At 44.0% G+C, this 51,634-nt stretch overlaps 1 protein-coding gene across 4 annotated transcripts; it reads left to right on the forward strand.

Moving 5' to 3' along the window:
• Nucleotides 1-30,243: 30,243 nt before the first annotated feature.
• AP3M2 (adaptor related protein complex 3 subunit mu 2) lies at nt 30,244-49,862 on the forward strand. 4 transcript variants are annotated; one of them, XR_012502379.1, is made up of 10 exons: nt 30,244-30,357; nt 31,852-32,196; nt 36,677-36,848; nt 40,050-40,187; nt 43,971-44,056; nt 44,288-44,421; nt 45,878-46,085; nt 46,311-46,455; nt 47,723-48,271; nt 48,408-49,862. XR_012502379.1 is itself a non-coding variant. In XM_074353377.1 (9 exons), exons 2-9 carry the CDS (start codon nt 31,924-31,926, stop codon nt 47,821-47,823), a joined length of 1,257 nt encoding a protein of 418 aa, XP_074209478.1. In that variant the 5' UTR covers nt 30,244-30,357; nt 31,852-31,923; the 3' UTR covers nt 47,824-49,862. The 4 variants fall into 4 exon arrangements, 3 of the variants coding, with proteins under 3 accessions (XP_074209478.1, XP_010956211.1, XP_074209479.1); XM_074353377.1 differs by having other exon boundaries at nt 47,723-49,862; XM_010957909.3 differs by lacking the exon at nt 30,244-30,357 and adding an exon at nt 30,367-30,490 and having other exon boundaries at nt 47,723-49,862.
• Nucleotides 49,863-51,634: the final 1,772 nt, after the last annotated feature.

A 51,634-nucleotide genomic window follows, 5' to 3' on the forward strand; every position in this document is an offset into this window, starting at 1 on the left:
AGCTGTCTGATCTCTAGTCACTGAGCTCATCCAGGTGAACGAGCCTTCAAGATGCCACAGGATTTACAAGCTTATGGTCGGATGAGCCCCTTCCTCAGCTTCTCCTACCACTTTGAGCTGGTTCTTACTGAAGAAGAACAAATTGTTCCTGGACCAGGAGAGGAGGTTGCATCCAAGAAAAAGATATCCCAGAAGAAACGGAAGAAACACTCGTGGCTCAGAAGTTATCCCAGCACAAAATTAAAGTAAAAGCAAAACAAAAACGAACAAACAAAAAAAAACGACCCTGTGACAAAATGACTACTTGGCCACGGTGGACGATTTGAGGAATCTGTAGCTACCATCCTAAATCCAGGCTCTGGGACAGACACGGCTGGCGTTTGGGACAGGATGATTCCCTGTCATCCGGTGCACTGCAGGTCTCACAGCCGCCCCAGCTTCTGCCCACTGAATGCTGGTAGCACATCCTCAGTCACAACAATCAAATATGTATGTATCTGCATGACTGGGACATTGTGCTGCACACCAGAAATTGACACATTGTAACCGACTGTTCTTCAAGTGAAAAAAAAAATGTCTTCAGACTTTGCTAAATGTCCCCTGGGTGCAGAACAGCCCCTGGTCAACGAACACTGCACTAGCATACCATTATCTTAGCTCAGTCAGGAATTCAGGAGGCTGCTGTCCTATGGTTATTTCCAGGCACAAGCTGCGTTAGCCGTGATCTGTGGGTCAGCAGCACCAATGGACCAGTGGATCCCCAGGCCACGCCCACTCGCTGCAATCCAGACCAGTAATAGGTTGCCTGGGCCCCTCCTCCTGGCCAGTTTCACATTCAGTTCTTGCACGAAGGCGTCTGATTGGTGGAACCTAAATCCTACCAGACTCGAAGCTGCACGGGAGTCTGGGCAAGGCCATTTTTCAGCCTTCCTGTTCTGGCAGCGCAAGAAGCCATCCTAGGAGGAGGCTGATATTAAGGATGGAGGGCCTCCGTCTATGGTATTGGCCACAGCAGGTAAACTTCTTGTTCCTGCCGGATGAATCAGGCAAGACGAGAATCTTCATCTATTTGAGTGGAAGTGTTTTATCGTTGTGTCCGTTATCAGGAAGATACATTCCGGCACGAGGTACGTTGTCACTCATTGCCATAACCAGTCATCCAAACGTGAGCGATACTAGCCTGCAGTTTCGCTGTGCTTGTATAAGTTTACGTCTGGTCTCCCCGAGAAGCTGCAAGCCCTGTAAGAGTAGGACTGTGTGTTCCCAGAATGCTTGAGCATGGTTATAGGCATATTGTGACTATTCAGGAAGAATTATTAAACATTGTTTAAAAGGAAATTTAACTAATCATCAGAAGTAGAGCAGGAATTTTTTTTTAAATTGACATATAGTTGCTTTACAATATTATGTTAATTTCTGGTGTACAGCATAGTGATTCAGTTATACATACATATTCCTTTTCCTATTTTTCATTTTTAAAATTTTTATTTATTTAGCTAATTTTGTTGTTGTTGTTCTTTTGAGGGGGAGCTTGTTCTTTTTTTGGTTTATTTATTTATGTTAATTTGTTTTTTTTTAATGGAGGGACTGGGGGCTGAACCCAGGACCTCGTGCTTACTAAACATGTGCTCTACCACTGAGCTCCACCCTACCTCCTTCTTTTTCATTCTAGGCTATTACAAGGTATTGAATATTGTTCCCTGTGCTCTACAGTAGGACCTTGCTGTCCATCTATTTTTTTAAACATACTTTTATTGAAGTCTAGTCAGTTTACAATGTTGTGTCAATTTCTGGTGTACAGCACAATGCTTCAGTCATATAGGAACATACATATATTCGTTTTCATATTCTTTTTAACCATAAGTTACTGCAAGATATTGAATATAGTTCCCTGTGCTGCCCAGTATAAACTTGTCGTTTATCCATCTGTTCATCTATTTTGTATAGAGTAGTTAGTATTTGCAAATCCCAGACTCCCAATTTATCACTCCCCCGATCTAGAAGTATGTTTAACACTACTCTTAGCCAGGATCCAAGAGGCCCTTTCCTATCTCTTAGAATCATCTCAGAATCTCATAACTTTGAAACCTGAAGGAACCTTTAGCATACCGAGTGTTGGCATTGGATCTGAATTGAGAAATACATGGAGATGTAAGAGTATAAAAATTAAAAACATTTTTTTCAAAAAGTTACGTGCTGTTATTACTCCATTTCCACCCACCATGAAGTAACAGGGACTGGCTTTACCCTTCTGTCTAAAACAACAACAACCACAAAAACCAGGCAAAACAGATGAAACACTGGTTTTCAAGGCACTGGACATCAGGTGGCAGATGGTGCTCCCGGTGAGAGAGGAAACACTGAGCTGAACGCTGCAGTTGCCTTGGGTCTCTGCTTGGAGGGAGTCCCCAGCATGGCACCCGGAGGAGGGGCTGGGAGAGAGCCCAGGAGACCCCCTGGGCCAAGGCGTCAGGGAAGACCCAGGCGAGTAGGGGGCTCAGGACTGAGTACCCCAGGGGGAACGGGCTCCAACAGAGAGAAGTCTACCATCCACACGGGGTGCTCCTTGAGTCTCCAGCTGAGTGCGGAGCCACTGAGACAAGTGAGGAAACCGTGGGAGGCTGGGAAAGCCTCATCCAGGCCAACAAGAGGTAACAGGGCCCAGTGCTCACCCGGGACCAGGACCAGGTCGGTTTGTGCCAGCCAGGGTGGAAGCCGCAGAGTCACAGGCTCTGGCTAGAGTCACCAGAAGGCTTTGGCCTCAGGAGTGATGAGTGGTTAGCCCTCGACTGAGCACTGCTGGAGACCCTCCTTACAAACCCTAACAGCAAGACCCCAAAGGGTCACAATGTTCCCGACAAACTTAACCGCATCCCATAACTGAGCTCAGGAATGTTACAGGAAAACAGAAATACCCAACCAGGCAAAATTCACAGCATCTGACATTCATTAAAAAAAAAAAAATCACCAGTCATGCAAAGAAGAAGGAAAATATGGCCTCTATTAAGATCAATCAGTCAATCAAAACTCATACAGATCTGGCACACGTGGTAATTATAACTGCAGTCCAGCTGTTCAGAAGTTTAAGTAGAGACATTGAGTGGCTTTCTTTCCTTCTTTCCCTCCTGAATAATTCAGTCCCCAAACCATTAGTGGGACCAAGCAAGGTAGGTAGGTACCCGTGTTAGGGGATGGGTGGGGCATGCATGGTGTCAGAGCCCCGGCAGGGTGACAAGGACCCTCTCAGGGTGGGATTTTAGGAACAGGAGATTGATTACACATGGGGAGATTGATTCGGAAAGTCCATGGATAGAGGAAAATGAGACTTGGCTTCCTCAATGCCAGGAAAGGGAGTTATAAAATGGGAAGGGAGAAAATTGGAGGAACTGGAGACCTGGTGAGAACTCAGGATGGATCATAAAATGAATGTGGATGTGTATATGTGTATGTGCAGATATGCATGCATATATGGAAATATACATGAGGAATTATGTATGTACGTCTGCACGTACCCCCATATGTGTATGTATGTCCACTGAGAGGGTGTGCGAGCAGCCTCACCCCCAAACCATGGAGATCCTTCTGACAAAAGGTCAAAGAAGAAATACGTCCACAGAGAGAAGTGTCCTCAGATCCAATGACAGCTTGGTAATTTGAGCCAGTTTTGACAGAGAATGTCTTCTACCTTTAGAGTCGTAAAGACAAAACATGTCTTTATGCCAAGAAACACTCCATTTCTACCTTTAAAACGTGTCGTTCATAGACACTAATTTCTTTGTCACATATGAAAATAATAGAAAAAGAAAGTGTGGGCTTTGGGTCAGCCCTGGATTCTGAGATCTGCGCTAACATTTCCTAATTTTGTGACCTGGAGGAATCATTGGATCTCTCTGAGTCTGAGTTTCTGTAAATGTAAAAGGCATCTACTTATTTTGAAGGCTTTTGTGTTATAGATTAGATTGTGTGTATACCCACAGTGCCTGGCATGAGATAAACACTCAGCAAATGACAACTGTTAGCACTTCGGTGGAGGGGTGGGGTGGGGGGGTATAAACTGGGCAGAGTTTTCTTGTTTTGGTTTAACAAGGAAAGAAAGGCAAAGACGGGCAATGATGTCAGAGCAGAAAGTAGCAATTAATTCAGATGACAAATGAGTTTTTTGGAGAGAGGTAATTAGGTTTATTTAATTAATTAATTTATTATGGACATACTGGGATTTGAACCCAGGACCTCATGCATGCTAGGCATGCTCCCTATCACTAGAGCTAAGCCCTTCCCCTAATAAATAACTTTTAAGTAGAAGCTGGATATGCCCAGAAGGAGAAAGACATTTCAGAGAGCGGGGAGTGGAGGAGCAGAGCGGAACTCCAAGGTGGGCACAGGCAGGAGACGCGGAGGCAATGTCACTCCCTGGTCTGGGTGACACAAAAGGCTGCAAAAAGGAGGGCTGTGAGAAATAAGGTCCCAGGGACTTGCTGCAAACTGCACAGAGTTTCAATACAAATTTCAACTACGCCAGAGAGCTTTGGTCGCGACTGCGGCAGACTCTTGTATAAGTCACCTTGTCCAGATAGTTCATAATCAAGCATAACCCCTGGCTTGGAGGAGTTACTCATTAGATCATGTTGCGTCCAAGCCAGGAGGCCTCCGGCTGCACTTGGTTTCGCAAGTGAACACTGCTTTTTATCGTTGCCTGATGAAGAGTATTTAAGAGCAAGGACCTACTGCTAAGATGAATAAAAAGTCCTGAATGTGTCAACTCACCAGGATCCAAGAGCAGGAGAGATCCCACACACACAGCCTAAAACTTGGACTCAGGGAAACTATACATGGGATGAAAAATATATGGTTCCAAGAAGGTTAGATAAACTGGAATTATTTAATGGTACACAATACTGAGGACAAGAACCTCCCTCCCACTCAAACAGCTAAGCCAATGAAGGAACAAGGCAGTGCATCTGTCTTGTCCAAAATCTCAGAGGTGGCAGATTTTGACATAACTCCTCTTTGACTATAATCAAAAAGTGTTTCCATACTGTCTTTTACGCAGTAGGACTTAAAAGATACAGCAGAGCCAAAGGCTTCACCCCTTAAGACAATGAAGATTTTAAATTTCAGATTTAAAATTCATATCTTGTAATAACCTTTAATGAAAAAGGATATGAAAATAAATCTGTATATCTATATATCTATATATCTAGGCATAACTGGGACATTATGCTGTATGCCAGAAACTGACACATTGTAACTGACTATAATTCAATTAAAAATAAAAAGGAAAAAATTAAAGAAACTTTGAGGAATTAGTTAGCTTGCCTGAGTCACATGTAGGGGAGAGCAGACAGGAAGGACTCCTGCATAACAAGACCACCCCTCTGTTGCCTTCTGGAGACACAGCTCTGAATTCCATCGTTTGGCACCGGATGCAACTTTCTCCTGCTGAACTGACCCATTTTGAGCAAGGTCACAGAGGAGTTTGCTGCTACCCTCTCCCCTCTACCAGCAGATGAATCCTCTGTGTGGACAGAAAATTAAGCCACGTTAGAACATGACAGATTATCTCCTCGTCCTAATCAGGTCCCCTCTCTTCCTTCTTGGCTTTCTATTGTAATGGATGGAGATTCCATGAAATGTAGGCTTTCTTATCCAACTAATAATTCTCATGCAGGATGAATTCTTTATTTTTTTAATTAATTTTCAATTTTTGTCATTTACTGTGTTTTTAATTGAAATACAGTTGATTTACAATGTTGTGTTAATACTCTGGTTTATCTTCAGATCAAATAAACCTTTTGCCTTTACTGAAAAAAAAGAAACAGAAAAACCAGTGTTGTGTTAGTTTCTGGTGTACAGCAAAGTGATTCAGTTATACACATATATATATTATTTTTCATATTCTTTTCCATTATGGTTTATTAAAAGATATTGAGTATAAGTCCCTGTACTATACAGTAAATCCTTGTTGTTTACCTATTTTATATATAGCAATTTTTATCTGCTAATCCCAAACTCCTAATTTATCCTCCCCTACCCCTTCCCCCTCTGGTAACCATAAGTTTGTTTTTTATGTTTGTGAGTCTGTTTCTGTTGTGTAGATAAGTTCATTTGTATCACATTTTAGATTCCACATATAAGTGATGTCATATGACATTTGTCTTTCTCTGACTTACTTCACTTAGTATGAGTATGATCATCTCTGGGTCCATCCATGTTGCTGCAAATGGCATTATTTCATTCTTTTTTATGGCTGAGTAGTATTCCATTGTGTGTGTATGCACGTGTGTGTGTATATATATATATACATATATATATACACATATATATGTGTGTGTATGTGTATATATATTATATATATATATATTATATATATAAAATCATCTCTTTATCCAATCATCTGTCGATGAGCATTTAGGTTGTTTCAATGTCTTGGCTATTGTAAATAGTGCTGCTATGAACACTGGGGTGCATGTATCTTTTTGAATTAGAGTTTTCTCCAGATACATGCCCAGGAGTGGGATTGCTGGATCATATCGTAAGTCTATTTTTAGTATTTTTTTAAGGAACTTCCACACTGTTCACGGTGGTCACACCAATTTACATTCCCACCAACAGTGTAGCTTCCCTTTTCTCTGCACCCTCTCCAGCATTTGTTACTTGGAGACTTTGTAATGATGGCCAAGGATGAATTCCTTTAGATAGGACTCAAGTCATGCTCCTTAGCAGCTGATGGAAGCACAAGGCAGGAAGATGGGCGGGTCTGCAGGTATAAGCAAGGCCAGATTCTCTGTTGGCTTAGATGTTTTGAAGGGAACCACAGCAAGCTTCATGGGACGCCACAAAAGCAACTCAACCAGTGCAACCAGGTTCCAAGAGGTGTGGTCCCTCCTCATTTAGAGAAAGCTGTCATTCACAGATATGAATGCTTTTGGAACTCCAATGCATGGTACATGGTGACTGTGGCCACATACCTTTCAGTCCACTAATTGCCACCTTCATGGTTTACCTTCAGCCTTGTTGGGCTGGCGCCCACAAGTCCCTTTTGAAGACCCTGAGCTTCCCCAAGTGAATTTGTCTCAGCATTTATGTAGCGCTTTAATTCATGCAATCTTTCATAAAATCCCACGTGTAATTATGGGACCAAGGGGCCACAGATAGATTTAATTAGTGGAAAATACTTTATGCCACATACACCTGCTGTTACGTAGCTAGACTTGGACACAGATAGCCTCCGTTTGAAATCATTCATTCATTCTATTTCTTTCTCTGAATGGATATGGGAAACCTTGAGTCGCTCTCATTTCTATGTTCAAACCTCCAGGTGTTCCCATAATTCCACTCTAGGCATTACTTCTGGAAGCTACCGGAAATTCCTTTTTTATTCCACTCAGAGTCCTCTGTCCTCTGACGGGTCTTCCTCCTAGCTGGGTTTGGCAGTGAGCTGTTCAGCTCCTACCTTTAGGGAACCCACCTGGGCCACCTCATGGTGACTTTAATTTGCTGATTTTGAGCCCTGTCTCCCCCACCCCTCAATTCTGGGGGAACAATCTCTTTATCAGCCAAGGACACAAACTTAACAAGGGCTTCTGGAGGAAAAAGTCTACAGCCTGGGTTCGCCTGCTTATTCACCTCACCTGTCACGGCTACCATCTCACTGATCAATGTTCTGGGACCTCTGTTTATGTGATTATCCAGCTCCGTTGGATTTTCCCTCCTGCCACTGGTCCTCCCCAATCTTCTAGACCTGCTTTAGGGAGACTCAGGCAGAAAAAATGCTGAGACCAGGACCAGGCAACTCCTAACCAGGAGCTAAAATTTCTGTCACCCACTGATAATCAGTTTCACCTCTCTACCCTCCTAGCTTCCTGTGTGCTGACAGGGACCCCTTTAACTTCAGGACTGCACCTTGGCCAATTCTCTGGTGTCCAGATTTACTCCTTACCCACCTACTTCCTCCCACTCCCCTCCTGATGGCTTGTTCACTCTTCTGATGGAGGCCGACAGACTTCGCACATCTGACCCCCTTGGGCTTCACATGTTGGCCCCAAAGGCAATTGACACGGCCCTAGAACTCTTGGTTCTGGCCTAAGCCGGTCAGGTAGGATCATCACTTTAGGGACCTACAGGCAGTCCTGGGTCCGGTGGGGCCTGCCCCTTTAAGACTTCTTTTCGACCTGCTGAGGATCTGACAGCTAAATATGAAAAAGACTTTGCTTTTCCAAAAGCCTGGTGTGCATAGGATTAATTGCCTGAACCTTAGTCCGTGTCTGCCCTGCATCACATCTCTGCCTTCTCTGTGACTGAGCCCAGCGGTGCCGCTCATTTCCGGATGTCCGTGTCCACAGCCTCTAGTCTCACGGCCAGTCATTGGCTGACTGTTTATCACCTTCTGGCTCAGCCGGTCTGACCAGCAGGAGAGAAGACCTTCTGCTTGGCCCAGGGCCATTTTTCTGTTGATAGGTCCCGTGTTCAGGTCAAGTCAGCCCAGGTCCTGTCTTTTCCTGTCCTCGGATGCTCCTCTGGCTCCTGGATGGAGGGTCAGATGGCCCAAGAACTCCTGGCTCACACACCCTGGCACCCCTTCACTTCACAGCTACCCTGGGAGGGGAAATCGAGTATTTGATGGAGCAAATGGGAGACGGGATGGGAGAACTAGACCCTTCCTAGCACGACAGGGATGCAGATTTAGCAGGACAGGTTGTGTTGGTGGAAGGAATCACCTTAGAGCTCTCAAGAGCCCTCTCCTCTTCACAAGGTGGCTGTCACAACCAGAAGTTCTGGTCCTGTCCCCATGGAGCCAGCCAAGAGGTGGGGTGGTGCCAGCCTGGTGGGCGGTGTGTAGTGATGCTTAGGGTTGCTTAACTGGGCAAGGTTTCTCACTTGAATTGGTACAACAAAAGTTAAACCAGGGAGGGAGGTCTAAGCCAAGTCTTGAAGAGGAGCCAAATGTCAAGGCACAGAGTTCCAGAAAGCCCTAATGGTGCTCCTCCATGGTGAAACTGCTCAGGCCCCAACGAGGGCAAAGAGGCCTGGTAGAGTCTGCCAGTGGCTGAGCGCCCACGCAATCTGCCTGCTGGCTCCTACGGTTCCTGGGCTGACGCTCTGCCTTACTTGGCTAGAGGTGCACTTGGCTCCCCCTAGCCTGGTTCTCAGAACGCCCCACTGTCCATAGCATTGCTCGTAAGCCAACCCAACAGGCACGGAGGCTCCAAGTCATCCCCTATCTCAGGAGATACAGCCAAACTTCAAAGCAATCTGCAACCCTTACTGCCTACCTCCCCCTCGTTTGGCCACCTGTCAGGCTGACCCCCGCCCCCTGCTGGTTCTAAGAGCGCTTACTTCTTGTAGGGAATTCACCCTCTGTGTTTCAGATGGGGTTAGCCCTCCACCGTCTCCCACCCCACAGCTGGGTAGGTAAGCCAAGTCTGGATAATTCTATCACAGCATCACCTGGTTGAAATGATTGGTACAGGAAAGAGCATGTGATCCAGACCAGGCCAACCAAGAAAAGACTTGGGTCTGTTGCTGGTGCTCTCAGGAAAATGGTGTTTTCTTTTTCTATGGGATCCTAAAGGATGATACAAATACCATATTGCCTTTAGCCCTCTTTGCTTCCACCAAGAAAGAGAGTAGCCATGACTGAAACCAACACGGAGGAAAGCTGAAACAAGATACGGCGTCTTGAGGACATGTTTATGTCCTTAGATGAGTTACGCCTGAAGAGAGGTTGCCTCTTTGCTCTTTAATTGTACAAGCCAATGGTTTCTCTTTGCACCTTAGTTAGTTCCGTTGGTTGGTGCACCCGAAAGGGTCCTTGGTACTTCTACGCTTCCTCTGGTGGTGTTTCTCTGCGCAGTTCTCTTCATCCTCCACTCCCAGCTGCCCCAGCAGCAGACCAGGATTTAGAGGGTGGGTCAGAGCTCAGGATAAGAAATACAATAGTTGAGAAGGGTTTATTTACAAAGGTATTAATTCCCCCAAGGGTCGGTAGGGTAGAGGGGACCCACACAAAACACTGGACAGGAACCTCGATCATGTAGCCCAGAGGAATGAGCAAAAGGAGGAAAAGTTCGCCTGTAACCCAAAGCAGAGTCAAGTAGATTAAGCTTCCTAGAGGGAACTGGTGGCCTTCTGTCAAGGACACAGCCAGCCCAAGGTGACATCATGGGGAACCAGGGGGACAAATGCTCTGGCCTCCTTCTCCCCACTACTGGCTTCCTGATGGTGCTCCCTATTGGCTGAACCCAACTAGAAGAAGGAGGGACGAGGTTAAATTATACAGGTCAGCCTCCCAGGGCAGGAAGCAGGGCAGGAGGTGCAGAGAGGACCTGCAGGGGCGAACAGAAAAATACGTAGTGCAGAGGTGTTTCTCCCCACATCACAGGGCCCCCAGATGAACAAATGTTCGTGCCTATGGACAGTAAGCCAAATTCACACTAGAGGAGGTCATTTCAGTGGAGAGCCGGGAAGGGTCTAGTCTTGGCCAAAGCATGGATTCTCGATATTTGACTCAGTCAGCCGAACTTGGTCTATGTTCCATTCATCTTCTCAACCTTCCTTTGGCTCTTCCCACATGTAGGCTGCCACAACCCCACCCTGCACAGAGATGCTGAACATATATATACATATACATATATATATATACACACACACATATACATAAGCGCACACACACACACACACACACACATTACAAGCTGCCCTGGACTCGCAGCCCCTGGAGCTCAGTTATAATACCTAGTGGACTGGAGGAGGCACAGGGTTGGCCAAGGTTTTCTTGGGTTTGCCTTACCACTCAACAGTTTTCCTCTGCTTAATCCTGCCTCCTCCACCTTCTGTTCATAGGTGAGGATGCCTAAGAAACGTCTTTGTCTCAATGTCTGCTGCTAGGGAGTCCAACCTGGGACAACGGCAGTTAGGGAAGTTTCCATAAGCTCCTAAAACCAAACCCGCACACTTATGTCTATCTGGGCACTGTAGCTTTTCTCCTGGGACTAAGGGTGAACTGCACATTAGATGATCCTCTCCATTTGTGTACTAGGGCCCGTCCCAGCTCACCTGTCACTCACCCAGCTTGCCCCATCCAGTGATTGTTTCTTCTTCCACTTACATTTTCCCCTTTCCACTGAATCATTTCCATTAATGCATCACCTGCTACTTCTTCCATTGAAAAAAAACCAATGCCCTCTCTGATCTCCAGCCATTGCTTCATCTCTCTTCCTCTCTTCAGATCAAAGTGGTTTAAATGTGTTGCTCTGATTTCTCACCTCCCATTCGTTCTTAAATCCCATCACTCACTGCGACTTCTCTGATCTAGGTCTCCCGTAACCCCCACATTGTTGAATCAAATGAAAAATTCTCAGTCTCTTTCTTACTTGACTTATCGGCACTGTTAGATTCACTTTCTTTTTGTCAGGACCACCCTTGGCTGGTTTTCCTCTGTGGCCACTCCTCAGTCTCCTTTGCTAGTCCCTCCTCATCTTCCTCACTTCAAATGTTGACATGGCCACAGATGTCTTCTCTTTTCTATCCACGCTCACTTCTTAGTGAGCCACCCACTTGCGGGCCTTTAAACACTATATATTTGTAGTGTTCTCCCTCCAGCCCTGACTTTTTCACTGAATCCCGAGTTGAATGACAAACTACCTACTTATTTCACTTCCACACCCCAGGTCTGACACCAGCTGGGTGTACTGCAATGCAATTCACCTCTCAGGCTGATCACCGTGTCTGCAGGCCATCCCACCTCTGCCTCATTGGCTATAAATCTGGGGGTTCCCATGATTCCCACAGGTTCACTAATGCACTAGAAGGACTTACAGAACACACTGGAAGTGCTGTGCTTACAATTAGTTCTATTGTAAAGGGTACATATAGGCTGTGACCTTGGAGGGGTGCAGAGCTTCTAAGTCCTCTCCACACGGAGTCAGGGTGTGGAATCCCCCTGGCACATCACTGTGGCCACCAACCAGGAAACTCCTCCAAGCTTCATTTTCCAGAGTTTTCACTGGGGTTTCATTCTTGTGAGCATCATCAATTGATTACATCACACTGCCCGTGTAACTACTCCATCTCCAGCCACCTTCCCGTCCTCTGAGGCCAGGGTGACCCAAAGTTCCAACCTTCTAATCACATGGTCAATCTTTCTGGCATCCTGAAGCTCTCTAGAGTCCCACCATAAGTCGCCTCATTAGCATAACAAGACACTCCTACCACTGAGGAAAGGCTCAGGGTTTCTGAAGCTCCCTCCCTCGACAAAGATGAGATATATTCTTTATTATTACCACACTCCTCAACAGCTCCACTTGGAGACATCTCAAACTTAACCTGTCCCAAACTGACCTTCTGCTGTTTCACCCCAAACCTGCTCCTCTAGGCCCCTTCTACATCTGAGTAAAGAGTTACAATCTCATTCTTCCCAGGGTACTGAGGCCACTAACTTCAAAGTCATTCTTGACTCCTCTTTCTCTCACACATCACAAACAATTTGTTGGCAAATCCTTTGGGCTCCACCTTCAATTGTGTGGAGAATCCAACTACTTCCACTCTCTCTCCCAAGGCTACCCTGGTCATTTCTCACCTTAATTATAGCACTAGGTTTTTACCTGGTAATCCCTGCTTCAGCCCTGCCTCTTTGCCGCCTCCCTGACCTCCTGACACTCCCAGGTGATAAAAGAGAGGAGGAAACACCATGCAACCTGTTCTCACACATGGACGTAGGAAGGATAGATAGAAAGACACTCCCTCCATATTGGAGAAAACAGAATGTGTTCATAAAGCATCTCAAGAGTACGGAAGACAAAAAGAAATGCAAATAGCATTATGATGATGAAAAGATGGAGGAGTGGTGGAGAGACAATGGTTGCCCCCACTCTTGGCATTCTTTTTTTTTTTATAGCTTTATTGAGATATACTTCACCTATCATAAAATGCACTCGTTTAAAGTATACAGTCCAGTGGTTTTCAGGATATTCACAAAGTTGTGCAAGCATCACCACCATCTAATTTTAGATCTCCCCCCCCAAAAAAAAACTCAATACACATTAGCTGTCACTCTTTATTTCTACTCTCCCTTACCCCAATTCCAGGCTAATCTACTTTGTGTCTCTGTGATTTACCTATTCTGGTGTTTCACATACATGGAACCATATAATACAGAATCTTTGGTCACTGGCTTCTCTCAATTAGCATAATGCTTTCAAGGTTGGTCCTCTTGTACACGTACTTGTCATTGGGTGGGTATACCAATTTTGTTTATCTCTTCATCAGCTGACAGATATTTGGGTTGTTCCCAGTTTTGGCTTTTATGAATTTTGCTACTATGAATATTTGTTTACAAGTTTTTATGGGAACATGTGCTTTCAGTTCTCTTGGGTATACACCTAGGAGTGGAATTGCTGGATTGTTTGATAATTCTGTGTTTGAGGAACCACCAAACTGTTTTGCAACAGCAGATGTACCATTTCATGGTCCCACCATCAACATAACGAAGATTCTCATTTTTCCACATCCTCACCAACACTTGTTATTTTTTGTCTTTTTGATTATAGTCTCCCTAGTGGGTATGAAGCTGTATCTCATTGTGGTTTTGATTGGCATTTTCCTGTTGATTAAGGATCTTCAGAATCTTCTTGTGTGCTTCTCAGCCATTTGTATGTTTTCTTTGGAGAACTGTCTGTACAAATCCTTCGCACATTTTAAAATTGGTTGTTTGTATTTTTCCTGTTGAATTGTAAGTGTTCTTCATATTCTAGACGCTAGACCCTTATCTGATATCTGATTTGCAAATATTTTCTCCCCTTTTGTCAGTTGTCTTTTTACTTTCTTGATAATATCTTCTTAATTTGGATAAAGTCCAATATATCTGTTTTTTGCTTCAGTTGTTTATATTTTTGGTGTCATATTAAGAAACTATTGATAATTCCAGCTGACGCAGATTCACACCTATGTTTCCTTCTAAGAGCGACAGTTTTAGCTCTTACGTTCAGATCTTTGACCTATTTTGAAAGAATTTAAATATTTTAATTGTAGTAAAATACACATAAAATTTACCCTCAACCATTTTTAAGTGTACAGCTCAGCAGTGTCACATATATTCACGTTGTTGGGCAATCAATCTCCAGAACTTTTTCCTATCATAAAACTGAAATTTTATACCCATTAAGCAACTACTCCTCATATCCCCCTTCCCCGAGCCTCTGGCAACTGCCATTCCATTTTCTGTCTCTATGAACTTAACTCCCCTAGATATAACCTGTTATAGGTGGAATCATATAGTAATTTGTCTTTTCATGCCCGACTTATTTCATTTAGCATAATGTCCTGCAGCTTCATCCGTGTTGTTGCATGTGTCAGAATTTCCTTCCTTTTTAAGGCTGAATAATATTCCATGGTATGCACAGGCCATATTTGGTCATCCATTCATCTGTTCATAGACACTTAGGTTGCTTCTACCTTTGACTATCGTGTAATAATGGGTGTGAACATGGGTGTGCAGATACCTCTCCAAGTCCTTGATTTCAATTCTTTCAAATATATATCAAGAAGTGAAATTGCTGAATCATAAGGTATTTCTATAGTTAATTTTTTAAGAAACTGCCATATTGTTTTCCATAGTGGCCACACCATTTTATATTCCCACCAGTTGTGCAAAAAAGGGTTCCAATTTCTCCACACCCTTACCAACACTCATTATTTTATTTTATTTATTTAATGGGTGTGAGGTGATATCTCATTGTAGTTTTGATGTGCTTTTACCTGATGAGTAGTGATGCTGAGCCTCTTTCATATGCTTGTTGGCCATTTGTATGTCATCTTCAGAGAAATGTCTATTCAAATCTTTTGTCCATTTTTAAACTAGGTTGTGTTGTTGTTGTTGTTGTTGAGTTGTAGAAGTTCTTTATATGTTCTGGATATTAACTCATCACTGATAAGCTGAGTATGATGCTGTGATGGATGACCTTTTCTTTCTTGTATGACTTTGTTTTTCCTGGAGTTAACATGTGCTTTGTGTTTGTTGGCTTGCTCAGGTTTCTGTGTACCTAGATGATGCTTCTTTCACTCTCCAACAGAACTATACAGCCCCTCTCCATTATTTCCCACCTGGTCAAATGCACCAGGTGACCTAGCAACCCTCCCTCTTTTCTTCTTCCTCCTCCACCTTCCTCTTTTTCTCCTTCCCTTTTTTAAAAAGTCCATTACGTTTTAGACATTTCTTTTCCTCATCGTGGGTTGGTTTTCATTCTTCGACCTGGCTACTCAGTGAGTCCTTTCTATTTATTTGTTTGTTTGTTTGTTTGTTTATAATTGAAGTACAGTCAGTTACAGTATGTCAGTTTCTGGTGTACAGCATAATGTCCCAGTCATGCACATACATACATATATTCGTTTTCGTATCCTTTCAATTTAGACCCTCAGGCCCCTCCATACTGGGAAATTTACTAGACTAAAAAGTTTCCTCCACTGTAGACTGACTATACTTCAATTAAAAAAAATATATATATACACACATACCAAAAAAGCTTCCTCCTCTCCATTTTCTCTATTCTCTATAGCATTCCTGTTAGTAAGATATTAGACTTCCCACATGGGTCTACTATTTTTCTTATATTTTCTCTATACTTTTTTCTCCCTATACTTTCTAGGAAATTTCTACTCTTCCTCTCTGAGATGTTGTGTTGAACTTTTAAGTTAAGATGACCATATTGTAAATTTCTGAGCTCTTTCTTAGTCTTTGTTCTCTGTTGCTCCTTTTTCATATTGTTCTGTTCTCATTCCATGCATCCCTTTATCTCTCTGAAGGTACTAATAACAGTTTTTGTTTTCCTCTTCTTCTAATGGAAGATGCTTAATTATCTTTCCAATTTCTTCTACAATAAAGGGCCATTCAGATTTTCCACCTTTTCTTGGATCATTTTTTGTCATTTAAATTCCACCTGGAAATTATACACTTCATCTAGACCTTCCAGTTTGCTGCCACATGATTCATAATTCCATGAAGTAAATTTTTTTTAAATCTCTTTTATACCTGTGGTTATATATTTCTTATTTTTTTCTATTTTCACTTTTTTTTTTTTTTTTACTGATTAGCTTTCAACCTCACATGTCAATTCTTACTGTATTTTCATTTTCTATTCATAGTTTTTTCCTTTTTTTAAATTTAGATGAATACTTAACTCCTTATATACTTAATCAAGAGACTTCTTATAAGTGGGGGATTGGAGATAGGGTCCTATGTGAGTAAATTCACATGAAAAAATATTAGAAAATGAGCTGAGAACATTCATTGTCTAACTGACTAAACACAGATGTTCATTAGTTACTTCATATTCTGTCCTGTGTAACTGTGTGTATGCTGAAAGGGCTCAGAAATGGACGGAGCAGAAGTTAGTGGGTAGTTTGGCAGCTGTGGGGAGAAATGCCCATGGCTGCTTAACCAGGAGAAGAAAGAAAAGGAAAGAGGTGCCTTTGACATTGACATTGGGTTGAGGCCCTTTCAGAACTTCCAGTAGTTGAAAACCTACAAAGAGGGCAATCTGAAAGTCACAAAGAAGTAATGGCAATTTAAAATTGAGTATGGAGGGAAAAAGAACCTTCCACTTACACATACAACCAGTGTTACTACCATTCTCTGATCATCTAAGTATACTGGGCATTATTTTATTAGAAAAGGGTCCAAATATTTTCCCCAAAGTGTTTTCAAGCTTAGGAAAATATCCTTGCAATTATTTTAGCCCCTTGACCCCATCCTGTATTTTTATCATTCAAAATATCCTTATTATCTTAAGAAGGTGTTTTGTTTTCTTTTGTTTTCACAGAGGTGGGGATATATTTTTTAAATGAAAAGTTCTAACATTTTATCAAATATCAGTCTTGTTTCGGTCCTCAGAAACTTAGAGAAAAGGGAGCTTTCAAATCAGAATCTAATTTTTCCTCAATGTCTGATCATGAAAAAATTCAAACATACAGAAAATTTGAAAGAATTGTTTGGCGAACACCCATATACCCACAATGTAGGTTCTACAGTCAGAATTTAATTTTTCTTGGCTTGAGTTCATATTTGCCTAAGCCTCTGAGTGCTGTTAAATAGAGTGATGGCTCTACCATAATTACACAGGAAGTAATCTGTTCCTACTGGTAAGTCCGGTGCTACATAAGAGTTCTGTCCTGTGGCCAAGTTCATGAATGTTTTCAACAAGCCAACACAGGTCAGCTGTCACCTGGGTGGAGGAGCTTCTGGAGAGTTCTTGCCAGCTTAAAGAAACAAAATTTCAAACTCAAAAAGTCATCTGGCTTGCCACCTGAAGACACCTACAGATTTTGGCTCTTGTAAGCAGGTGTCGCCTGTGAGCATCACCTAGGACTCGCTGGTTGTGCAACAAGGGAGCAACTGCCACCGCTCTGGGCAAGAAGGTGACAGGAAGAGTGATGGGGAGGAGGGGTAATGGGGTAATGATCCCCAACACTGATTTTCCTAAAAGTCTTCCTCTACAATTAGTGGCAGGTGTTCCTGCGGATGGAGCAGTGCTCTTCCCCCCACGTGCCCTTTTCTACAAATTCATACCATCTTCTCCAGGTCTCCCAGAGCCACTAAAGCTTTTAAAGAGAAAAGGGAACACAGTTCTTTGAAATCTAAGGAACACAGTGCCAAGCTGGTTCCATTCTCTCTAAGCTGGTTCCGGCTACCGCATGCAGTATCACAAGCTATTTATTTCGACTCAATAATTTGCTTCATTTTGGCAAAGCATCACGTATTCTTGGCTTCTACCTTTTCCTGGAGACTCTTCAGATACAAAGGGCCTCCCAAGCAAAAAGATGGTGAGCTACTTCTTGCAGGAAAAAAAAAAATTAGCCCAAAAAATTCAGCCTTGTGGCTGAGGGGAACCTATGTCAGGGCATCTACCATCCTGATCCCATAAGAACTGAAATCTGTGTCTCAAGGCTAAAGGCTTTGGGGACAGCCCTGAAGGCACAGTTTTGAACAGGAGTGGAATACTTGGATGAACATTGAAAGAAGACTTTGAGAGTGGGGCTAGACTCTATATGATAAAAATCCTTCACTTTTTTTTGCCTTTCTGAGTGCATGACCTTAACTCTAGATCAAGAATCAGCAAACATTTTCTGTAGGGGCTAAACAGCAAATATTTTAGTCTTTGGGGGCCATACTGTCTACCTTACCAGTATACAACTCCTCCACGGTACTGCAAATGTAGCCGGACAATACATAAAGGAATAAATGTGTTTCCATTCCATTAAACTTTATTAGGGAGGAGAGTATAGGTCAGTGGTAGTGTGTGCTTAGCACGCACAAGGTCCTGGGTTCAATCCCCAGTACCTCCATTAAAAATAAATAAATAAACCAAATTACCTCCCCCCAAAATATACATAATTAAAAATTTTTTTAACTTTATTGATGGACACCGAAATAAAGGCTACACTGGTCATTCATAAAACAAAGACCTCATATTTACTCCGTAGAAGCAGACTACGGCAAGAGTTAAAATTTTACAGTCCACTACACTGTTTATAACTGATGTTTCCTCAAAGACAGTCTAATTCTTAATTTTTAGAAACCTTTTGGTGGGGAGGGTATAGCTCAGTGGTAGAGTGTGTGCTTAAACATGCACGAGGCCCTGGGTTCAATCCCTAGTACTTCCATTAAAAGAAAAGCTGACAATAAATAAATAAACCTAATTACTCCCCCCCCAAATATTTAGAAACCTTTTATTCAGTTTGAGAAACTACAGGATTAGAGTCATATTGAGCCTGTATTTTCACCATAATTTCAAAAGTGACGTTCAGAGTAGAACATAGGTTTTAGAGGCAGATATGAATTCAAATCCAGACTCTGCAGCTTTCTCAGCTGTGTGATAAATGGTAAATTGAAGAATGTTTCTACATGTTTCTTCATTAGTAAAATATGCAAATGGTTTGTTTGGAAAATTAAAAGAAAGAACGCATATCAAACTCTTGTGCTCAGTATGCCACACAGTAGGTGCTCAATAGATGTTAACTCATCGTTATTCCTTAAATCGTTGCTAAGCAACCATTTTTATCTGCGTGGAAAGATGATCCACGTCATTGGGGTTCAATAGTCCATTTCAGTGATTACACACCATATTGTAATTAGGAAATTGCCCTAATGTAACATCATATTTGTTTAATTTGGAAGCCCTGTGGTTCATTTGATGTAACAGATGGATTATACAGTGGTCTCCTGGAGGTGTGTATTTTCATGTTTTGCCACCGCGACTACCTTCCCTATCTGTGAGTTAATGGTATTTATTTGTACATTACACTTTAAAAATTAGTATTTATTAAAACATTTTTTAAAAAGTCCTGACGCCCGATGGAGAGTTCCAAATCTCCAAAGTGTTCAAATGCAATTTTAAAGTTCTTTTTAATGGTTATTTATTTTTTCTAGATAATACATGGTACATAGAACAAAATCCAAAAGGCACAAAAGACTATGCAGTGAAAAGGAAGTTTTCTTCAGCTCCCCAATACACCTCTAGAGCCACGTTGCTTCTCCTTCCAGAGATGCGCGCGCGTGTGCACACACGCACACACACTCACAGTGGTATATGTGTACAGACACGCACACATGCTACTCACGCTGTTCTGCATCTTGTTTATTACATAGAACATATGGGACATTTCCATAGCTCTGCATAGAGAGCTGCCTTGTGTTTTTTTTTTTTTTTTTAACAGTAGCTCAGTATTTCATCAGAGGGATGTACCCCACATTATCTAGCCCCCAGGGACGGACTTCTCAGTTGTTTGCAATTGTTTGGTGTTACAAGGAAACTTGCGATGCTGCCTTGTAATTTTTAATCTTCTTTACATTGTGATTTTGTTTTCCTTTTTCTTCCAGCACAACTGCTTAGTGATCTGTTGTGGGGTGAGGGGAGGGCGGTGGCTTTCCCGAGGCTCCTGGCCCCAGACCTCAGCAAGCACAGGTGAAGTTCCCGGTCCTTACTCCAGGATGGTGGTTACGAGTCTCGCCTTCACCTGCCGGCCCAGGCCCGGGTAGGAGCCGGCTGTGTTACTACCCCGTATGTGTGTCAGCCCGGTGTGTATGTGTGTGCGCCTATGTGCGTGTGCGGGCGCGTGCGCCCCTCGCTGATCTCCAGCCCGGGTGGGAGCGGGCTGTTACTACGTGTGTGTGTGTGTGTGTGTGTGTGTGTGTGTGTGTGTGTGTGTGTGTGTGTGTGTGTGTGTGTGTGTGTGTGTGTGTGTGTGTGTGTGTGTGTGTGTGTGTGTGTGTGTGTGTGTGTGTGTGTGTTTATGTGTGTGTGTTTTTATGTGTGTGTGTTTTTATGTGTGTATACGCGCGCGCGCGCGCGCACACGTGTCCCGGGCTCATCTCTGCCGCACGCCTGCGTGGGAGAGGGCGGTGCAGGCGCCGAGTGGCGGCTGGTTCCCCGCGCAGAGCGAGCCGGGCCCAGGCGGCGTCGCCATCTGCGGACGGGGGGTCCCGGCGTGAGACTCCGGAGGACGCCCCGAGCCACCATCCGCAGTCCTCCTGAACCCGGGGAGGTGTTTAAAGGTGTCCCTCAGAAGCAGGCACAGCCCGGGCAGCCCGTCTCCGGAACAATGGGTCCTTTCAGCCACCCCCGTAGATGGATGGCCCGTCACCATGACAACCACCATTGTGGGAAGTCAGAGCCGGTCCCGGCCCCCGACGCTCCCCGGCGCCCCTCCCCCCGGCTCCGCCGTATGGTGTGTGTAGCACTGGCAGCTGTTGTCAAAAGAAGGCACCTCTTTGTCTCCAGGGGATGAAAGACATTTGGTTTTCATCGCCCCCCTTTCTCTCCACCCGACCCCTCGCCCCGCGCCCCGCGCCCTGTCCCCGCCTTTAGCTTTGGTGTAAATTTCCTCCCGGATTCGCTCTTCCCAGAGCTTTCATGCCTTTACCTCGAACTCTTTGAGGCCCTAGAAGTCCCACTCCCGAGGGGAGTGTCCCAGCTGGGGGAACTCACTTCACAGACATCCCGGTTTCTTTTTTCAACTCTGCTCCCGGAGTTCCGGCCCGAGCCCGTCTGCGCTCAGACCCGACAGCACCACCTTCCGTAGCCGAGAGCTCATTACCGGGGCGGCCCCGCTGCGCGAAAGCCCTCGGCCGCCCCGCGTGGAAGTTGGTTAACTGTCTTAGGGATCTGACCCCAAGCAGCTAGAAGCCTTCTGGTCAAAGAAAAGGCCACCCCTTAACGACATGACCTGCATTTTGATCAGACTTCCAACTTAAATGTATTCTTTAAAGATTTTTAAAAGTTTGTATTACTTTTCATAAATGTCTAAATATGATTTCCTTTAAATTGTCTGTGGAGGACCTTTTATCAAAATTAAATGTAAAAATGAGAAGAAGAAGAAGAAAACAAGAATCTTTGGCTGCCCGTGTTGTCCGGGATTTGAAGTTGTAGGAGTATGGCCCCTGAACCTCTCATCTGCACCAGATCAACACTGGAACAGATGGTGTTTTCCAGACCTATCTGCAAATAAAAAAGGTTACGGTGGTGAGAGAAAAAGCAGGCTGAAGAAGGAGGCGGGATGTTGCCAAGAGGAAAATGCAGAAGCTGGTTGGTGATTATCAGCGTGGAGAGGAAGAGAGAGCAAAATGGGGTCTCTTGAGCTATTTATGGAGATAAAGACATGATTTAGGATTCCATGAAGGTAGAAAAAAAAAATCAGTCTTCATAAAATTTTATCTAATACTCAAAGGGTAGACGCCAGAGAGGGAGAGACGTGGTTACTGTTTCAGATCTCATTGAGTCTACTGTTTTTTAAAATAAATTAAGGTTTTGAAAGAACATTTAAAGAAAAACTTTGGGAATGTTGAAAGTATGACAAGTGTAAGGGAATGGAAATTCAGCAGGTAACTGACAAGAGGTACGTTTTTCTGGTCTTGGCTTCCAATGACCAATAATTGCTTTTGGTAAACAGGAAGCAGCCAAGTCTGGCACACAGGGAACAAGTATCTGCAAAGCAAAGGTTTGGTTTTTATCTCGGAGAATAGTTTTTATCTAAATAACTACCTAGAAAATAAATGTTACTCTGAAAAGTTTTCTTAAGAATTCAAACTCCTTTCCCCCCCAATATTACTGAATAAATTTGGGGGAAATTCTTGTCAATTTTTCTATGAGATTTGATGATCAATTTCCCCAAGGATTTCAAATGAGGGTCACAAGAGTGTGTCACAATTTGAAATTCTAGTTATTTAAATTAATGGGTTTTAGAAAGTGTTTAAGATTGTCATTAACAAGTAAAAGCAATTTTCCCGTTCTGGCAGGAATTCTGTCCTCTGATTTCTACCAATAAATACATCATTTTATTTTGTTCAAGTTACAGATGGAACTTTGTAGAAATGTGCTCTGTGGTGCTCAGGGGCCGTCATGAGGATTAAAACTGAGGCCATCTAGAAAAAACTCCAGGGTTCTGACCCCAGTGTCAGTCAGAGCAGCTCTGCTTTATCTATTTTCTGTGTAAGCTTTTGTTTGTCTAAAAGATTTTACTGCTAAAAATAATTTTTTAAAGACCATTATTATAAAAGAAATGTAGAGTTAAAAAAACTTGGAGATTAAATGATCTCCAATAATTATTGGACTAAATAAATTATTGGACCAATTATTGGACCAATAAATTATTGGACTAAACTGTCCAGTCCTCTCATTGAGCTCCAAGGAGTTTATCTAGATAACCTGCCCAAGATCATGCCGTCAGTTTGTGGCTATTTCTGACACCGTGACCACTCGCCATTTCCACAGCCCTTTCAGACCAGCTTTTTTAGCTTAATTCTGAGCAACAGAGCACAAGTGGGACTTCAGGAAAAGCTCATTAACGGGAACTGACTCCAGGAGCTCATGCCCATTTGCTCTTTCTCTTTCCTCTGTCTTTCTGCCTGGAACATAGCTTGATGGCTAGAGCCACAGCAGCAATATTGTAAGCATGAGGGTAAAAGCTCCACCCTAGAAATGGTGGGATGACAAGCTAAGAGAAGCCTGAATCCTTGATGTGAAGCTACCATCCCAGCCCTGGATTTCCTACCTCTTGACTTCTCATGATGTGAGAGAAAAATAAACCCCTATCTTGTTTAAGTTAGTATTATTAGGCTTTCTGTTACATGGAGCTGAACATTCTGTCCACTGGCTCCCATTAAGGATAAGAACAAAGTAGGAATTCAGTTTTGTTGAATGATCCTTTTTTTTTTTAAATTGAAGTACAGTTGATTTACGATGTTTCAGGTGGACCGCAAAATGATTCAGTTATACGTATATATATGTATGTTCTTTTTCAGATTCTTTTCCATGTAGGTTATTACAAGACATTGAATATCCTTAAGTGCTATACAGTCAGTCCTTGTTGTTTATCTGTTTTGTATATAATAGTGCACATCTGTGAATCCCAAACTTTTAATTTACCCTTCCCCCCTTTTCCCCTATGGTAACCATTAGTTTGTTTTCTACGTCTGTGGGTGTATTTCTGGGTTTTTTTTTAAATTGAAGTGTAGTTGATTTACAGTGTTGTGTTAGCGTCTGGTGTACAGCATAGTGATTCAGTTATACATATTTCTGTTTTGTAAGTAAGTTCATTTGTAGCATTTTTTTTAGATTCCATATATAAGTGATATCATATGATATTTGTCCTTCTTTGTCTGGTTTATGTCGCTTAGGCTAGGCTGTCTGGCCGGGTCCATCCATGTTGCTGCAAATGGCATTTCATTCCTCTTTTGGACTGAGTAATATTCCATTACACACACACACACACACACACACACACACACACACACCCCATGTCTTCTTTATCCAGTCGTATGTTGATGGACATTTAGGCTGTTTCCATGTCTTGGCTATTGTAAATAGTGCTGCTATGAGCATTGGGGTGCATGTATCTTTTTGAATGAGTTGAATGATCCTTTTTTTTTAAACATTTACTAGCTTCTTGTGTAGTACTTACGGACAGCTTCACAGGGCTTACAGCATAACAACAATTCATTCACTTACTCATGTAAGTGGCCCTGCGTGGTGTGCTGTGTCCCTCTTCCCCAGACTGTGAGCCTTTGTCACTCATAAACTGCTGTCAGTCACCTCTCTGTGTTGTGGGTCAGGTGTTTATCCATCTCATGCTGTTTCAGGGCAGGAATCCTTCTTTCTCCCACAGAGTGGATAGGAGGTGATCAGAGCAGTCCATTAATTCAACAGACATTTCTTGAGGCCTCTTGGGTCCCAGACACTGTGTTAGAGCAGGGCTCCAAGGGCAAGGAGGGCAGATACAGATCCTGCCCTCAAGATGCACATCCTCTAGTGAGGAAGCCTGACAATGAAAAAGGCAACGGAGGACTAAGTGCAGTAATTACAGGCTGGGGTGAGTGTTATAAAGAAGAGAGAGGGAGCAGCCTGGGTGGCAGAGGAAGGAGGTGGGGGGACCTTTGGATAAGGCAGTGATGGGGCGCTCTCTAAGAAAGTGACCTGTGTCCCATGTTCGTATGTCTGTATGTGTGTAATATGTCCTATGTTTGTATGTAAAAGAAGAAGAAGAGGAGCCAGCAACATGAAGACCAGGGGAAGAGCCTCTCCAGCAGAAGAAACCACACGTTCTAGGGCCTAGAAGCAGGGTATGCGGGTGGGGGATGTGGCCTGGGAAGAGGTTCAGCTGCAGAGATGGGAGGGGATAAGATACCAGAGGTGTGCATCCGTCTATTTGGGCTGTTATCGCCCAAACACCACAGACTGAGTGGCTTAAACCACCCTGAAGCTTATTTCTCACATTTCTGGAGGCCGGGAAGTCTCCATGTCCAAGTCCAAGTCTGGGTCTAGAGTCCAAGATCCAGATCAGCTGGCAGCTGATTTGGTGTCTGGTGAGGGGCTGCTTCCTGGTTCAGAAGACAGCTGTCTCTCCTGTGTGTCCTCACCTGGTGAAATGGGCACGGTGGCTAGCTGGGGTCTCTTAGACCCATTCACGAAGGCTGCACACTCCTGACCTAATCACCCGAGGGCCCCACCTTCGAATACCATCCATCGGGCATTAGGGTTTAACATATGAGTTTAGAGGGACACAAACATTTAGCCTATAGCAAGGTGGGAAGGGCATTTGGATTTGATGCCGGGGGAAGGCACTGAAGAGTTCTGAGCTGCAGGTAACTGTCCACAGTTTTAAGAGCTCACCTTTGCTGCCATATAGAACATGGATTGAAGGGGTGGGAGTAGACTGGGAGACCGGGCCGGAGGTGGCTGATAGTCATTCAGGCCGTGATGGCCTGGCCGTGGGTGGGGCCAGTGGAGTTGAGAAAAGGCAGACCTCCTGATTTACTTCACAGAGACAATCAGCAGGGCTTGCTTCTGGATCCGGTGAGGGGATGAGGGTAACAGAGGATTTAAGGACAATTTGTGGGTATTTTTGAGTAGTTGAATGGCTAGTGAGGTCGTTAACTAAGGTGGGGAAAGCTGGGGGTAGAAAGGGGATGGAGGAAGGAACAGATCTGGGAGGGAGACTCAGGAGCTCCTTTGTGTCCTATTCAGCGGTCTGTGAGCTGTCAAGTGGGCAGCTGGATATGTGGGTCTGGAGGTCTGTGAAGAGGCTGAGGTTGGATGTATCAAATCAATCATTTAAGCCATTCAAAGCTTACTTACACTCCTGAGGTCATCTGGACACAATAGGCAGAGATTGGAGGAGTGTCGTAAGAAGTCCATAATTCGTGCCGCAGAATGTCACGGTCGGATATTTCTGGGGTTAATCGTTCAAGGCAGGGGCCATTTGGTGGAATGATGACATCCCCCAGGAGCTGAGAATCCGTAGGCCTGCCCAAGGCTGCCGGGAGAGGGAGGCAGCTGTCTTCTTGTCTGGCAGGGTTTGGATTTCAGGAACTTGAGATGGCTTTGCGGGTGTGCATCCCGAGAGACCCCGTCATAGCTTATTATTGGCTGCACGTAACACTTTCTGCTTATTTCCCTTTAACATCCCTAAGGCTTTAGACAAGTGTTGTATGTGTCCACCTGGTCTTGGCTCTGCTGTGGGAAATTAAAAACTAGTGTGTCTCCACCGGTGTTGAAGAGTTAGGGACACAGAGTGTCCCAAGCCCAGCATGGTGGGGACAGCAGCCAGGAGTGGGAGGTCCCTAAGGGGGAGGTGGGTCTCATGTCCCAGGACAGGGGTGTCAAGTTCAAGCTCTTCTCACCTCGGGGACAGGCGCCTTCCACAGCCAGGCTTACACAAGCTTGTTCTGATTTTTTTAAACGGAGCTGGTCCTTTCTTTAGTTTTTTTTTTTTCACACTTGATTGTAAGCTCCTGGAAGTCCTGCTTTAATTCTCTTTGCCCCCTCAGTGTCCAAGCAGTAGTAGGCTCCCTGTAAATGTTACATTAACAGGTGAATGAATGTATATAAGGCATTAAGATATATACCCTGTGGTTCTCAAAGTGTTTACAGTTCAGTCATGGGGATCAGATTCATACATGATGCATAGCAGATTATCAAAAGCATTATAGGTGACATGAAAAAGCTGTGGGAAAAAAAAGCTATTTGATCCCAGAAGAGGGAGAAATTACTTCCCGTGTCGGGGCATCAAAAGCTTAGGGCAGACTTGCTGGAGGAGGAAACATATGGCTGGGCTTTAAGGGCCGGAGAGAATTTCCACAGAAAGGATGTGTAAGAGACAAAATTGGTGCCAAGTAGAGGGATCAGGGAGAACAAAGACACGGAGCGGAGGCATCTCATTTCTTAAGTGCATGACGGGTCGTGAGGTTTGGTGCAAGGGTGGTATGTGTGGACAGGAGGAGGAAGTGTCAAGCCAGAGGGGTGTGTTGGGGCTCCGTTGCAGCCTCTTACAGATGTCTTTCTCAATGAGCAAGGCCTCAAACCCCCAGATTAATCAATTTTATTTTTATTATTTATTTTATTTATTTATTTTGTTGAAGTATAGTCAGTTTCCAACGTATCAGTTTCTGGTGTACAGCGTAATGTTTCAGTCATACATATACATGTATTCCTTTTCATATTCTTTTTCATTAGAGATTACTATAAAATATTGAATACAGTTCCCTGTGCTAGACAGTAGAAACTTGTTTATTTTGTATATAGTAGTTAGTATTTGCAAATCTCAAATTCCCAATTTATCCCTTCCCACCCCTTTTCCCCGCTGGTAACCACAAGTTTGCTTACTATGTCTGTGAGTCTGTTTCTGTTTTGTAGATAAGTTTATTTGTGTCTTCTTTTTTTTTTTTTTAAGATTCCACATACGAGCGATGTCATATGATATTTGTCTTTTTCTTTCTGGCTTACTTCACTTAGAATGATGATCTCCATCCATGATGCTGCAAATGGTATTACAAAATTAATTAATTAATCATTCCCAGGGAGCCCTGAGAGCTGGGATTGGTTTTTCACAGTAGAAAAAGTCTCAAGGGTGAGAGCGGTCCAACGCTAGGATAGTTTATCAGTGGAATCTTTAGAGAGTCTCTTCCTGGAGATTTTTATGCCTGAAATAGACCTACCATTTGTTGATTTCCTGTGGTCTCTCCTAAAACCATGGGAGTGAACTAGACGAGCTCCCAGGCTCTGTGTTGCTTGATGCAACTCAACAAATATTTGCGTGGTGACTTGTCCGTGACCCCGGGCATGGCTGTGACCGAGTTCATGCCATCGCTCCCTGCCTTCCAAGTGCCTCTCTTCCAGGACTCCTTTCTCAACAACTGAACTTCCGTCCACACAGTGGCCCAAATCAGAAATCTATAAATCATCTTGGATTCCTCTTCTCCCTCACCACTCCCTTGCAAGTCACTGATCCTCGTCCTACTTCTCATTGGAATTTGTCCAGTTCTCTCCTGTCCCCCATCCCGACTGCAGTCACGAGCATCTTATGTGAATGACCGCGGCAGTGTAAAGGATCTCCCTGCTTCCAAGCTCCGCCTTCCCTAAACCATCGCACACGAATGGTCTTTCTGAAATGTAGATCTGAAGACCTTTCTCAGCGACCCCATCATCCTCACGGTTCCTGGGACTCCCAGCATGATCTGCTCTTAGGGTCTCTGCGCTGCCTGTTCCCAGTTCTGGAATGCCCTTCCCCAGATATCCCGGCGAACTCCCTCTCCTCCTTCCAGTCTTTGTTTGAAGGTCTTTTCTCAATGACACTTTCTCTCACTACCCTCTTAAAAACTGTAACTTGCCCTCCTGAGCACCCTTCTGTTTTTCCCCCATTGCACTTACCACCTTCTGACTTACTATAGACCTTACTTATTAAGTTGATTGATTTTTATGTCTCCCCCCTCTAGAATGTAAGCTCCACTAGGGCAGGGATTTGTGTCTTAGGTCCACCGGTGTTGTGTACTCAAGAATGGGAACAGTGCCTTATTCATAGCAGGGCTCACTAAATATTTATGGAATGAATGGACAGTGGTCAATGGACAGTGGAGTATTTTATACCTATTAACAATGAGGTATAAAAGCTCACAAACACCTGGCTCCTACTTACCTCCCTAGTCTCATTTTAGGGGGAAAAAAGTCTGTATGCTTTCTCCCATTCTGTCTCAGCTGTAAGTTAACCCTCTCGTCTCTAGAGCTTTCTACTCACACTCTTCCGTGTCTTTCCATCCCAGTGGAATCCGTGTTCATCTTTCAGGTTTTAGTTTAGAAGGACTTCCCTGAATCTCGCCCCCCCCCCCCATGTGCTCCTCGCTGATCATGCTGTTTTGAGTTGCTTCTCATTTGTGTCCGCGGCTCTCGGACAGGAGACTCTGCCTGTGATGTTAGTCGTTGCAGCACCTGGCACAAGGTTTGATGCATGGGAGGCTCTCAGTAAACAATTCAGTGATGAAAGAAATGCCCTCAGCAGTGATAACGTTTCTGCACCCTTGACACACACTGCTTAGTAACTCAGCGGGAGTTTCTGGTGCTGCTTCTTAGGTAGTAACAATTGCTAGTACTTTTCTTACTCAATACTCACAACAGCTTTCTGAAGTAGGTACTTCCTTATTTGAGAAATGAAGGAACTTGAAGTTTAGAGACACTAAGGGTACTTTCCTCAAAGACACAGCTGTAATTGTTGGATCAAGATACAAACCTAGGCAGTCCGGCAGCAAAGCCTCTAACCTTACAGAATACCACCTCACTCAGCCATTTTTTTTAGGGGGGTGGGGTAGGTAATCAGGTTTATTTAAATGGCGGTTCTAGGGGATTGAACCCAGGGCCTCGTGCATGGTAGGCACGCACTCTACCTCTGAGCTATACCCTCCCCTTCATTCAGCCATTTTGATTTGGGGTTTTCTCTTTTACTGAGTTCGAAATTAGCGAACTACTTGCCCTTAGGAGTATGGCAAAGAACAACCCAGCCACCTTCGGTGAACATTTATCATGGTCCTGTGTCAAAAGAGCTGTCACTCAGGCTCCCTTTCACCAAAGCAAAAACCAAAGCACAGGCCGGGTGACGCCCCCGATGTCTAGGTCATCGTTATCATCACCACAGTTTACCCTTTTCTTCAACATATCCGATGTCCAGGCACCGTGGCAAACCCTTTCCACACTTCATCTCACTGAAGAACTCAATTTTCGTTTAATTGAAGTTAAACCTTGTCTTTTGACTTCTACTGCATGCTTTTCTGGGTCACAAGGGCTTAACTCACTTAAAATAGTCATCAGAGATCCAGTGCAGTCTGGAGGGAGACCTGTCCAACCCCCCTCATTTTCTGGGAACTGAGCCTCTGAAAGGTTAAGTGCCTTGCGCAAGGTCAAGCAGGTGGTGGTCCAGCTGGGGCTGGAAGAGGCCTTGTGAATCCAGGCCCAGAGCTCTTGATAGGACGCTCTACAGCCAATCGCCCTTACCTTACTCAATGTACATAAATGAAAAGGCATCACGTCTTTTTAAAAATGCACTTAGCTAATGGAGAGTAGGTATCACTGCTCATGACTTATCATCTATGACATGCTATTCGATAAATCGTGCCCTGGAAAACACACTTTTTCGCATCCTCTTCGAGGCGCATTCCACGGTACGCAGGTGGCAGCGCAGCTGCACGAGCCCTTTGTGACTGGGTGATTAGAAGCCAGGCGTCCGCTCGCTGTTCACGACAGCCAATAAGGGCTCAGAACCCCAGAGCTGCACCAATCGGAGATTATGGAAGCCTGAACAAGGGCCAATTGGAGGCTCGAGGCCGAGAGCAGGGTGAGCCGCGAACAGCGATCAATCAGAGGGGAGGAGCTGTTCACCGACGTCCAATCAGCGGCCTCTAGGCCTCCCGTCGCGGGCGACGCTGGCGCGAGTCCCGCGGGCCGGCCAATCAGCGGGCGAGCGGCAGCTGGTGCTCCCGGGGAGGGGCGACCGGGGGCGGGGCCTGTCCTCGCGGCCGAAAGGTGGGCGCTGCGAAGAGCAAGACGGGTGAGGAGAGCCGGGGCCGGGGTGGGGCTGGGCGCGCGGGGCCGGGGCCGGGGCTGGGGGCGAGCGGGGCCGGGACAAGGTCATGGGATGCCGCCGGAGGGACCCTCTGAGCTGCAGGATGCTGCGGGGAGAGGTGAGGGGCTCAGTCCCGGGCTGGGGAGGTGGCCAGCTCCGGCCCGAGGGCTGGGGGAGGAGAGGACACTGTTGCCATGGCGACGCAGGTGCGCAGGCTGGTGACCCTTTTCCGCCCTGGATTGTGAGCACACCTCAGTCCGCCCCCGGCCACCTCCGCCCCGAGCGGCCTCCATCCTCACTGGCTTGCAGGCGGTTGGGCTGCGACCTGCACAAAAATAACCCTCTTTGGCAGCCGCCTCTGCGCCGGGACAGCGTGGCTTCTCGCCGCCCCCTCCCTCCCTCGCGGGCAGAGGGATTAAGCTCGTCCTGCGCCACCTGGTACAGCAGGCCTCTGCGGTGTGACCACCTGGGCCAGTTCACGGGACGGCCACAGCTGCGTTTCAGCGCGGCCGCCTGATTCTGGGGACTGAGAACTAGGGGCACCGTAGGATCCCCCAGATGGATTTTTTAAAAAAGGCATCCAGCCTTGTGCATAACAAGTACGTAGAGAACGGGATCTGAATGAATAAAGACCACGACATCCCTGTTCCGTGAAGGATTGCGGGCCTCGAGAAGAAGGAAAGAATGAGGACCCAGCTATGCAGTGACCCACCTACTATGTAATTTTACATCTTCTAGTAACCATATTAAAAAAAAAACAAAACAGGTTAAATTAATTTGCATATATGTTATTTACCTGATATAAAAATATCAATATTAAATATAATCCTTATTAAGTTAATATTATTGATTAATTAAGTTAATACTAAGTTATTGGTAAGCTATTTTAAATTCTTTTTTTCATACAAAGTCTTCAAAATCTGATGTATGTCATATTCACAGTGCATCTCAGTTTGGATCAGCCACATGTTAAGTGCTCAGTGGCCCCATTTGGCTGATGGCTACCCTATGACACTGCACAATTTTAAACATTTCTTCGTGTGTGTGTGTGTGTGTGTGTGTGTGTGTGTGTGAGAGAGAGTTAGTGCCAGATAAATGAAACTCATCAGTGTTCTTTGAAGTCCTCTTGTATACAAGGTGGCACTGTGCCCTGAGGCAACAAAAAACAGAAGGCATGGTCTTTTTTTTTCTCAAGGAGCTTCCAGTCCAGTTTAAAAAATAGGCACCCAAAAATTAAGCTGAATTTAAACTGGATATGATTCAGGCAGTGGTAATGATAACGGGGCAGTCTCTGACTGATTGACAAAGGAGATGGCTGGTAAGAGTCCTTATGAATTCTAGGGCGGGGTAATTCAGGCTCCTGCAGGAGCGGAAGACTTGAGTCTATCCTTGAAAGGTGGGTAAGAAGACTGGGATGCTGGACATGTGGGGAGGGTGTTTGGGGAGAGTGGAACTGACCACAGCATCTCTTGTTTCTAGAGTTGAAAATTTGGAGAGTCCTGAGGCTTTCGGACCGAAAAAGACTCTCCTCTCTCACTGACGGTCTCCATCATGATTCATAGCCTTTTCTTGATCAACTCCTCCGGAGATATTTTCCTAGAGAAACACTGGAAAAGTGTGGTCAGCCGTTCTGTTTGTGATTACTTTTTCGAGGCGCAGGAGCGAGCGACGGAGGCGGAAAACGTCCCACCTGTCATCCCCACTCCTCATCACTATCTCTTAAGTGTGTACCGGCACAAGATCTTCTTTGTGGCTGTGGTCCAGACGGAGGTCCCGCCCCTCTTCGTGATTGAGTTTCTCCACCGAGTGGTGGACACCTTTCAGGTGCGTGGATGTGAGGGGCGCATGCCTGTAGGTGACAGAGCGGTTTTATGGTTCTGTTTCCCTTGTATTCAGCCTCAGTTAAGGAACTTTGCCAAAAATCAAAACTCTGACATGGCTTACTTCCTCTCCCACCTGACAAGACTCTTGTTTCTGTTTATTCAATAAACAGAATTGGCTGCATTTCTAAAATGACAAATTGTAGACTTTTGAACCTATTGCCCGAGAAAGCCACCCTACTTGGTATGATTGTATACAGTCATTTCAGTTCTAGATATTGGAATTGTCTTTTTATTCACAAATCTGAGGAGTTTAGATTTATTTGTGGTGGACTTGATGTTAACCGTTGTTAACATTGTTTTGAGTCGCATCAAAAAGTGGTGAGTGTGTAAAGACATATATTTTTAGGTAGAAAAAGCTAAATAATGCTTGTTTCACTCTTCCTGGCAGGGGTCATTGGTGAATCTATACTTCATCCTGGATTTGGGGTGCCTATCCACAGCATTTGAGTACCAGTGATGGGCTCTTGTTGCAAATTTAAGATTAGAAAATCTTCTGCTCCCGTGAGAATTTAAGTGACACATTTTACAAGATACAGTTTTCATTTTGAGTTCTTTCAGGAATAGACTGGAAGCTCTTGGGGAGGGGGGAGTCTGTTATAATAGGATGTCAGCACCCTTTATAACACAGGATTCTAGGCTTGCCCAGACCCTGGACCCAGACAGTGAATCCTCAGTGAGTCGCTCAGCTTCTAACTTTTGTGGTTATTTGCGTAAGTCGGTAATAAAGGAGAATCAGGGGCCCTTTGGTTTAACTTCTGCATCATGTGAGGTAGGAAATTAGTCACATGAATACAGAAATTGTGGGACTGGAGAAGGAGAGAATGAGGACTCAGACATTATGATAAATTAAAAAGCAAGTCAAAGAGTCCTTTCATTTGCCCTTGGGTGTAGATCACACGTTTAGAACAGCTTTCATCCCCAAAGAATTTAAATATATTTAAACAAATTTTCCCCCCAAATTCTTTCTGGTAGTATTGTTCTGGGATTCCAGTGGCGTTCTGGGATTCCAGTGGCGTGCTGGTTCCTCTGCAGAGTGAAAACCTGAGAACTCTAAACCCCAGTCCTTGGAGGAACTGGAAGGAGAAGGACCCAGCAGTTTAGATCTTTGACGGCTCTTCTTCTGAGTCCCACATACGATGCTCAACCCGGCTCTGACTTAACGGTCTCCTTGGCGAAACTCCACATCTGCTTGAGAACTCCATAGTGATACTATGTAACTTCTTACAAGAAGGAAGTGAGAAAAGGTGTTTCATTTAGTTGAAACCACAGAGGAACTGGGGAAAACAGTGAAGCAGCTAGTTTGGAAGTCTAGGACTTTAGAGCTTGATGTTTTTAAAAATATATTTTTTATTGAAGTCTAGTCAGTTTACAATGTTGTGTCAGTTTCCGGTGTACAGCACAATACTTCAGTCATATAGGAACACACATATATTCGTTTTCATATTCTTCACTATAAGTTACAAGATATTGAATATAGTTCCCTGTGCTATACAGTATAAACTTGTTGTTTATCTATTTTATATACATTAGTATCTTCAAATCTTGACCTCCCAATTTATCTCTTTCCACCCTCTTCCTTCCCTGTTAACTGTAAGTTTGTTTTCTATGTCTGTGAATCTGTTTCTGTTTTGTAAATAAGTTCATTTGTCTTTTTTTTTTCTTTCTGTTCCACTTATGAGTAATATCATATGGTATTTTTCTCTTTCTGGCTTACTTCACTTAGAATGACGATCTCCAGGTCCATCCATGTTGCTGCAAATGGCATTATTTTATTCTTTTTATGACTGAGTAGTATTCCATTGTATAAATATACCACAGCTTCTTCATCCAGTCATCTGCCGATGGACATTTAGGTTGATTCCATGTCTCGGCTATTGTAAATAGTGCTGCTATGAACATTGGGGGGCATGTGTCTTTTTGAATTAAGGTTCCCTCTGGATATATGCCCAGGAGTGGGATTGCTGGATTATATAGAGCTTGACATTTTTGAAGAGTTTGTTAGAAGTAAATGGTCGCATCCTGATGGTAATGTCTTATCTGTTGGGTGTCCTTGGCCTGCATTAGTCCTCCAGTGCTGGACTGTGACAGAAGGGTTCCAGATGTAGAATGAATTGCACACACTTTGCCGTCAACCTTTGCCACACTCACGAGTCTCCTTCCAACTGCTGATTTATAAAATTGAGTGAGGTGTTTTATTTTCAAAATAAAATCACTCTTGAGAAGGAAATGTGCAACTTTTCCCCCTTCAATCCTCTTTTTTTTTTTTGAGAGGGGGTAACTAGGTTTATTTTTTTATTTAATTATTATTTTTTTTAATGGAAATACTGGGGACTGAACCCAGGACCTCATGCATGCTAAGCATGCACTCTATCGCTGAGCTACACCCTCCCACCTCCTCCTTTTCTTTAAGAAGAAATTTTTTTGTTTGTTTTAGAAACACAGTCCTGGTTCCTAAGTGCTCCTGAGTATTGGAATATCTCTGATCATTGAGATCATCTGATGTAATTTAGATCATATCCAGAGTCTGTGTTCAGTTTTGGGTATCATAATTTGAGGAGACTCTTGCAAAATTAGAGCATATTCAAAGAAATGGCAAGGCAAGGAAACAGTCTAGAACCCTACCAAAGCATGAACAGTGGGAGGAACAAACAGGGAGTTCGGCCCTGAGAAGGAAAATTGAAGTCAAACCTTGTCCTTGTCTTCAGATAACTGAGAGGCTGCTACATAAACTTGTTCTGGAAGGCAGATCTAGGATGCCAATGTCAGTTTAGCAAGAGAAAGAACTTTCTAATAAGTGGCGCTGTCCATGAATAGAATGAGCTTTCTCAAAAGGGGGAGAATCTCCTTCAGTGGATGATTCATCTGAGAGGCCCAGCAGGAGGCGTGCTGACGCTGCTGGGAAGGGCACGGAGCGGCAACAAGCATTTCTCCACATCATTTCATCATCATGCATCTCAGTTTATGTTGTGCTATATAGTTTACAAAGCACTTGCACACATACTCGTTTTTTCATTTTAATTTAAAAAAATTTTTTGATAGATATATGCACTAATGAAACCACCGTCACAACCCACAAACATGATAGCTAACATTTCCATCACTCCCCAAGAGGTGAACAATTTCAAATTCTCAATTTATCCCTTCCCACCCACTTTACCCCCCCCCCCCCCGGTAACCATAAGTTTGTTCTCTACATACAATTCTCATTTAATCCATCATGTTTAGTTTTTACAACCCCCTGCACCCAGTGGTATTATCCTGATTCTACTATTAGAGAAATCAAGACCCAAATTAGTTAGCATGACTTAATCTAGTAAGTGACAATTAAGATTATTACCCAGGCCTTGCAGCAACATGGATGGACCTAGAGACGATCATACTAAGTGAAGTAAGTCAGACAGAGAAAGACAAATATCACATGGTTATCATTTATATGTAGAATCTAAAAAAAATGAGACAAATGAATTTATTTACAAGACAGAGACAGACTCACAGACATAGAAAACAAACTTATAGTTACCAAAGGGAAAAGGTCAGTGAGGGATAAATTAGGAGTTTGGGATTAGCAGATACAAACTACTATATATAAAACAGACAAACAACAAGGACCTACTGTACAGCACAGGGAACTATATTCAATATCTTATAACCTATAATGAGAAAGAATATGAAAAAGAATATATATATGTATCATATATATTAATATATAAAAACATAAATATGACTGAATCACTATGCTGTACACCAGAAACTAACATAACATTGTAAATCAACAATACTTCAATTAAAAACAAAAGATTATTACCTAGGCCTTCTGACTTGGATTCCAGTGCTTTTTCCACAATCTAGATAATTTAGTATCTAAGTTTAACCTTTGTTAGTAAAAGAACAAACTGTTATGAGAAGCCTGGCATCTTGTAGGAATGATCCAGAGAGGTTTCCTGGTGTGCCAGCTCACCCCCCTCATTTCATTTCCCTCTCAAATCTTATTTGCTGCGTAAATATTAAGAAACAGCATAAAAATAAGGGCTAAAAAGATTTTCAGGCCAATCTGTATCATATCAGGTATCATTTTGCATAATTCTTTCAAATTCATATTCATGGCACATATGATAGTCTAGATTCAGTTTTATATTCTTTCTATTTTATTAGTTGAAGAAACGCCCAAAGAGATTAAATGGCTTCCTCTAGAGTATGAAAGGAGTCATTAATGACACTAGTACTATAACCCAGGCCAGTGTTCATTCTACCGAACTGGGCTGCCTGGGGGACTGTGCTGCCGCCTCCTTCACTGACTAGAGAAGAATATCCCAGAAACAGAGGAGACGCGTGGACAGGACCAGATCCCTACTCTCTGGGAACATTCCTTCACTCACTACAATCTCAGTGATAAATCTGTATACATACTGTGTTTTCATCAGGATTATTTTGGAGTCTGTTCGGAGCCAGTGATAAAAGACAATGTGGTGGTGGTTTATGAGGTACTGGAAGAAATGCTTGACAATGGATTTCCATTGGCTACGGAGTCGAACATCCTCAAGGAACTGATAAAGCCTCCCACTATCCTTCGCACCGTTGTCAACACCATCACAGGTACGGAGGGGGCGCCCACCGAAGGCCGATGGCATCTTGGGTGGGGCTTAGTCCGGTGTCGTGTGCTGTTTTGAGTGCTTGTCTTTGGGAACCTCAAATGTCCAAGTGCTCTCATCTTGCTCTTCATAGTCTTGTGAGGATAACCTGAAATACTTTTCTGTTATATAGAAAATACCCTGATTTCAATGACAGAATGAACTGTTCTCCTTTTAAAATCGTTTTCTTTCTAATTACAGCCCATGGTTATTGTAGGAATGTCAGAAATACAGAAAAGCACAAAGAACATGAGAATAACTCATAATCCCGCCACATTTTTAACATACTGGTGTATATATTTTTTTGTCTTCTCTATTTAGACAGATTATGGATGGATGGATAGTTTTTTAAACAACTCTTGTGTGTGTATATGTATGTGTGTATGTGTATGTGTGTATATGTGTGTGTGAATTCTGATAGCTACATACACCCATGAAATCACCACCACAATCAAGACAGCTAACCTTTCCATCACTCCCCAAGAGGTTCAATTTTCGAATTCCTCTTGTATATTTTTAAACTTACCTTTTATGAATGTTTTGTGAACGTTATCCCATTACGATAAATATTCACCTGCCTCGTTTTCAATGACGTTACAATTTTCTGCCATAGTTATCTACTCTGTCCCTGTTTATAATGTTTCTGATTTTTTGTTCTTTTAAATAACAAGGAATTCGCATTCTTCTACCGAGATCTTTGTGCACACCTAGAATGATTTCTCTTCAGTACTGGCGATGGAAGTACTGGATAAGAGGGCGTCCGCATTTTAAGGACTTCAGTGCGTTGTGCCCAGCTGCCCCTCGGAAAAGTTGCACCAATTTACACTTTCGGGAGCAATGCCTGTGCGCCCTAGTCAGCCCTATTCTTAGTAGTTTTTTAAAGCCTTTGGCAGTTTGATACTTACTATTTACACACTTTTTTTTATTACTAAGGAAGTTAAAACCCGTTCAAGTGTTTATTGCCTGTTTTCCCTCTTTTGGGTCCTTTGCCCATTTTTTGGTTGTTGAAATGTTTTTTTCTTTTTTCATTTTTTAATATAATTTACAATAATAATTTAAATTTAAGAGAATTCTTTTCACTTAAGGATATTAAACTGACACATGTACTGGAAATGCACACGATGGTTTGTAGTTCTTTTTATGTTTTGAACATTCTGTGTGGATTTTTTCTCCCAACCTGCTCCTTGTCACTGAACATTGTTTCCAGGTGGTGGTTAGCCACGTTTAACATTTTTGATTTTGGCAAATTAATCATCCTGCTTCATTAAGGTTTTATGTTTGGGGTCTTGCTTAATGTACAGTGTTTACAAGGGTTTTCATGGAATTTGACAAACTGATTGAAAAATACATTTTAAAAAGTACAAATATGTAGGTATGGCCAGGATAATTCTGACAAATAATTACAAAGGGGTTGGAAGAATCTGCCCTGTCAAATATCAAGGCATATTAAGTTCATATAATGCATAAGACAAAACTTAATAGAATAGATAGAAGAACTGGGACAGTTTTGAGGAAAAAAAATTTTTTTTAAAAACAAGAGAAAAAAATGTGTCCTATCAGATTCAAGATATATTATGAAGTTTCAGTAATTTTAAAATATTTTTAAAATATAGTATTAATAAATAGACAAACAATGATTGGGATAAAATAGAAAGTCCAGAAAGAGACACTTGCTTTTATAGGAACTTGGTATAGATAAATGTGCTCAGATGCCAAATCAGTGGACCCCAGGCCAGTTGTTAAATATATTGTACTGGGACAGTCAGTTTTGATACAGAAGAGAAATGAAGTTCCCCTGCTCATTCTATACACAAAATAAATTCCAGTTGGATCAAGAGTTAAACACACACAAACAAACTTCAAAATTGTTAGAAGAAAATATTGGAGAATGTCTTTTTGATCTCAAAGAAGGGAAGGTCTTCTTTTTTTAAAAGTATAGTTCCTTCTAGTTCTTTTATGGTTTTATTTTTAGATTTAATTCTTTAATCCATTTGGAATTATCTTGGTATACAATATAAGATAAGGCTGTATGTTTTTTCTCCAAAATTGTCAGTCAGTTTCCCTAGCACCATTTATTGAATACTTTATCCTTTCCCCCTATTTTAAAATATTTTTACCTTGTACTAAGTCATTGGATTTTTGGTTTGTTTTTAGGCTCTTCTGCCTTGTTACCATACTGCTTTAATTATTATAGCTTGATGATATGTTTTAATACCTACTGCCTCTTTTTTTATAGTCTCTTATTGTAAAATTTTTAATAGTTTTCTTATTTTTTTAAACTAAAAAATTTTTTTGCATTCTTTTCATACCGCCTCTTTATAAGAAAACAAATTTTCAATATTCTGGGCTCATTTAAACCTTAAAAACTTTGTTAGTGCCTGAATCATTTATGCTATGAAGTCAGTGTCCTGAATCTCACTGAAGTCTAGAAAAGATACCTGAGAACCACTTTCGAATAGGTGAAATGTTCTGTAAACACGCTATGTGCATGTGTTAAACATTTCTTTCTTTAGATTAAAAAGATCCAGGTTACAGACAAAGAAAATAGATTTTAAATTAGTTTTTCTATTTCAGAACTTCAGTATAGAACTTTTGAATTAAAAAAAAAGTATTTTTGATGCCTGTGGGGGATAAACAAGTCAAGGAATCAATTTTCAGTGCTTATAGACAGGGAATGATCCGATTTATATTCTTTTCCTAAGTTTCAGTATTGGTATGAGAGAGACCATGTTGATGTATACACTTTAAGAACTGGCATACATCTGCCTAAGAGCCACCTCAAACTAGAATACAGTTTCTACCCATGAAACTTTTACATCAATATGTAGATTACCATCCCTACTGAAAGCCAATACATTATTTAAGCTGCAGGCTATTGTGGAATTTGAGAGACCAAGTTCAGGTTACTTTCAAAACCAAAATATGATATCTGTTTCTCAGGTAACCTTTTTAAAGCTTTATTCTGCTTGAGGAGGCAGACCAGATGGCGTCAAGCTTTAAAACAGACTTTGTGACCAAGATAAAAGTTGGGAAAACTCTAGTCTTTTTTTAAAAAAAATTCTTCAACTAAGTGCACGAATAGTGGATGCATAGAGACTTGTAGGGAAGTGTTCTGTGGTCATGAGATCACTGGTTCCCTCTAATTGTCAAATATTCTCTGTCTCAGGAAGCACCAACGTGGGGGACCAGCTTCCCACTGGGCAGCTGTCAGTGGTGCCTTGGCGACGGACCGGGGTGAAATACACCAACAACGAGGCCTATTTTGATGTGATTGAAGAGATTGATGCCATCATTGATAAGTCAGGTGGGTGCCTCTGACCCATTGACAGAGCTATGAAAACAGAGAGAGGCCCCTTTCAGATGGTATCTGCTAGTATCAGAATTATCCCCCATTCATGGTCATTCATTTTGACTTGGTGCCAAGCACTGTGTCCTGGGAATGAACTGAAATATTATGAGACAGATGACATAGTCATACATGTAGAAACTCCTAAAGACACCCACAAAAAACTGTTACAGCTAATAAACAATTCAGTCAAGTTGTAGGATACAAAATCAGCATGCAGAAATCAGTGGCATGTCTACCCAAACAACGAACTATGCAAAAAGGAAACTAAGGAAACAGTCTCATTTACAATAGCAATAGAAAGAATAAAATACTTAGGAATAAACTTAACCAAAGAGATTTATATACGGAAAATTACAAAACACTGATCAAGAAAATTAAGGGAGAACAGATGAATGGAACTGCCTGCTGTCTTCAGGGATTGGAAGAATTAATATTGTTAAATGGTCATAATATTCAAAGCAATCTATCCCCATCAAAACCCCAGATGCGCTCCACATCAAAATCTCAATGGTATTCTTTATAGAAAGAGGCAAAAAAAACCCTAAAATTCGTATGGAACCACAAAAGACCCCAAATAGCCAAAGCAAGAACAAAGCGAGAGACTTCACAATTCTACATTTCAAAACAGATTACAAAATTACAGTAATCAAAACTATAAAACAGACATAAAAACAGACATACACTGGGGGAGGGCATAGCTCAGTGGTAGAGTGCTTGCTTAGCATGCACAAGGTCCTGGGTTCAATCCCCAGTCCCTCCATTAAAAAATAATAATAGTAAAACAGACATACACCCGTGAAACAGAATAGAAAGCTTAGAATTAAATGCATATATTTATAGTCAACTGATCTTCAACAAGAGTGCCAAGAACATAGCGGGGAAAGGCTAGTCTCTTCAGTAAATGGTGTTGGGAAAACTGGACAGTCACACGTGGAGGAATAAGACTGGCCCCTTATCTCTCACCACATATGAAAATCAACCCAAAATGGAGTAAAGACTTAAATGTAAAACCTGGAACCATAAAACTACTAGTGGAAAACACAGGGAAGAAGATTCTAGACATGGGTTCTGGAAATGACTTTTTCGGATATGACACCAAAAACAAAGGCAACAAAAGGAAAAACAGACTAATGCAAAACCCCAAAAGCCCTAGCTGGCCAGACCGTGAAGGGTCTCGTGTGCCACTTTCAGGAGCACCATTTGGAGCAACTGAAGAGTTTTTAGATGAGGAGTGACTTGAGATTTGTCGTTTAGGACTGGCCGTCTGGCCTCCATGGGCAGACTAATGAGATTGTGTCAAACTGAAAAGCTTCTGTACAGCAAAGGAATCAATCAACAGAGTGAAAACCTACGAATGAGAGAACATATTTGCAAACCATGTATCTGGTAAAGGGTTAATATCCAAAATACACAAGGAACTCATACAACTCAATAACAAAAAACCAAATAACCTGACTAAAAAGTGGGGAAAAGATCCAAATAGACATATTAAAAAAAAAAAAAAAAAGACACACAAATGGCCAACAGGTATATGAGAAGGTGCTCAGCGTCACCAGTCATCAGGGCAAAGCAAATCAAAAGCACAGTGAGACATCACCTCACCCCTCACATCAAAAAGACGGAAGATAATCAATGTTGGCAACGACGCGGAGGAAAGGGAACCCTGGTGTACTGTTGGTGGGGGTGTAAGTTGGCCCAGCCACTGTGGAAAACAGTATGGAGGTGCCTCAGAAAATTGAAACTACCTTCTGATCCAGCATTCCCACTTCTGGGTATTTATCCAAAGGAAATGAAATTAGGATCTTGAAGAGATATATGCGCTCCCATGTTCATTGCAGCATTATTTGCAATAGGCAAGACATGGAAACAGGCACAATTTCACTTATATGTGGAATCTAAAAGCGTCAAACTCATAGAAGCAGAGGGTAGAGTGGCAGTGAGCTAGGAGGAGGGGAGAGAGAAGTGTGGAGATGTTGTTCAAAGGGTACAGAGTTTCAGTTACGCAAGATGAGTAAGTTCTGGAGGTTTAATATACAGCACAGAGACTACAGTTGTATACTTTTCCCCCCAAAATTACTGAGGTGTAATTGACAAACTTGTAAGATATTAAAAGTGGACATGATGGTGGCTTGCTGTACATGTGCACTCTGAAGGGATTCCCCTCACCTGCTTAAATTCACATATCTCCCACCTCACATGTGTACTGTACACTTGAAATTGCTAAGAGGATAGAACTTAAGTGCTCTCACCACAAAACAAACAAAAACTAATTATGTGGGGTGATGGAGTTTTTGTTTTTTAATGGAGGGACTGGGGATTGAACCCAGGAAATAAGCATGAACTCTACCACTGAGCTCTGTCCTCCCCTCAAAAACAGGTGCAACTTTATCTAAGGTAACAGAAGTCAAATTTTAGGGACGCAGATGAACTTGGATGGGCAGGAGGGGCCGTGCTGGGAAGCTGAAAGGGGTCCACGTCTTGATGTGGGTGGTGTCTGCCCAGGTGTGTACATATGTAAAACTCCGCTGAGCTGCGCATTGAAGGTTCATGCATTTCACTCGGAGTTCTACCTCAATGAAAAAGTGAAAAAGCAAAACCCCAAAAGCCCTAGCTGGCCAGACCGTGAAGGGTCTCGTGTGCCACTTTCAGGAGCACCATTTGGAGCAACTGAAGAGTTTTTAGATGAGGAGTGACTTGCAGAGATTTGTCATTTAGGACTGGCCGTCTGGCCTCCATGGGCAGCACAGCTTGGGTGGGGCAGCCTGGGGGCCGGGGAGGCGGGAGGCTGTCAAGGAGTCCAGGACGGGATACAGATGTGGTGAGGATGGAGAGGGACAGAGATACGGAAGGACCCAAGTCACAGGAAAGATGGGAATGGGTCCTTGTTGGGATGTGGGTGCCGAGGAGGTGGTCATTGTCAAGAATACATCTGTGCTTCTGGCCGAGGCAATGGGGTGGACAGTCTCATGAAGGAAAGGTACGTTGGAGCAGGTCCAGGAACAAAGAACAGACTCACTTTTTGGCACGTAGAGTTTGAAGTGCCTAGGTGACGTCCCAGTGGAGCTGTTCTACTGGCAAGAGTGAGGCTGACCTGGTGAAAAGCTGAGGAAGTAATTGGCCAGCAGTGAACATTGCAGCCTTAGGAAGTAGGTCCAGTGACCCGAGGAGACTGGCAGGTTCGTGGGAAAAGTTCAGAACCATGAAAAGGTGTGGACCTGTACAGACTGTTCAGAGGGAAACCTGCAGGAGGCAGGAGGGAGAAGGCGAGAAAAGCAGGATTAAGGGGGTAGCAGGCCTTGTGGCAGGGAGAACCTGCTAGTAAAGACCAAAAGATCCCACCCATTGGGCGGCTAGGCCCCTGGGGGTCCTGAGGGAGAGCGGTTTCTGATCCATATTCAGTCTTCTGATACAGTGATGTTCTTTTCGATTCTGGTACTAGATGGAAAACTGCTTTAGGCTGGTACCCACCTCACGGCTCTCTTACCCCCACTACTGCATCAGCGTGTCTCCTACTGGATGTGCAGCTGAGAAACGTTTCAAAGGATGGACAGCTGGATTGGGCCGATGATTTGGATGGAGGGACAGAAGGGAAGGAGAAAGAAAACAGGGGAGTGAAGGATGAAGAAAGGAAATAAGTCGGGGAGGAAAAGAAAAAGTCCAAGGAGGAGGGAGGGAGGAAATACGGTAGTTGGTAAGGACGGGGAGGGGTTTACCTTCCTTCCGTCTTCCTCGGCCCAGGTTCCACTATCACCGCGGAGATCCAGGGGGTGATTGATGCCTGCGTCAAGCTGACCGGGATGCCCGACCTGACGCTCTCCTTCATGGTAAGACCCCGGGCCAGAGGGTCAGTTCTGGGTATGGGAAATCAAATGCTTCCCAAAAGGCCGAGGGGCGAGAAGAGGATAAACCGGGGGAAGTCAGCAAGGACGGCCACCCAGCTGGCGTCAGGCTGGACTTTTCTAGAAGCAGCCGCAGAATCTGTGTTAAGGGAAACAGCAGCTCGCTTACTTGCCCGAGAGGAACACGGGTGTTTTAACTGCTGCCTGTCACCCCAGAACCCCAGGCTGCTGGACGACGTCAGCTTCCATCCCTGTGTCCGCTTCAAGCGCTGGGAGTCCGAGCGCATCCTCTCCTTCATCCCGCCGGACGGGAACTTCCGCCTGCTCTCCTACCACGTCAGCGCCCAGAAGTAAGTGGTCCTCGGGGCTCAGCGCGCGTGCGCATGCGCTTGTGCCTGCGCGTGCGCAGAAACAGTATCCGTAGTGATGGGGGACTCAGGCTCTGGGGTGACGTGGGCTCTAATTCCAGCCTCTGTCCTGACTAATCGGGTGACCTCGGGCGGGTTGCGTCTTTCCGCGTCTGTCTGCTTGTCGATAAGTCAAAAATGATGAAAGTACCCGGTTATGAGGATTAAATAAGAATCTGAATAATGCTTAACCCAAAGTGCGTTCTCATTCAGTTTGCTTTTGTTATTTTTGTTATTATCATATGCCTAAATAAGAACATTTATTTTCTCAAATTGGAATCTGAGAACACCTACCTGTCTGTATTCAATCCCTCCAACCCCCCAAAAAGCAACAAATTATGCTATGAAAAATCGTAAAATTTAGTGATCTTTGGTCTCGGACATCCTGTTAATGTGGAGACTGAGGGCTTTAAGTGGAAGATGTAGAGTGAACGGTGTGCAGATGAAACAGCGCCAGGAGAGCTCACAGCCACCGAAGCCTCAAAATAAATGGTTTAAGGAAATACCTGGGCGCTTAAGAGCACAGGCTCTGGCATCAGACTGCTCATGCTTAAGCCGCACCTGCAGTACTTAGGCTACATGACCTTGGGCCCTCAGTCAACCTCAGTTAAGTGTCAGGGCATCAGTATTCATATCATCAGGACAGGAGCAGTGCCCACTGCATTCTTCCTGGAGGGTTAAAATGAAATAATGGAAAACATGTAGGGTAGTACCAGCAGGCACACAGGAAGTACTCACCAGATGCTGAGAACCGTTATGACATTAGGATTATTCTGTGATTTCGCGATTTCCTCTTCTGTCAAACCGTGAGGACCTACTCTACCTCTTAGGGTTTTTGTAAGGATCAGACTCTCTGGGTAAAAGCACACTCAAGAAATTGTGAAAGGTCCAGGAGGTGTGCGTCTGACTCCCCCAAGTACAAAAAGTCATTGGTCGCATGTCACAAAGGAAAACAAAGGTGACCCCTCATTTTTGTGTGGCATGCCTTCCTCAGAGGACACTGAGTATACTCTCTGGTTTGGGGTTTTGTTTGTTTGTTTGGGGAGGGGGACTAGGTCTATTTATTTATTAAAAAAAATTTTTTTTAATGGAGGTATTAGGGATTGTACCCAGGACCTCATGCATGCTAGTTATGCATGCCACCACTGAGCTCTGCCCTCCCCCTGGTTTTGTTGATATTATTGAAATCATTGGAAGAGTTAGTTTACTTACTAGACAGCATCTTAGCTTTACAAAAAGAAAAAAAGGTGTCTGTTTTTTTTTTTTCTTGTGCTTACTTTGTAAGACAGGTAGTAGGGAAGGGAGGGAAAGTTCCCAGCAGGGGGAAAAAAAAAAGGCAAATGTTGCCACTTTTCCGGTACGTTAATGACACGGGGCCTTTTGTCTCTCTCTTTTCCAGTCTGGTGGCAATTCCAGTGTATGTCAAACACAGCATCAGTTTCCGGGACAGTAGTTCCCTGGGACGCTTTGAAATAACGGTGGGCCCTAAGCAGACCATGGGGAAGACCATAGAGGGCGTGACTGTCACCAGCCAGATGCCCAAAGGGGTCCTGAACATGAGCCTCACTCCGTCTCAGGGGACACACACGTTTGACCCTGTCACCAAGGTAGGAGACTGAGCAGGAGGCTGGAGTTGCTGATGTGGTAAATATAAGGAAAGGGGAGACTGATCAAGGGGCATTGTTTTCTCCTCAAAATAATATATGGTAACAATAGTGTCCTCTGCTGGAAAATGCTGCAAAGGCAGCTTGTGCTACTGTGAACAGAGGCCTGAGCTCAGGCACCTCGGATAAAGATTCCACTGTAACTTGTCCTTTCCCGTTTCTTTGGAGATGCTGTCTTGGGATGTAGGAAAAATCAATCCCCAAAAGCTACCAAGTTTGAAGGGGACCATGAGTCTTCAGGCCGGAGCTTCCAAACCAGACGAGAACCCCACAATTAACCTGCAGTTTAAGATCCAGCAGTTGGCCATTTCCGGTAAGTGGCCTCCAGTCTTGGGGGCCTTGAAGGCACTGACGTCAGAAGGCCTCCCGGGGTGGGGGTGGGGGGTCCCCTGTCTCCAAAGTTTGCTTTCATTCCTTGATACGTAATCTTTAGTAAAATCTTTCCTGGCACATTTCTGGGCAAGTTTATAATCCTTACTTTGAGGCTGGCCTGAGTGATGTGAATAAAAGTGTCCAAGACACAAACCAGAAGGAAATCATATTGATAGACAGAGGTGTTCGCAGGCCGCTGTGGAGTACCCCTGGGGTGGTGAACTTGGGGCTCCCAGCGCTTTCAATATGAGGCTGTATCCGCATTCTCAGCTGATCACTGAAAAGAAGACTTCCCTACCTTTCCCCCAGTTTCAGAAGATTTCACATTTCTGTTACCATTTGGAACCCCTGGGCTGATCTAAGTCGGTCTCCTGAGGTCTGTACCTGCTGCAGTAAGAGGAATAGTAGTTACCACTTGCTGGGTGTGCACTGTGTGCCCGGCACTGTTTTAGGCTCTTGTCATCTATTTTCTTACCTAATCCTTAGAATGACCCTTTAAGATGGATAGGAGGTGACTTCAGCTGTATACAAAGGTGCTGGTTTTCTTCACCAACAGGCCTGGTCTAATTTAAGGGATCAGAATTCACTTGGACGGTCAACTCTTTCACCTTACGACGCTTGATAAGCTTTAAGCGCTCTGTACAGTATAAAATGTTCTTTTCTTAGTATGCTGAGAAAACTGAGGAGGCGTTCATCTATTAATCCATCATTTTCCATCATTAATTTATTCATCCAGTTCTACTTCATTTGATTCTGAGTTCATTAACTTTGTTATTGATTCATGAATTCAGCCCCATCAGCTTGAGGAAGATGTGGAGGGAGGGGTTTTATTTTTTCTCTTACCCTCATTTCAGCCTGCAGAGAACTTTCTGCCCTTCCCACCAGGAGCCAGTCTCCCAAAAGGATAGCTTTTTTGTTGGAACAGGTTTCCACCAAGAATGAAGACTGGCGGCTTCTTGTAAGTGACAGAAATCAGGGCACGTATTTTCTGGCTCACTGTCTCAGCCTGCTCTGGGCCATCAGTCTCTTTGATTTGAAAGGAACCTGCATGGTTCTGCCCACCTGCTTCTTCCTTTCTTTTTTTTTGAGTGAGTATAGTCAGTTACAGTGTGTCAGTTTCTGGCGTACAACATCAGGTCTCAGTCATGCGTATATTTACGCCTGCTTCTTTTGAATAATGCCTGTGTCTTATTCCTCCTTCCTTCCAGGACTCAAAGTGAATCGTCTGGATATGTATGGAGAAAAGTACAAACCCTTTAAGGGCATAAAGTACATGACCAAAGCCGGAAAGTTCCAAGTCCGAACCTGAAGGCAGAGTTTGGCCGAGGAAACAGTCATGAACACTTTTTCATTTCTTCCTTATCTAAAAGCAAAAGCAATCAGCTCGTCTCCTAGGTCAGTGCCCCTTCTGGCCCCACCCACTCCTGTTTTTCCTCAGCCTTCAGTGCCACGGAACAGATGCAGGGAGAAAGGGGTCGCCGGAGAGGCCAGGACAGAACTGGACAAGCCGGCAGCAGGGCACAGGTGTGCAATGGAGGGACCGTCCTGACTCCATACCAAACCATCCTGAGCATGGTCCCTGGAGGAAGACTAGCATTTGTTGCTCGCTTGGCTTTAATTCTCCAAAGCCAAGGAAAGACTTCTTTGTTTTTGTTTTTAAGGTGGAAAGAAAGATTAGACAGAGAGCAAGCTTGGAAGGAAAACGAATGTTCCCCGAGGAAGGGGCAGGGAAGGCTCTGCTCTGAGGGGAGCCCCAGGTGTGTGGACGCCCTCAAGTGGGGGCGGAGAGGAGCCCGCCAGCCCCACGGGCAGGAGGGGGGCAGAGAACAGAGGCGAGGTAGCTTCTTTTTAACTCCTCTGCTTTCACTCACACATAAACATCTGTACTTCTAGAAATGAGCTGGGAACTCCCCACACTCAAGTCCACTACTGACATGGAAAACGCCAGGAGAACCTGGTTTTCCCTTAAAGATGACAGTGGTGTCCGACCAGGTTTCAGATGCTGACCGCCACTTGCCATTAGCACTTGGTCTGTCACCTCCCATGAAGTGACCCGCCCCCTGCCCAGCACTGGTTGCCCGAAATGCCTCTTTCCCTGACCCCAGACAATCCCAGTGACTCCACTTCTCCAACCCTTTCCCTGCTCCCTGAGGAGAGTTTTCAGAGATGCCGACTGCATCCCCCTGGGGTGGCCAGGTTTTGTGCAGCACAGTAGTGGAGCGTGGATGGCCCCCTCATTCCTCGTGGAGGGGTCCCAGCCCTGGGACCCAGGGTTGTCAGTGCGGGACTGGTCCTGCAACCGGAGCCTCCCATTGGAAATGTGTCTCCATCAGTAACCCCAGGTGAACAGGAAGCTTACCACTGAGGCCAAGTCAGTCCTGGGAGCCTCCCAGGAGTTTCCTGAGTCTCTTCTGTTCTCTACCAGGTAGTATATTTATTCCCAATACACATCTTCCAGCCCATTTTTGTTTTAAGACAAAATCCCCTAAATCTTTGAACACACCGGATGCTGTCGGAAGGTGGGCTATGTTGCTCGTGTATCGCGCAGTTTGAAAAACATGGCAGCTGAAGGAGCCCCTCAGGCCTTCCCAACAAGTAGCTGAAATTCCAGTTCAGAATGCTCGTTACCCCTTTAATTATTGATACAAAAGACAGGTTTTTTAAATGATAGTTGAAGGAGTAATATTTGCTCTGTTTCATGCATTGAGAAAAACACCTTGTGCTCTGCAAACCCTACAGTCTTTGTCTAAAGCCCTGGTTCCAGATACTTCAGCAATTTCCCCCCCTAGTTTTATCTTCCTACTTGCTGGACTTGTTTTTGCTGCAGAATTATGTCGCTTTGTGGTTCTCCCTGGGATAAATTGTGCCATGTACACCCCGAAGTGTCTCATCCTCCATCACTCCAGACTTGGTCCTGGATTTCTGGGTGCTACACACCCACCTGCCGTGGTAGGGAGACAGCTCTGCCGGTGGACCCTGGAACACCAGAACGACTTCTCTCCCAGGTCCTGGAGGATTTCAGGGTTTCCTTCGTCACAGGAAACCACCAGTCTTGGTCCCTGAATATTCTTCGGTTTATAAGTCCAGCTGTGTTATTTCCTCCAGGACAGCTCATCCTAATTTGAAGGGAAGGACTTAGGAGAAATAAAGGGGGTGTGTGATCTGCAGACCTTAGCGTGGGAGGCCCCACCGGACCCAGACCCCTAGGCGACCCCTCCACCCAGCGGCGTGTCAGCCTGAGTGATGCCGGGCAACGCCACTGAGCTGCTCCGGTCCGTACGTGTTTAATGTGCAGTAGCATTTAAACCTGTTTAAACCTTAATAAAGCTGAGTTTTACCAGTCCTTCACATCCTAAGTGTTCATGTCCTAGGACCACCGGGTGCACACCCCGGTGGAGGCAAGAGGAAATAAATCAGTTCAGGGGATCTCACTGCTTCCACGCTTTGCAGCCAACAGATCTGAAGGAAGCCACTTGTAGTTTGGGGGCGTTGGTGTTAACAGCATGTTGAAGGTCATGAGAACAAGGGACCAAATCAATCCAACGCTGTTTCCCCAGCGGGTGAAAGACAAGTTCAAGCTGCTGCTGCCTGTTCCAGCTCCCTGTTCTCTCCATCTTTGTAGGTTGATTAATGCGGGCGTGAAGCGGGGATTCGAGGCCCTAGTCGTCCTACTTTTAGTGGAGATCTGGGGGAAAGCCACACGGAAGCTCCTGGGAAGTGTAGACATTGGTCATTCTCTGGTATCCGTCCTAATTTCCCTCCGTGGGTCCCTCGTGGCCGGGGGAAGACTGACTCCTTTCTGTATGCTAACCACAGTGCCGTGCAGTGTTTATTGCTACCCACCCTAAGTCGTTAATACCTCTTTTCCCTTGGTCTGGCTGTTTCGGTAGCATGGTGGGTGTGACCAGGTACGGTTTATAATACTTGTAATTTCCTCTCTGGCCAGTAGGTGGTGACTCGGTGCCAGCCATGAAATTAATTTTTTTAATTAAAGAGTTTTGCAAAGCGAATTGAGTTTGGGACTCTTCAACTTCCCCTCCAAGATCCCAAAACTGGGGATTTTGTGAGTCTTTGACTTTCAAAGTTAAACATAGAGCCAAAGTTTAAGACGTTCCTTTTGACAACCTGACTTAAGATTGGGGATAGGTGTTTTGATTAAATCTGAGTTCCTCCAGGTCTTCAGCCACTGACAGTGTTTGCACAGTTTTCTGAGAATCTTCCTTGTTCTTTGGGTCTATTAGCAGCTATTTGTTTTGTTAACCAGCTGGAGATAATATAATAAAGTACTATTTAATTTCCCTTTATCCCCTTTTCCTTCCCCTGACAAGTCCCAGACATTTTATCCTGAATTCCCTCACCCACCCCAGGTAATGATGCATTGTGCTTTGAGTGCGTTTTAGCAAAATCCAAATGCATCCTTCTGGCAGGGCTGGGACTCTGCCCTGTGGCTCAGTCAGCGGCCTCTCCTGAGCAATTGTCTTCATCCAGCTTGTGGTTTCCAGGACTTCACTCAGAGGAATGTCGGGGCCTTTTAACTTTGCGTCTCCATCAAAGGAGGCCTTACTGCTTCGGTTCATTTCATTGACCCAACTATCCGAAGAAAAGCTTGTCGTGCAAAGGAGGAGGGGATGAAATCAGCCGAATTCCTGCCAGAGACGCAGCAGCCGGGGGTCTTACTGCCGTCCTCCAGCAACGTTTTCCCCAAACGGCTGAGACGTACATCTGCCTAAAACAGAATCTGCCACTTTCACAGGGGAACTTGGATCAGGCTAAAGTCAAATCTATGACTTCAGTTTCTATGACTTGCATTTATTGAACTGGTCTAGGGACTGAGCATTTCAGGGAAGTTGGTGTTTACCCCCCTGAATCAAGCTCTTAGGTTTGAGAGAGTCTCTTTCTTTTGTGGGTTGGAACTACTTTTCCTCTAAGGACCACTAAGCTGAGCAGTTCTGACAGCCGACAGAGAGAGAGAGAGAGAGGGAGGGAGGGAGAGAGAGACCGCTACAAGCACATTTTTTCCTCCAAAGAGCTGTCAACACGCACCCAACAGCAAGCATGACATGATTCTGGGGTGTCAGTGATAACAAACACTGTCAGGCAGCAGCCAGTTGTGTGGGATG

The sequence above is a fragment of the Camelus bactrianus genome, chromosome 26 (genome assembly GCF_048773025.1).
Source record: "Camelus bactrianus isolate YW-2024 breed Bactrian camel chromosome 26, ASM4877302v1, whole genome shotgun sequence".
In the NCBI taxonomy this organism is placed as follows: domain Eukaryota; kingdom Metazoa; phylum Chordata; class Mammalia; order Artiodactyla; family Camelidae; genus Camelus; species Camelus bactrianus.

Bases quoted from the DNA above. Each gene is read 5' to 3' on its own strand.
- AP3M2 (XM_074353377.1), top strand. From the start codon at position 31,924: ATGATTCATAGCCTTTTCTTGATCAACTCCTCCGGAGATATTTTCCTA. The intron at 36,849-40,049 runs GTACGGAGGGGG...TCTCTGTCTCAG, and splicing joins CGTTGTCAACACCATCACAG to GAAGCACCAACGTGGGGGAC. The intron at 46,086-46,310 runs GTAGGAGACTGA...GTTTCTTTGGAG, and splicing joins CGTTTGACCCTGTCACCAAG to ATGCTGTCTTGGGATGTAGG.